A 72,089-nucleotide genomic window follows, 5' to 3' on the forward strand; every position below is an offset into this window, starting at 1 on the left:
TATTACATGTTTTTTTTTTTGTAAAACTTGCCATCGAAGAACAAAATGAATTTATTTGTTCCAAAAAGATATTCGCGGCATAGTTTTATCTCCGACAGCAGTTTGGTTTTGGTTAAGAATTCTTTTTTACATTTATTTGGAAAAAATACTATAATTTGCCTAATTCTGTCAAAATTGTGGTTTTGAGCTTTCTTTAGGTATTTATAATTGTTCATCTGTTTAGAATAACCCAGATTATCGCTATTGTGTGCATTTATCATTTGATCTTGTTTTGTGATGATGTTTCATATCATGCTACTCGCTTGAGATGGAAAATTATCACTAGAAACTAAGGACGCACGTGAAGTTGCTAATGAAATTGACAACCGGCTCTTAATTTATCAACGAGAAAGTCAATCTCGTTGAGATGATCAACGATAATCTATAAATATTATCAGCTGTGATACTCAAATGTCAGTTAAGATTGAATTACTTTTGAAAATGGCTCTGATGCGAAAATAAATCAGGAGAAATTGGTCAAATCTCGGTTCAGTTGCTGTTCTTATTATATATTTCTTATCAGTCGATATACTTTTGATTGATTTTCAAAATTATTGTTTTCACAAATGAGTATCTTTTCTTCCTTCCTGATATATCTTATGAATCTCTGCACAATCTCATTGGGTAGATTCATAATTCTTTTTGATAACAGAATTCAAAAGGTAAAAACTGGTCTTATCGTACCTTCTCCTTAAAACGATAATATATTTTTTTTAAATTATTTTCGTGATGTATTAAGATAAAAGCTATTTATTCATGCTTGTTTTTTTACTAGAAAAAGTAGGGTACGCCATATAAAGGTGATAAAATACTTTAATACATAATAAATACACAAAGATGCCATTTGTATCTATATTGAAAATGGTAGGAATAAAAGGACATAGTTTGTAACATTACAGGTACATTACTAATATTTAAAATGTTATTTACATTTTGATATATGCAGTTTCACTATTTTTAGGTGACGGAATTCCAAGTAAAAATGTCAAATAAAATAGAATGGCTTTTCCCAGAACTGATTATTTTTATGTTTCACGGAAAACATAAATCAAACCCAGCATGCAGTAAGTTATTCAAAGTTTTTTTCATATCTTGATTAAGAATCAGGCGTATTTTTGGATCAATGAGCCTTTTTTCTAGCTATAGATTGTGTTTTACAATGAAAAATAAGAAGATATTTAGCTCTTTATATACTTTTAGATAGTTTAAGAATTTTTATATGAATATTAAAAGAAGTAATTAGACTAAAGACTCATACATTGCATCTTTGTGTTTTTAATAAAATGTATTAAATAAAATTTTTAATTTTTATAAATAAAATAAAATTGAGAATGGAAATAGGGAATGTGTTCAAGAGACAGCAACCCGACCAAAGAGCAGAAAATCCTACACCCGGTGGCGGGCTTCAGCTGGCCCCTAAACAAAAATGTGTACTAGTTCAGTGAAAATGGACGTCACACTAAACTCCGAAACATATAAATGAACTAATATTTAAAAAACACACAAGACTCACAAAGGCCAGAGGTTCCTGACATGGGACAGACGCAAAAATGTGGTTGGGTTAAAAACGTTTTGTGAGATCTCCCCCTCCCCTATACCTCTAGCCAATGTAGAATAAACATACACACAGAAATACACACAGTCAAACTCTGTTTAAAAGAGCGAGTCCGATGTCAGAATAGGGCTTGAACAAGGAAACTAATCTTATTCTCCCTTCTCGCTATAATACGAATAAGATAAATATATGTAAGTGAAACTTCATCTCTGCGCTCACATCGGTACCATTGATTTTATGTGTATGCGTTAATATGAGGTCTTGTGATTAAATGATGCACAGTTAACATAGTTTAAGTTTAAACCTATTTTATTGTCTAAATATACAGTAGGATTGGATACAAGTTATAACAACTTAAGATAATCCTCTCCATATAAGTACAATATATACAAAATTTCAAGATGACAGCAATTATATATTTCAGTACAGTATGAAAAATATATGCAATAGATAGAGTATGTTTAAACAGTATAACAGTTGGATACGAGTACATTTTAAGATACAGCAATCTTAATCAAAGATTCTTTTTGTATGGCGTATATAACTATGTACATTTCTGAAAAGAATTGTGTTTTGTTCAACAGTAATTTTTTGAAATATAGATTATTCTATAAATGTCATATTAATAACGGAAAGATTGATTGAATACAGTGACGAAGTCTACTTTTTAAGTGTGAAGAATATTAAATAATTTACAAATACTTGAATATGACTTTACGGTAGACTATGTTGATGTAACCTATGTACAGACTATGTCGATGTTACTGTGGTATATTACATGGCTGGAATGCTGGTTTAAAATAAAGTAGCAACTCGGGTTGAGAATTTGAAGGATTGATTACAATTTTTTAGTTGTAATACTGATGTGTAAACCCACAACTTGAATGAAAATTTTGACTCATAAACTTCACACAAAAATTATTGGTACGTTTATGCAGTTTCCCTAAAGAGTTTTAGTAAACACATCAATAATCTATGGAAAAATTGTGTTAATACTATGATAAATTGGTGGTATTGAAAAGAGGTAAACTAAGCCCCCTCCCCCCTGATGCAGGTCACTGTTACAGTGTAATAAACAAAGATATTAGAAATATTACATAAAAAGACATTATTGTTACTTAATTTTTCAATTTTTGATAAAATAAATACGTCTTTTAAAAAACTATATAAGGTTTGTCTCACCTGAAACAGAAGCCGGCACTGAAGTATTTTTAAACCAAATGTGCCTCTTGCATTTGTGAGCGACCTTAAATTGTTAAGAATTCACGGAAAACCAGTAGCACTTGACGTAATGACTATCTTATTTATAAAACCATTGAAACAATAAAATAATTAAAGGTTTATCTTTTTAGTGCAAACTCTGAAATACCTAGGCGTGACCACATATACCTGGATATTACAAACAGACGTAAGTTAAAAGCTACAATTTTGAAATCGGCAAAGTATTTGTAACTTATAAGGAGAATATATGTCATGGCCATTTTTTTTGTCCTGAATTTGAAATAGGAAACTATTGTACATTTTTCAAATAACATCTTTCAGATGTTCATAAGACATGAAGCGTTCACGACTGAATTAAAGTACCTATACCTTATCTTTAGCCTGCACTTTTAGCATTCGTATTGTCATCTGATAAAGTCATGCTGGTTGTAAGGGGCTCAGTTTTATATGCATCGTGATTTGAAGTCACATTATACAATGGATAATTTTATTTATAGTAACCACATTCCCGTCTTATTATCGTAGCTAAAGACGAAATGCGACTTTATATTAGGATTTCTTGTCACGAGCAACACAATGGGTACACTAACTGTTAACACCTTATTTTACTGACGGATGTTGCTTGGTTTTTGCGGTTTTCATCCTTAATGTTTCTGATTTTAACTTGTATAGACTGTTGTATTTCTTGTTTTCTTTTGGTAATAACGTTTCTGTCCTATACTTTGACTTTTGATTATCTGTCTGCATGCAATATTTTAACTTTTTATGTATTTCTTTCAAAACCTGCTCTATTCAAGCAATTATATTTTCATTTACATCGCTGTTATAATTTTATCCCTTTATAAATGTCTAAATGACCTTCGAACGAATGAACACTTTTACGTGTCTTTACATCCCTGGGGTGGTGTTCTCGAAGCTATCTTAGGATTATGACGTGTCCTAAGACCATCTTATGACAAGTCTTTGTCCTAAGTCGTGTTCTCGAAGCTCTCTTAACTTGGGATATATCGCATTTTTCGTCCTAACTTTAGGATACCTAATTAGGTGTCTTAAGATCATCATATCTTCATCCCAACTTTGTGCATGCTTTTTTCTCAATTTTTTAAGTGAAGATGAACATAAAATGAAACGCACCATCGGTTATTTACTAGTATAAAGAAATTGTGCATGATTTTCAACTTTGAACTTCGCGTTTTACGAGACGACGACAGTACGAATTCAATATTCTCATTTCAAAAGAATTTTTCCAGTTTAAATCACAATTCCTTTTTGACATTATTTTATAATTACATTTGAAATCATGCATTTAATTAAAAGCGTGTTATTATAAAATTTCGTAAACAATTTTATTAATAAATGTGTTATCAAACAATTACTTTTAACTATTTAAAATTTCTCACATAGGATCTGTTTAGGATGTCCTAACATAAGATGTGTCTGAGATAGCTTCGAGACTCAACTTAAGAGTGTCCTAAGTTGATCCTAAGTCCATCCTAAAATTGGTTTTATCTATGACTTAGGACGAATCTTAGGATACTTTCGAGAACACCACCCCTGGTTTCCAATTTTTCCGGAACCACAACATTTATTAAGTGTTATTGTCATTTTATAATTTATCAATGTGTTACTTGTTCGATGCACATTTTTGTACTGTATGCAATTAACAGCAGCCGATAAAAGAGTGCATGGAGACATGATTACATATTTACGCAGCTAGAATACTGTGAACTGGCTTTCAATAAGCGCGAATATTCTTTGGTACAGTTTCATTTGTAAATGTTTTATATGTATCGGTGTTTTCATTATATATCATACCGGTATTATAATATAAAGCAATGTGTTTATTCCATTAATCGAGAAAAGGGGAGATAACTGAACATGCTAAAAAAAATATTTAAAAAGTGACATATCGCGTTGATTATGTTGATTCATATCATTGGTAAAATATCCAAAAATATGTTTTCTGTTTAAAAACTAATTGTAATCATGACAAAGATAATCTTTGTTTTATACTTTGTAATTTAGATTTAATATCCAATTGCACTGTATGTAAAGGTCGCAAGTGCAAAATGTCTTGTTACATGGGAAAATGTAACAGGGAAAGAAGGCGGTGAATATCTTTATTGTATTCATAAATGACATGCAATCTTTATTAGTAAATCAAGTACTCTGCGTCAGTAGTCTATTCTTAATTTGGAATCATTACAAGTATCCAATATTGTTATTACAATATGAAGATGTGGTATATTGTATATTTGTCGATGAGACAAATTATTCACCAAAGACCAAAGGATGGCGATGTAAGCATCTATAGGTTACACAAAGGCCTTCAACAATATCTTTAATATTTTGTTACATCTCGTATTAATCATCTCTGATTACAATTGGGCAATCCTAAGATTCATTTCATAGCCAATTCATAGCTTGCAATTACTTGTTGAGGGATAATATTCAAGTCTTGCAGTAAACAGGAAGGTCAATTTCCGTTGTATTTGTTTCACTCATATTGTCAAATCGAACAGTTGTCAAATCCTATTGGAATTTTATTATGAAGAGTCTATTTCATATTTTTGTATATTTTCAAACCATTTTACCTGTAACCATAAACTCAAAATCTTATTCAGCGCGAAACGGTACTGTTGAAGGCATTTGAATAATTACATGTAAACTTTTGTAAAATTTGGCATTGAAGAACATCTCTTGCCAAAATGAATTCATTTGTTCCAAAAAGATAATCGCGGCATAGTTTTATCTCCGACAGCAGTTTGGTTTTGGTTAAGAATTCTTTTTTACATTTATTTGGAAAAAATACTATAATTTGCCTAATTCTGTCAAAATTGTGGTTTTGAGCTTTCTTTAGGTATTTATAATTGTTCATCTGTTTAGAATAACCAAGATTATCGCTATTATGTGCATTTATCCTTTGATTTTTTTTGTGATGATGTTTCATATCATGCTACTCGCTTGAGATGGAAAATTATCGCTAGAAACTAAGGACGCACGTGAAGTTGCTAATGAAATTGACAACCGGCTCTTTATTTATTAACGAGAAAGTCAATCTCGTTGAGATGATCAACGATAATCTATAAATATTATCAGCTGTGATACTCAAATGTCAGTTAAGATTGAATTACTTTTGAAAATGGCTCTGATGCGAAAAAAAATCTCGGTTCAGTTGCTGTTCTTATTATATGCTTTATGTGCCATTCCATTTAATGGTAAAACAACACTCGTCAATCACGTTACGTCTCCCGGTACAGCACTTACACTCTGATGTTTTTACCATCGTCTTTGTGCTTGCAATTTCGAAGTCAATTTCTTGCTGTATTGAGTTACATATTGAGACTATATTCCGACATTTTTTTTCAGTCGATATACTTTTGATTGATTTTCAAAATTATTGTTTTTACAAATGAGTATCTTTTCTTCCTTCCTGATATATCTTATGAATCTCTGCACAATCTCATTGGGTAGATTCATAATTCTTTTTGATAACAGAATTCAAAAGGTAAAAACTGGTCTTATCGTACCTTCTCCTTAAAACGATAATATATTTTTTTTAAATTAATTTCGTGATGTATTAAGATAAAAGCTATTTATTCATGCTTGTTTTTTTACTAGAAAAAGTAGGGTACGCCATATAAAAGTGATAAAATACTTTAATACATAATAAATACACAAAGATGTCATTTGTATCTATATTGAAAATGGTAGGAATAAAAGGACATAGTTTGTAACATTACAGGTACTAATATTTAAAATGTTATTTACATTTTGATATATGTAGTTTCACTATTTTTAGGTGACGGAATTCCAAGTAAAAATGTCAAATAAAATAGAATGGCTTTTCCCAGAACTGATTATTTTTATGTTTCACGGAAAACATAAATCAAACCCAGCATGCAGTAAGTTATTTAAAGTTTTTTTTCATTTTTTCATATCTTAATTAAGAATCAGGCGTATTTTTGGATCAATGAGCCTTTTTTCTAGCTATAGATTGTGTTTTACAATGAAACATAAATAGACATTTAGCTCTTTATATACTTTTAGATAGTTTAAGAATTTTTATATGAATATTAAAAGAAGTAATTAGACTAAAGACTCATACATTGCATCTTTGTGTTTTTATTATGTATTAAATAAAATTGAGAATGGAAAGAGGGAATGTGTCCAAGGGACAGCAACCCGACCAAAGAGCAGAAAACAGCCCAAGGCAACCAACGGTTCGTCAACACAGCGAGAAAATCCTACACCCGGTGGCGGGCTTCAGCTGGCCCCTAAACAAAAATGTGTAATAGTTTAGTGGAAATGGACGTCACACTAAACTACGAAACATATAGATAAACTAATATTTAAAAAACACAAAAGACTCACAAAGGCCAGAGGTTCCTGAATTGGGACAGACGCAAAAATGCGACTGGGTTAAACACGTTTAGTGAGATCTCTCACTCCCCTATACCTCTAGCCAATGTAGAATAAACAAACACACAGTAATACACACAGTAAAACTCTGTTTAAAAGAGCGAGTCCGATGTCAGAATAGGGCTTGAACAAGGAAACTAGTCTTATTCTCTCTTCTCGCTATAATACGAATAATATAAATATATATAAGTGGAACTTCATCTCTGCGCTCACATCGGTACCATTGATTTTATGTGTATGCATTAATATGAGGTCTTGTGATTAAATGATGCACAGTTAACATAGTTAGTAATGCACCCCAAAACACATACACAATATATAAAAGAGTAAAAATTAAAAAAAGATGAATTATTTAGGAATTTTGGTCCTCAATGCTCTTCAACTTCGTACTTTATTTGGCCTTTTGTAACTTTTTTGGATTCGAGGGTCACTGATGAGTCTTTTGTAGACGAAACGCGCGTCTGGCGTAAATATAAAATTTAATCCTGGTATCTATGATGAGTTTATTTACAACCACTGGGTCGATGCCACTGCTGGTGGAGTTTTAATTCCCCGAGGGTATCACCAGCCCAGTAATCAGCACTGTGCTGACATGAAATATCATTGATATGGTCATATTTATAAATTAACCGTTTATAAAACGTTAAAATTTTTGAAATACTAAGGCTTTCCTATCTCAGGAATAGATTACCTTAGCTGTATTTGGCAAAACTTTTAGGAATTTTGGTCCTCAATGCTCTTCAACTTCGAACTTTAGGTCTTTATTTGGCATTTTTAACTTTTTTGAATTCGAGCGTCACTGATGAGTCTTTTGTAGACGAAACGCGCGTCTTGCGTAAATATAAAATGTAATCCTGGTATCTATGATGAGTTTATTTACAATCACTGGGTCGATGCCACTGCTGGTGGAGTTTTAATTCCCCGAGGGTATCACCAGCACTGTGCTGACATGAATTATCATTGATATAGTCATATTTCTAAATGAACTGTTTATAAAACTTTAATTTTTTTGAAATACTAAGGCTTTTTTGTCTCAGGAATAGATTACCTTAGCTGTATTTGGCAAAACTTTTAGGAATGTTAATCCTCAATGCTCTTAAACTTCGTACTTTATTTGACCTTTTCTTTTTGCATTCGAGCGTCACTGATGAGGCTTTTGTAGGCGAGACGCGCGTCTGGCGTAAATATAAAATTTAATCCGGGTATCTATGATGAGTTTATTATATAGAAATTCCGGACAATATACGACTAGTAGTTGGACCGTACGTGTAAACATGTATACTCATTTGGTTATCAACAGGTCGGACGATATGATTATTTAAACAATATAGGCATTTTTATATAGATTAAACACACAGAACGAAATCCGTACAATTTTTTAAATGAAATCCTTTATCTTTGATACACATTGTATGAATCTTGGTATATTTGTTAGGTTGTCTGCGCTATCTAGAGTAAATTTTAAGCACTTTATCCTGTCGACAGTTTCGATCGTACATGAAGCACAGTTGTTAATTGCATAGACACCTTGGATTGTCATGTCTTAAAACTATGCAATACCTGTTTAACGATTATATTATACAATAACCCGGACCATATGATAGACCACATAAATAGACCAAATACTCAAGTGGTCCGGAACATGTATATTGATAGAAGGAGTTGGTCGATATACATTGGTGAGAAAGCAACCCGAATAACTGGATCAAATCGTACCGGTTAGAGTGGTAGAATATATATCGGTCAATTGGACAAGGTTTATTTCGCCTCGAGTCCTTAAAAGTGTGCATTTCTGTAATATAGATAATAAAAGGGGTGCTTTCGATAACACATAGCTGAGTTTCTGGATGGGGTTTACAGAATATATAGAATAATTGACAAAGGTTTTAGAAAAAGGCAAAGATCATAAAGAAAAGAGAGAAAAAAATAGGTTTAAAAAATGAAAAAATAAAAATGAGATAATGAGCGCTGAAATATAAAGAATAGGGTATAATGAACAAACAAACACAGAACAATATAGCTTAAAACTTTAAAGAATATAGAAGCGAATAACACAGCCCCTTTCTCTCATCTAGACCTTTGTATCCTGTTCAACAGTAACATGACAGTAACATAAATATATGTCAAAAACTCAAGACCAGTTGGATAAATAAAGGTACATTCCAGCGCGTCTATACAGCAATCTAGAGAAAACACTTCATAACTATGATACTCATACAGCAGGTAACAAAATACAAGTTCAAGCAAAACATGAAAAAAAAAAACAAACCTTATAAAAGAATGCTTGTAGTGACAGCAAGCTCCCAATACTTTATCTGTTAATGTGAAAACAATATGCATGCAAGACCGGAAAGGACATGCTGTCGTAATTTGTTTTAAATTTAATCTTGACACTTCTGATTTCCTATTTGATGTTTCCCAATTCCAAGTTGACATTTCTCATTTCTAGCCAGATATTTCTGACATCCAATGCTATTACTTTATACTACTTTATACTACTCCAAGTTTATTTTTTTCTCTCATTCCAAGTTAAATATTAGAGACATGTCAAATTGAAATCGAGAAAACTTAACCAGGAATACATGTATTTCTTCTTGTTCTTCTGAACTGCCTGTCCTTGTTGACGCCATGTACAAAAAATGTATGTACTGATCACGGCTTCGGAACATATGAGTTATTCCTCAGTAAAGAAAAAACACAATTTCTTAATTTATAATGCAAGTGTCAGATGTAATGTTCGATGGAGGAACATGATTCTAATAGGATTATCTCCCGTTTACCAAAATAATTCTCAAATAAACGAAACCGGTCATTAAATTATATACAGTATCCGTAAAATGTAAAAAGTTTATTGTCTCCTAATATCCTTTCTCTGTTGCGTTTAAACTGAATGATAAAATGCAGGATAAACACAATATTCGTACAGTGAAGAAAAATATAAAATGTCTTTGAACTCCCCTTTTTCTTCTTTCTTTTACCTTATTCGTACTTAACTTACCTTACAAGTATCATGTATCAAAATGGAATAACACATAGATATATTTAGTTCATACAAAATTCTCTCAATCGTAAGAAACCCCATGCCAAAGAGAGATGTCCTTTCGAGTATGCGGGATGTATAAATACGGAATCAAGTTTAATTGGAAAAGAGACGTCAAGTGCCTCCTCGTGTAGGGAGAGCTTCACACTCTCTTCGTGCGAAAGAAATTTTGTAATAAATCTTTAAATGGACTGTAGCAAGGAAATAATTCTTTTCCTATATTAATATTTTTTTCTAGAGTGGTGTGACTGTCCACTATCATTGTATCAACTCGCCACTGTCAACCCTGTTATGATACAGAACGTACAAAGTGTATTGAGTGTCCTTTTTATGCGTGAAATTTTTGTCACTGGAATTTAAGCAACAACATATCGTTGAATGAAATGTTCACTTTACTTGAAGTTTGAAGTATTGCGATTTTTAAGGGGTGGGGGAGTGGTAGGTAAGGTTTTTGGATTTGGACTAGTCTTGTATCGTTAATATTTCATGTCACATGAACTGTGTATTCCTATAAATTTTATCATTTTCTAATATGCATACTTACCATTGTAACTTATCAATAACAAACAATCGCTTCGCTCAATTAGTTTGTTAAAAAGTGTTCAAATTTAACAAACTTTTAAGTATTTCATTTTAAATGTTTCATGTCATATAAACTGCTAGTTGCATTGAATTGGTTTTATTTGATTAAATCAGGATTATGTACAGTATTTAAATAAGTAAATAACAGGTTTATCTTAAAACCGATAAATTTTCTTTTCAACTGAAAATAAAGACTTTCACCTCTTATCATTAACTCCCCTGCGTTTTAAAAACAAAACAACTGTCTCGAGTTGAAATTTTCCGGTTCACTAAGCGCATAGCGTAAAGGGGTACTTTTGTTTTCATTTAGCAGTAAGAAATTAATTGGAAACAAGTGAAAGGGGTAGCAGAAGACATCCAATTTGATTCTGAAACTAGTGTGATAATGATATTTTGTTTTATTGTGTGACATTGTGGCAAATATTATAAAGAAATACCAATTTTGGTGACAAGAGCATAATCGGTCAACACAATCAGTGCAGACAAGGATTTTTTTTTCTAATTAAAGAGATATTATTTATTGTAATCTGAAATAAATAAAACAAAGGTAAGCTTAACATTTTGACATTGCCCTTTTTTCAGTAAATTGAAAAATAAAATAAAAAAATGTATATTTTTATTGTTTATAATGTTTTTGTGTGTGTATTGCAACCATAAGACGTTTCATTGTTTTAACAATAGATTTAAAAGAAATTTAATGAATACACGAATGATTTTGAAAGAACTGTGTCATGTAGTTAGCAACTGAGATATTTAACGCATATCTTAAGGTATAGAAAATAAATAAGAAAAACATTTAATACACCAAATTGAATGTAAGGTCGAATGGTTCGGAATTCTTTTACAAATATGTCGTTTATTTCAAAATAAGAAATATGGTATATCTTTAAATGCTACCTAGATTTCTTTTCTGTTAACTTGAATGGCATTGAACAATTAATGTTCAATATAAACAAAAAGACAGATTGTGTCTATGGCGAAAAACAAAACACAAATAAAATGCTAATATCAAAAAATTATAGTGCATCTATATTAGAGTACAATCAGGCCATAATAATAAAACTAGCAGTTTAATAAGATAAATATGGAATTTTGTCTATCATTTTCTGCTGAAATGTGGGATTGTTAATAACTTCTAGTCATGAATATGTATGAACTATTTGCCACTGCACGTAAAGCAACGAAACAAAACCGACATTGTCTACATCCATAGAACCAAACTCAGTTTGCTTTAAAAAGATATATATGGGTCAACTTCGCATTATAACAATACATGTGTTTCATGTGGTCAATTTTTCTATTGAAAACCTATCAAAATATCAACATACATTTTTCTATTTAAATTTTCAAAATAACATGTCATCCGTGTTTAAATTAAATCGAAGACGGCGTTGTATACCTTTGCTAGTTAATTAGAGCTCAAAGTCAAAATTTAAATCAAGAAATATGCGGTTAATTACACCTATTTATAAGTAACCTATAATCCATGTGGAATTCAGATTAACATACATAAATATATATTGACATATATATTATATCTTACAATTTAAACTTTAAAAAAGAAATTTTCATACACGAGTAAGGCGAAACAAATATAATTTCCTTTGTGCTACCTTACTTTCCCGTTATGTTCATGCCTACCCCAACACAGCCTACGGTCATCTGAATCGATTAAGCGCCTTTATAATGCAGCCATGTTAGTCTAAGCACCTTTCTTATGTCCGGAAAATTTATCTTTTTTTTATCAATTAAAATGTTGTTTTGTATATCTACCTACCAGAAAACAAGTATATATCATTTATTACATATTTTAGCTTAATAAACAATTTGGAAACATACGTTCATTGAGACACAGACACAAATGAGATTTGACTATACAGATACCATAGTTTACGTTTTCAAGTGTAATTATGAGGGTTTAAAGCTTTGCTATGGATACTTCAATTTGAAACTATATTACATTTTAAAGTATTATATTGTCAAAAGAGGCATTATATATAATAGCATGTACACATGTAATACGATTCTTGAAGACGGATGGACAAAAAAACCTTAATGGTTCAGAAACAACTATAACTTTATTAAAATGAAATGATAAAAAAACGAATTCGAATTTGAAATAAATGAGACGAAAAGCGTGGTTAAAATTCACTCCAAATTTGACCCATGGGATTCTTTTACTCTCTTGTGTCTTTGGGTTACTGCTCAATGAAGTCTAAGTAATATAAAGATAGGGAGATGTGGTATGATTGCCAATGAGACAGCTATCCACCAAAGTTCAAATGAAAAAGATGTAAGCAATAGTAGGCAACCAATGAGAAAAACCCATACCGTATAGTCGGCTATACAATCCCCGACATGCAATTCAATTAAAAAAGCTAACGGCCTAAATTATAACAAATAATTTACTGAAAACAAATATGACAGACTTAAACCAACAACAACCACTGTACAAACCTTCCTCTGACAATGGACAGTGGTCTAACAGCACAACATACGAACGAACTATAAAAATTATCTGAAAAAGTCTTATCTCATCAGATCGATACAAAGCAGAAAAATCACAGACTAGACGTGATATGGTATTTATCCATCCCTCATCCCTATTTACAATTAAAGTACCGAGTACAGATCTGAGAGTACCCACAGTTACTGATAGCGTAAACCTTTGTTTCCTGTTACTAGTATACATTTTGTTAGCCTCATGATACATTGTAATTATGACCTATAGATTGAATCTTTTCAAGATCATACGCAATGATCTATGATCATGACAGTTGCTTAATGCAAACCAAGATACCTTGTTGAAATCAAATCAACACAGAATCAAACCTTGTGGCTCGTTTTTCAATCTATCCCTTAACTGTTGTGTGTTTAAAAGGGAAAACAAGAAATATGAGGTATACCTTCATGAACAGAAGCCTAAAAACAAGAATTATCAGAAAAAGTACTATTCGGAGGTAAATCTTTCTATGCTTATATATATGTAAATTGGTGGGTATCAATATACTACGGAGCCCTGCTGGTAATTTTCAATTAAAGAGTTTCGTTTTTTTAAAGTCAAGTGCGTTTTGATATATATCTCCAACTGTTGACTTTAAATTTCTAGCACTTTATATTCATAATACTTCTCCAGCTCTTTAAACACCACAAGTCTATATCTGTGTGAAACCAATAGGACTCTGCAGTATATCGACAGTATTGCTACCTATTATGCACCATACTACAAATGATTACATGGTTAAACCTTCTCGTTCATAGATAGCTGTTTGCTTATGACATTACTGATGGTACATCTATTGATAGAACTAATTAATATATTAAATTAATGAAGAATTATACAGGTCTTCCAATATACGTTTGCAATACATGTGCATGGAGTATAGTTTCAAAACAATTCGAAGCTTTAACAGATGTACAGTTTACATGGATGCTCAATAGGAATAAGGAGTATCAGATAATGTCAGATCTGATCTTACGATAAATATATTTAAATACACTCGGCAAGCTTCGGAAGAAACACATTTTAAATTTGACAAATATTATAATTATAATTTAATCATAGTTAATATATAATAGCTTGTGGTGACACAATCTTTATATCTTACAACCTTGTCTTTCGAGGACAATTGATGTCTATATATTAACCTTTTATTTGATATTTTAAAAGAATTTTTCTGTACTTAAAAGTTTTTGTCTGACTTATCTGTATAAACTCTTTCTAAATCATCACGAAATTACAATATTTTTTTTTCCTTCAAATTTACAAGTACGTACATTTATTTATATTTGAAAATTTAAACTTTGTTACAGTTAATAAGTAATAATTTGTTTTTAAGTCAAACGTTCTTGACGACTGACACTCTATGATTGTTAACAAGTATATTAATTTGTTAAAAAAAGTATAATTCGTGACCCATGCAGTGTGAAAATTACAGTGTCAATGTCAAAGCATTGTATTTTAAAAATATCTTTCTTTAGCTTGATATCAGATTTGTATACGGTAACGTTTCAAACGAAAGGTTTGTATACGTAGCTGAATATGGGTTGGCCTTCTTATAAAGGCCTCTCAAATAGCTAAATAATACAATCAAATTTACATCACGTCAGAGTAACAGGTACCATTTCAACTTGTTTGAAATATATACTCCATATTATAGAATCAAATATCAGATAATATTTTACATGTATCTCATTTCTGAACTAAGTTTGTCATATTGAATTTGTATTTACTTAATCAAAATATATTGCTATTAAAATCTAACAGTCAATCCTATTCTCGATTCGGTTTGCAAGTCCTTGCATCAATTTAATTAAAATCAAGAACTTGTAGCTGTCGACAACTTGTATGATATTGATTATTTTTGTCCTTTTCTTTTGTTATTATCCTTATTTACAGAAAAGTATGGACGGACGAACATGTACTCTAAATAATTATATTTCATTCAAAATGTACAGAAATTTAGCGTCTGCATAGTATTACGTCTAAATATATCATGGAACTTTTTAATGAACCAATTTTAGTTACAATATTTAATGGTTCTGAATTACAAAGTCTAAAGTAAAGATGGACACGGTCTTTAATAAAGAAGTTTAAATGAGAAGTTGGGTATGAACATATTATTTTTGTGTTTTCAAATTTCCGTGCAATTGAAATCCTTGAAATTGATTTGAAAGGAATATTTATGAAATAACATTAAAATTTCTATCTTCAGATTTACTGGCATTACAAAAAAAGAGGAACAATCTTTGAACCATGTCTTCCTACGTAAGTATTAACTGGCTAGTTCTCATTTCATACAAAAATCAGATTGGAAATCAATGTGGATATTGTGAAGGGTTTCTATTGTTTCGAATATACATATTTTAAACGAGCATCACGACCAGTCTTTAAACCATGTCTTTCTATATAATGTACATATGTATTTACTGGCTATAGTTGTCATTTCATTCAGAATTGAGATTTGATTTCAATTTGGACATTGATATGAGTTGCTACTGTTTCAAATATACATATCTTACATATGTTTTTAATGAATATCACGAGGGATGAAAAGAATATTGAAAGAACTGATTACGCCCCCAAACAGACAAGTTAAGACAAGGTGGGGTTCAATCTTAAGTTGTGTGCGTATGACTTTGTGGAATACTGTGTATTTGACTATTTGTTTTTTTAAAATTTCGGTTTTGATATTGTCATATGATATATGTCAAATAATAAATGTAATCAAATTATATAAAACTTATTCGAATAAACGAAATGGCCGACGGTTCATCTTTATTTTTCAATTTCTCCCACCTTTTATAAACAGATGAGTGTATTTGGCTGTGTGGGATGTATAAGTATGTAGCCACACCCAATCTGAATGGGAACATTAAATCCAATGACCAATGTGAGAAAAGTGACACGTTTGCATCCTTTAAAAACCCGTTGATGGCTTGTTGTATCGTATCCAAAGTATCTTATTTTTTTTAAAATTCTGTAGTACATGTGCTTTTATTTGCCAGCCCTTCTTCCCGGTTGACCATTCACTAACCTACCATTTGGATGACTTGTCAAATTGATCTGAATATGCATGAAATATTTTCAATTGAACATAAATGAATATAAGAAACCCATAAACATTAATAGTAATGTTTCAGATACTGGGAGATGATTGGCCAATTAAACCGTCATGGAAAACGATGGTATATGTGTACATGTATACTCCTATATCAATTATATACTGGGTTTCTGCTAGATGTCCTACTTTGAATAGCTCTTTTTTCCTTTTAAAAGCTAGATCTTTACATGCAAGAATGGTATATCTGCTTTTTATGAATATATAGTAACTTTAGATAGAATGTCGTTTGTAATCTTTACACGTACTATTTCGAATATACATGTAAGAACATGATTTACGTACTTTTTAAAGGGGCACTAGCTGTCAAATTCATCGTCACTGATTTGACTCAAATTCTCATATTTGATTTATAACAATGTAAAACATTTATCCAAACTATCAAAAGTCTAAAATAAACAATTTACAGAGCATGGGGTAGATAATATATAGGTTCGTTTCGTGTGTACTTTAGTCCAGACGCCATCTAATTAACTATCGATTTGACCTCAGATGACCATATAAGCGATGTAAACATAAATAAAGATATGAATAGATTAAACCAACACGTGCAATTGGATTTTTATAGGTCTGTTTGATTTTATTTTATAGATTAAAAATAGATGTTTCTCATTGCTTTTAACCGTATAAGAATGATTTTATGTGCATCGAATTAGTAATCAAATGATTTACCGTAGTTTCACTTTCATTGTTTACATTCTTTTTCTTTAAATAACCAGTACACGTACAATGCATGCGTTGTCAATCTCTAGCTAGGGGTTAAATTGAAGTTCACATGAATACGGCTTTAAAGAGGTCGACTCATTCACTTGCAAGTGAATAACTAATTATCAATGTTTAGCGTAATTTGACAAAATTGACCCTTTTTGGCTGCAAAAAGCGAATTGTTATTTCACTATTTCACTTTCATTATTGATTGAACAAAAAAAAACAAACTTTAGATTTTTTATATATCTCGTAGCTAGTGCCCCTTTAAGATAATATCTTTTCTTTTTAAATAGAAGTTTGAAAATCTATTTTTATTTCTAATACAAACGTTGCATGTATTTTCAATTGGTTTAGTAGCTTTTTGAGGCGGAAGTTAACAACATTTTCAACATTGAAATATTTGGACTATTTATAAGTAGAAACAAAAACTTTCATACATAAATCTAGATTCGATGTCTAAAAGGTGTCACTTTACTAAAGGACATTTAATTAGTACAAAAGGAAGTTTACGAATAGATAAATGTAAAAACCAAAAACAAAGGAATATGATTTTTTTTCTTTTTATTTGATCAAGTCTTTTGTTTGATTCTTTTGAAAACAACTTTACTTTTATTTCATTTGGTATATATTTACTTTTAGTATAAACAAACTTAAGTATATAGCATAACTCTAGCAATAGAAATTGGAAATATGATAGGTGGGCTACAATCGGTTATATCTGTTATGGTTGTCAAACATGCGAAAAAAAATTAAAAATATAAACTTATCTTATATACGGTAACATAAAAACAAGACATGGATTGAATTTTAAACAATGGCAAACATTAAAACCATATAAGATACAGTTTGCTTCAAGCATCTAAGACGTTTCTATAAACAAAAGTCCTGGAAGTCGTCTGCTACACATGTCTCGTTTTTGTGCTATTTTGATCCGATCAAAACTTTTTATCTTTTGGGAAACCTGCTGTTTTCTTGTGCCATTGTTCAATGAGAAGTCATGCTGAGATTTTTTAATGACTTTATATTCTGAAGCCGCTAGTATTCCTTTAACCCATTCTAAATAAAATATAATGCCCCCCCCCCCTTTTTTTTAATTTACGAAACTTGCATATATAGATAGTAAAGAGGTACAATATAAACTAATTAAATTCTAAAAGTAGTTGTTTTGATTTACAAATAACAGTTTTCAAATTCTTATTTTATGGCATACAGAGCTACTTCAAATGTACATAGCTATCAATTTACTTAGTAAAATGAAGATATTGGACTAGTTACGTTTCCTTTTAGCTTTCCAATATGGGTATTATTTACAACCTTTGAGTTTCAAATATTATCTTCTACTTTAATTATCTTCTATTTGAACATCCCACTTTTATTTCTTGTTTAACCCAAGTGAATCAATTCAGTTTCAAAACAACATGCTATTTTTGTTTTATTATCCAGTCTAGACTAAGTATCCGAAGACGTACAAAAAGTAAATCATGGAAATTCAATGTCGCTAAGACAAAGTAAAACTATAAGAAATGGAGTATTAAATTTGTTACCAAAATTCTATCATGCCAACGGATGTGTATTAATGCTAAAATCAGATTAGTTTATGTATAAGGGATTTATCTGGGCCTAGGATTGATTGATTGTTGGTTGCTTTACGGCGACTGGGCCTAGGAAAAACAACTGGTCTGTGCATTTGTGATCTGATTATAAAAGATCGTTCAATAAGAAATGAGGAAATGTAGGATATATGATATATACTGCAGTAGTTTAAAAATTGGCAAATACGTGTTTTATTGATTGTACAGACATTCAATTAAGTGACTATTTTTCATAATTACACCTTATGTAAGAATCATGGGTTTTGATTGGTTGATAGCCAGTGTATTTTTCACAATTTACTGTTATCAAATGAATATCGTTCATTTTTTAATGCCGCCGGGGTATATACAATAAACAGCTGCGCCATGAGCGCATGATACGCCAGTCGTTTTATGCAATAATAATAAATAGTTTCTGAGATACAGCGCAACATGTGAAAACACCCTTTTTTTTTAACAAAAAACTCAATAACTCTAAAATAAAATTTTGAATCATCACCAAAACGTATACAGATCTTAAGATTAATATAACTAAGAAGTGTGTAAAGTTTTAAGCAATAATCATAAATTGTTTTTGGTATACAGTGCGACATGTGAAAACACACCTTTTTTTTAACAAAAAACTCAATTAATGCATGCTAAATAAAATTTTAAATCATCACCAAAAAGTGAACAGATCTTGAGGTTAATATAAAAAAGAGGTGTGTAAAGTTTTAAGGTGGTATGGTGGTATAGGTGTCTTCCGCCATCTTGGATTGTAAAAAACAGAGAACCTAAGGTCCACATTTTCTATCTATCAAGTTAGCAAAATTTGATACAAGAATGCAGATATTTAATGTGCATTTTCATTTAAAAGAACCAATTTATAAGAAAATAACTTATAAGTATTAATATTTTTACAAGTGTTGATTATTTTTGGTTGTTTTCAAATGTTTTTGAATTGTCATTTTATGTGGAGGTAACTCTAAAACAGTGCATTTTCTGAAGGATTCTACATGGAATTTTCCTATTTTGTATTTTAGCCGGAAAAAAAGTGAGGTGACCCTATCTTTTCTTTTGATAAACCCAAAGCATTGTCTGAAAGCAATTTTTTCCCTATTTATTTTACAATTCTATCATTTTGTTTTGTGTCTTATCACCAAATGGTGTTTTTTTCCTGCATAATCTATACAAAATGTGTCATTTTGTCACAACCTGTAGCTTGAGAAAATGCGCGGTGACCTATCATTTTTATTATATTTTTGAACATATATCAATAGATACTACGTTTTCGCAAAGTATGAACAAATTCTATCATTTTTATTTTAGACTCCCATATCACCTTAAGTAATAATCATAAATGGTTTTTGAGATACGCACGACATGTAAAAAAAACCTCCCCCCTTTTTTTTACAAAATACTCAATAACTCAAATATAAAATTTTGAATCATCACCAAAAAGTATACAGATCTTTAGATTAATATAACTGAGAAGTGTGTAAAGTTTTAATCAATTATCATTAATCGTTTTTGAGATACGGCGCGACATGGGGAAAACACCCCCCTGTTTTAGTTACAAACCCGTAACTCAAAAAGTTTAAATCTATTTTCACCAAAAAGTATACAGATCATTTTGACCATCATAAGAAACAACAATATTAAGTTTCATGAAATTTGGATAAGCCGTTCTCAAGTTACAGTGCGACATGTTTACGCCGGACAGACACCGCACTGAGGGACAGACGAACGGATGGACGGACGCCGGACATTTGTATACCATAATACGTCCGTTAAAATTTTGACGAGCGTATAAAAAGGATATGCCCTTTTTACCCTCTCTGCCGTGGTATTTGCCAAAAAATACTGGACTGGACGCTTGTAACTTCACGGTCATCAATGCGATTTGAAAGTTAACATTCGGTGTAATTAAACAGATATGGCATGTTCTTGAGGGGTATCTGCGAAAAATACCAGTCTTGAGAATGAATTTCCTTTGCCTTACGGCTCGCGAAATTTAACATTCTCTCGACTGGTATTTTTCGCAAATACCCCTCCTTAACATGATATATCTGTTCAATATACCATGCCATTTTAATTGACGCTGCTGCTTATTTTCACATGTTCAAAACAACTTTGTATGTCATTATTGCTATTAAATGATATCATGGTACCAACTTAAAGTAAATAATTTGATACAGTTTGTTCTAGATCTTAAACATGCTTGCTTTTATATTGGCTAGTTTTAGTTAGAATAACAACATGTAGTTATATTTGTAGACTTATCTTATAGTTTTTACAATTTTACGCAAATCCATTTTTTACAAAGCTACTCATGCGACTGTCATACAAGTGAGAGGTTTATCGCTATACAACCAGGTTCAATCCACCAGTTTCTACTTTTGAAAATGCCTGTACCAAGTCAGGAATATGACATTTGACGTCCATTCGTTTGATGTGTTTTATAATTTGATGTTGTCATTTGATTAGCATGATTAGGGACTTTCCGTTTTGAATTTGCCTCGGAATTCAGTATTTTTTTTAATTTTTCTTTTCACCATGAGAAACATTTTTTAATACATGATTCATCGTTTTCATCATTTGTATAATGAATGAGTACAAAATTCCATAGGAAGATATTTTAGGAAAAAATAAATGTATTAATTCATAGGGTATTGGTTCATTGGTACATGATTTATAACCACCTTTCTAAAATTGTTCCATTTATAAATTTAAAAATTACATTTTGTATAAGATACCGTTAAATATATCACATTTGACAAATATTTATAAAGTTCGAATTTCTGACAAGTCTTTCATAGTTATCCTTTAATACATACATTTTGTTTTTTGCGCAGTATATGAGAAAGTCAACATACCAAAAAGATTTCAACAAGAGGGTAAGTTTCGAATATATATGGTGTCGGTTCCGAATAGTAATACATACTTTTATTTTAACAGTACAGGAAAGAATCAACATATAGACATGATTACAACAAAGGAAAGGTTAGTTCTGTGCAGTGTCTTTGAGTGTTTCTACCTCTTGGGAATCTTACTTCAATGTTTAGATATTCTAGAAAGTAGAGTTACCTGTTTGTACTAACGTTTCCAATCGTTTCGCCTATGTATACACACCGTCTGCATTTGCTTCAGTGGCAAACCAATGTGGTAGTAAATATGGGTTGTTACTAGAAACCTCACCAACAATCCAGAATCAAACTCAATAATATTCGTTTAAAAAGTCTTCCATCTAATCTTTGTAACCACTTCGCTTCAACCATTTTATTCTGAGTGATACTGCCACTCAGATTTTCTACTCCTATTTTATATGTTTTGTCTGTTTTGTACAATATTCGTACACATTAGGACGACAAACAAGATTCGCTGCAATTTATCATAATTTGACCTTTAACCTTGATTCTTATTCTCCTCTCCAATTGTTGCCTCCCCCTTTTTATATAGAAATCCACATTACCAAAAAGTTGAGTGAAACATCCTAAACGAACTGTGAAAATCAAAGCAGTATTCAGATGATTTAATTTTTGTACACAAAGCATAATTGAAACAATAAAATAAAATAATTATATTTCTATAGCTGAAAATTGTGATATAGTATATATGAACGTATTACTTTTTTTTTATAATTATCACCTGCGTGTTGCTTTCTGGTTTTGTGGTAAATAACATTTTAATGGTATTCTACTAATATATTTTTTCGATATATTTATGTTAGCATTCTAATACTTTAACAACTAATTGAAAAGGTTTGATATTCAATGTAAATTATGGTTTCAAGCTAATTGGAGATAAGATGATACAATCTGCATTAATTTAGACTCTTAAATAAAACAATAGGGCCTCAGGTTAATATATACAACAAACATTTCTTTATACATCTATATTTATATAAATATTTTCAACAACACATACATACTATAATCATCCTAAAAAAAGTAAAACAACAACTTTGTGTTTTTGTATTAATTAAAATATTCAATAAAAAGTTGACATGTTGTAATTGAAACAAAAAGTAGCAATTATACATCTCAAATAATAATGGTTTATCCGTGGAAGTATTATGTTCAATAAAGGACTTCTATGGTTTTTGTAAATCCTGTATAAATTGCAGAAACATGTGTCATTTAGTTAATTTCTGTGTTGATTATATATTTGAGAAAATGAATATCCTTCTTTTAGGCACCAGAATATGACCGACATGGTATGATAAGAAATATGGACTACAACAAGGTAAGCCACGTGAAAAAGGACCGTCTGTAGAATAAAAAAAAACGAAAACTTCATATTAATTCGTCCGAAGCGATTTTCTGATTTAATAATCACCCGGAACCTTCATAGCCAGTTATTTAACTGCCAAGCATGTACAGCATCCGCATTTTCGCAAAATAAATAAAAACATTAATAAAATATTATCAACAAAATAGGGAAAATCGTTTACAGACAACTACAAACACAACTCTGAAAATTATATGGACGCCATCACGAGTTTGTTGCTTGTTATAAGTTATCTATTTCACATATTACGACGGCTATGTTTAATCGCAATTCCTTCTACTTTTTATTTATTTGAAAACTTCGAATAAGACATATGACTGAGTATGTGTCTCCATGATAGTCATCAAATGTACCAGAATTATAATTTAGTACGCCAGATGCGCGTTTCGTCAACATAAGACTCACCAGTGACGCACAGATAAACATAGTTAACTTATAAAGCAAAACAAGTACAAAGTTGAAAAGCATTTAGGACTCACAATTCCAAAAAGTTGTGCCAAATACGGCTAAGGTAATCTGTTCCTGGGATAAAAAAAGTCCTTATTTTTTTCTCGAAAAATTCAAAGTTTTGTTAACAGGAAATTTTAAAAAATGACCATACAATTGATATTCATGTCAACACCGAAGTGCTGACTACTGGCCTGGTGAAACACTCAGGGACGAAACGTCCACCAGCAGGGGTATCGACCAAGTGGTGAGCAACTTGACGGGTGCCACAGATCATGCAGGATCTGCTTTCCCTCCAAGAACATTTAAAACCAACCCTTGTTTTTGTTTGGTTCGTGTTGCTCAATATTTAATTTTCTATGGTGTGTTTGTGGACTATTGTTTGAATTTGGTAGTTTTTTCGTGTTTTTGCAATGGCATCGCTAGTTGGTCTTCGAATTGTGAGTTATAATATCCCTCTGGTATCGGTCTTTTGTATCTTTTTTAGAAATCAGAATAGCGTGTGAAAAGTTGCATTTCATTTATCTCAATTGCAATTATAAAGATATATCAAGTATAAGCAAAAAGGTAAAACTGACCGAAAGTAAAATTAATGGACAAAAAGAAGAACGGACCGAAAGCAACGGACAAAGAGAAAATTATCGAACAAAAGCAAATCCGGACAAAAAAGCGAATTTCGGATAAAAAACACCGTATCAATTGAGCTTACAATAAAGATAAGTAGAATGTTGCGATTTAATGTTTGTCTACAAACAAAACTAAATATCGTATACATTTTTCATTCTTGCATTGTATAATAAATGCAAATTAAGCAAACTGAATTAACAGACTCCATCGCAAGGCGATAATAAACGACTTACACATGTAATTGAAGTATTCACTTCGTATTAACTAATAAAACTTATTTCGTTATATTTCAGGCAAAATTTGATGATCCGATGTGGCAGAGAGGTAGAAATGAATCGTCTGAGGTATGTGTAGAATTGAGAAAAACTGTAACCCCAGCCTTACTTTTGCAGCAAAGACGCTAAAAATAAAAAAACAAAAACAAACATAAAAAACGTGAACATAAAAAATAACAACAACAACAACAAAAACTCTTACAAAACTGTATAAATGTATGTATGTTAATAAATAAAAACTATCGGAAAACATTTCAAATGTGTTATTACAATTCATATATGAGCACGGAAAAGGTTATCAAATATTTGTTTTAACATTTTATGGAGTTCAAATGTTTGTAAACTCTTTGTAACACATGTAACTTGGGTGCATTATAAATCACCAGTAAAAGAACGACAGAAAATAATGCCCTTTCCCACCTCAAAGTCAAAACGAAAATAAGAGCCATCAGTAGTTTATGTTCACCGCGTTAGTATCTCCTGCTATACATACATGTACACATTTTCCAATGTTAATCCTCATTTATTCAAATTGCCAAAATTTGGATTAGGACACAACCGAAAATGTTAGATTACTCTGCTATCTAAAAACCACGCAACAACCACTACACAGAATACTAAGGAAATAGATTCATTATAGTGCTGGAAAGTTTTAGTGAAATGGAAATAAGCATTATGTCATAAAAAAAGTCAAAAGCTAATTGTTTATTTTAATAAAATAATACACTTTGGTATATTAGATTTTGAAAATGATTTCAGCAATATGAAGATCGACTCAGAGAAATGTCCAAACATCAGGTGAGTAACTAATACAAATAACTTACAAATAACAAATTAGGGTGTTTGCAAACTTAACAAAGTTTAAACGCTATTGGAAATGGGTTTGCAAATATGTTCCCAATATATCCATGGAAATTTGTGATGAATGCTAAAATATTCGTTTGTTTGGAGAATATACACTTCAAAAGTGCAATAAAATTGATTTAAACTGAAAGTGGCAAACATAAATTATGATAATAATGCAACGTCGATAAAAAAGATTACTATTCAAAAGAAAATATGCTTTTACAATCTTGTTTAACAAACAAATATTCCTGACAGACAAACATTATGTTAACAGCAACTTTAAATATGTTAATAAGCTATAACTAGAGGCTCTAAAGAGCCTGTGTCGCTCACCTTGGTCTATGTGAATATTAAAGGAATCAGATGGATTCATGACAAAATTGTGTTTTGGTGATGGTGATGTGTTTGTACATCTTACTTTACTGAACATTCTTGCTGCTTAAAATTATCTCTATCTATAATGAACTTGGCCCATTGGTTTCAGTGGAAAATGTTAGTAAAAATTTACAAATTTTATGAAAATTGTTAAAAATTGACTATAAAGAACAATAACTCCTAAGGGGGTCAATTGACCATTTCGGTCATGTTGACTTATTTTTAAATCTTACTTTGCTGAACATTATTGTTGTTTACAGTTTATCTCTATCAATAATAATATTCAAGATAATGACCAAAAACAGCAAAATTTCCTTAAAACTAACAATTCAGGGTCAGCAACCCAACAACGAGATGTCCGATTCATCTAAAAATTTCAGAGCAGATAAATGTTGACCTGATAAACAATTTTACCCCATGTCAGATTTGCTCTAAATGCTTTGGGTTTTGAGTTATAAGCCAAAAACTGCATTTTACCCCATGTTCTATTTTTAGCCATGGGGGCCATCTTAGTTTGATGGCCGGGTCACCGGACACATTTTTCAAACTACTAACCCAAAAGATGATTGTGGCCAAGTTTGGATTAATTTGGCCCAGTAGTTTCAGAGGAGAAGATTTTTGTAAAATATTACTAAGATTTACGAAAAATGGTTAAAAATTGACTATAAAGGGCAATAACTCCTAAAGGGGTCAACTGACCATTTCAGTCATGTTGACTTATTTGGAAATCTTACTTTGCTGAACATTATTGCTGTTTATAGTTTATCTCTATCTATAATAATATTCAAGATAATAACCAAAAAGAGCAAAATTTCCTTAAAACAAGTGAAACTGTGAGCTACTGCTCACTGATGATACCCCCGCCGCAAGTGGATAATATTAATAGTGTAAAAATATGCAAGTGTTTGGTAAACAGGAAGTTGTCAAGTGATGAATCTGAAAACGCATCACACGGTATAGCTGACTTAGATAAACCCTGAAACCAAATTTCAGAAATCCTTGTATTGTAGTTCCTGAGAAAAATGTGACGAAAGTTTCATGGGACGGACTGACTGACAGACGGACTGATGGACGGACTGACGGACGGACTGACAGACAGAGGTAAAACAGTATACCCCCCTTTTTTTAAAGCGGGGGTATAATTACTAATTCAGGGCCAGCAACCCAACAACGGGTTATCCGATTCATCTGAAAATTTCAGGGCAGATAGATCTTGAACTGATAAACAATTTTACCCCATGTCAGATTTGCTCTAAATGCTTTGGATTTTGAGTTATAAGCCAAAAACTGCATTTTACCCCATGTTCTATTTTTAGCCATGGCGGCCATCTTGGTTTGATGGCCAGGTCACCGGACACATTTTTCAAACTACTAACCCAAAAGATGATTGTGGCCAAGTTTGGATTAATTTGGCCCTGTAGTTTCAGAGGAGAAGATTTTTGTAAAATATTACTAAGATTTACGAAAAATGGTTAAAAATTGACTATAAAGGGCAATAACTCCTAAAGGGGTCAACTGACCATTTCAGTCATGTTGACTTATTTGTAAATCTTACTTTGCTGAACATTATTGCTGTTTACTGTTTATCTCTATCTATAATAATATTCAAGATAATAACCAAAAACAGCAAAATTTCCTTAAAATTACTAATTCAGGGGCAGCAACCCAAAAACGGGTTATCCGATTCATCTGAAAATTTCAGGGCAGATAGATCTTCACCTGTTTAACAATTCTACCCCATGTCAGATTTGCTCTAAATGCTTTGGTTTTTGAGTTATAAGCCAAAAACTGCATTTTACCCCTATGTTCTATTTTTAGCCATGGCAGCCATCTTGGATGGTTGGCCAGGTCACCGGACACTTTTTTTAAACTAGATACCCCAATGATGATTGTGGCCAAGTTTGGTTTAATTTGGCCCAGTAGTTTCAGAGGAGAAGATTTTTGTAAAAGTTAACGACGACGACGGACGACGGACGCCGGACGCCGGACGCCGGACGCCAAGTGATGAGAAAAGCTCACTTGGCCTTTTAGGCCAGGTGAGCTAAAAAGGGTTGGGACAGCCTCTACAATAAATGAACTAATACATAAAGCTAAATCCCCTGTTTCATTAATTAAATAAACAAATAGAGTACCATTTGAATCAGGAATATGGCAGTTGTATTTCACTTTTTCCGTTGATTGGTGGTATATAATTTTGTCAGTTTGTAAAGCCTGCTCCCTTTTCTTATTTATCTTGGAGTTCGGTATTCAAAAAAAAATAAATTTTGCACTGCGTCAGGTGCGCATTTCAACACTGAGACCCCCAGTTTATGGTGGGGTTCGTGTTGCTTAGTCTTTAGTGTTCTATGTTGTGTCTTGTATACTATAATGTATCTGTTTGTCTTATTACTTTTAGCCATGGCGTTGTCAGTTTATTTTCGATCTGCAAGTATGAGTTTGACTGTCCCTCTGTTATTTTTTGCCCCTCTTTTTTGAATCATCAATGAAGATGTATGTATATATGTCGACATACTATAGAAATTCATAACAAGAGGCAATTTTTACATTTTATCTATCTTTTTAGGCACCTGACTACTATCCTACATATGAAGCAAGGGTAAGTCTGTTGAATATGTTTGTTTTGGCATGATATTGAGAGGCCAAAAAAAAAAAAAAAGAAAGCAAGAAAATTGTAACATTTAAAGCAGTAAACGTTAAAACTTTCATTAAAATCTTTAGCTACAAATGGTCAGAATTTTACTATCGAAAAATGTTTATTTTATGTAGTCGATAAAATTAGTAAAGATGGGAAAAAGTGAAAGATCTTATGTTTTCTACACCTTGATATAAAAAAAACGAAAAAAAAAAACCCAAGCCAATCAATATTGGCAACACAGTATTAGTGTTATAAAGAATTTCATACATACTGAATGGTTACACTCAAATAAATAAATATGCTCGTTGCATAAGTTTATTGCGCGTTCTTACATTTTTTTAACATAATTTTATATAAGTCTGTTGTATTATTCGTGTTTGTATTTACTCATTAAGTTATGCAAATGAAATGCTATACTAATATTTTTTATAGAAAGATAGACGCGTATACTTACATGCATTGATAGAGGTGATTTTTCGATGAAAGAAATGCTGATAAAATGACCCATGCACTCATACTAAATAAAAAAACACCAATAAAACGATACGAAAAGTTACTAAATCGCTCTCATGTACCCACACTTACATCTGTGACACGACCATTCATCAATGACGTCAACTAATTTCTTCTGTAACTCTCACTTAAAAACGTAAATAAAATCATCTTCCTACAGGCGACACATGTAAATGTTCAAGTATTCCATTAAACGTAACTACAAACAAAAATAAACATTATAAAATTCCAATCGTATATTTAACCTTCCTTGATTTGTTATTGTAGAAAGCACACGAAATGCATGAGTACGGTAGAGATAGGCGACCAGTAAGTATATTCTAGTGTAAGGTAAAGGAGGGCATTCTGAAAGTAAGTTTTCCTGTTACAAATAAAGGCAACAGTAGTATACCGCTGTTCAAAACTCATAAATCCATGAACAAAAAACAAAATCGTTGTAACAAACTAAAACCGAGGGAAACGCATTAAATATAAGAGGAGAACAACGACATAACACTAAAATGTAACACAAATAGACAAAATCCCACGAGAATAACAAATATAACATATATATATAACATCAAAACCAAAAACTTTGATTTTTTCAAAAGGAAAACTGTCAAATATAACGTTTTAGTATTGCAATATGATCATGCTATTTATTTACAGAAATTTGATATCTTCGTGTCACCAAAAGGATAAAAATACACAAAACGATGCCTACTTAACCAAAAATCTTTAACATGTTTGTTTTACTTGCAAAATTATGGTTGATTGATTAAGATCGTCTTAACACAAAATGCCATATAGTTTAAGTTTAAAAACGAATGTGACCTACCGAATTAGACAATTTATCGGGTTTGTGATACAATGATCAAAACGACGGGTGCCCCATGTGGAGCAGGATCTACCGACCCTTCCGCAGCACATCAGACCACACCAGGTTTTGTTGGTGTTCGTCTTGCTTAGTCTTTAGTTTTCTATATTGTGTCTTGTGTCTTGTGTTTGTCTTTTTCGTTTTTAACCATGGCGTTGTCAGTTTATTTTCGATCTTTGAGTTTGACGGTCCGTCGGGTATCTTTCGCCCCTCATAATAAATTAACTAGTATATATATCACAAAATAAAGATCATGATTTCTGAAACCATTTTGGAATTTTGAATATTAATTAGTTATCCAAGGTACCAGGATCATAATTTAGTACGCTAGATGCCCGTTTCGTCTACATAAGACTCATAAGTGACGCTCATATCAAAATAGTTATCAAGCCATACAAGTACAAAGTTGAAGAGCATTGAGGATCAAAATTTCAAAAAGTTTTGCCAAACACGGCTAAGGTACATGTACATGTATATTTCTGGGACATGAAAAACCTCAGTTTTTCGAAAACTTAAAAGTTTTGTAAACAGGAAATTTATAAAAATGACCATATAATTGATATTCGTGTCAATACCGAAGTGCTGACTACTGGGCTGGTGATGCCCTCGGGGACGAAACGTCCACCAGCAGTGACATCGACCCAGTGTCGTATTTAATTATCAAATATACCAGGATTATAATTTAGTACGCAATTTATCAAATCAAATATAAAAATTAAATTATGTTCTGCCAATATCTACATAATTCAATGTAACTACTTACACGAATCAGACAGGAATACAATTGCATATAACACATTTAAGTTAATGATGTCGCATTGATGTTATCTAGATATTAAAAATTGTATTTATTACATTCGGAACTCGCGATGTTACTCCCGAACCAACACTTATCGTCAACTTTATTTCAACTTTCTTGCGGAATTCTCGTCTAAGTTGTTATTAAAATGTGATTCCTAACGTGTCAAATTTGCTAAAAACTAGGTTTAATCCGCCTTTTTCTTCATAAGGAATGCCTTAACCAAGTCAGGAATATGAAAGTTGTTATCCATTCGTTCGATGTGTTTTAGCATTTGAATTTGTCATTTGATTAGGGGACTTTTATTTTTGAATTTTCTTTGGAGTATTTTTGTTATTTTACTTTTTAGTCTACAATAGACTCATAATTAAAGCTCAAAATTATTAAAAATGTTCAAGAGCAATAAGAACTTTTGGTTTTTCAAAATACAGCTTAGCAAATGAACTGGTTACTCCAGTTTTCCCCATGAAATAAACCGTTGGACCATGATACAGCCAAGGACAATAACAGTGACGTTAAACACAAACAAATAAATAAACTTGCAATCAAACACCGTATTTTCAGAAAGTACCGCACAATGTTCTATTCTGTAAAAAATACAAATCAGGTTAATTGTATGCAGAAACAATTTAATGACTTGTTTTGTATTTGTTTTAGCAACATGACGCATACCAGGATGGACCAATGACAGACAGGGTAAGTTACATATATATAATATGTGATATACAAAAGCAGTTCAGGATGTTTTTAAAACAAGTTATTTTTTAGATCGACAAAAACATATCTACCTTTATAGAATTCTTGTATTATTTGCATGAGAACAAAGCCAGGAATGAAGCCATATGATAAGTTCTATTTTTTTCATGTTTCATGGTGTGTTTTATTCTTCTTAATATTTTTGTTCATAAACTGAATACTGACTTTTAACCATAATTTATTTCAGAGAGGATATGGTGATATGGATAGAGGAAGGGTAAGCATAATAATTATTTACTTATATTTACACACATCAATTCATTGTTTCGTTTAATTGAAAATCTGACGAAAAAAATAAATGAAAAATAAAAGATATCGTCATATAACTTCTAAATACTATTGAAAAATATGGATACGAGTGTTCAATATCAATATATTTGAAGAAATATTAGTCGTCATAACCATATTCTTTTATTTTTAATAATATAAAAATTGTATTTTTTGAATCCCTAGGGTTATGAGGATGGATCTCAAACAGACAGAGTAAGTAGTCGCTTTGTAATTTATAAAATCAAAGTCTATGAAAATAACAAAGAGCTATTTGAGAAAACATATAACAAACAAAATGTGCATTTTATATTAGAATAAAAGATGTGTAATGGAAATTTTATATTTGTTAAAATATTAGGGTATATGACAATAGTCATAATTAAAATTGACGACAAACAAAGGGTCTGGAAAAAGAAACTTATTGAAATGTTCTGTTATCATATAACACGAAAACGAAAAAAAAAAAACAATAACAAAACTTAAAACCAATAATGACTTGTGTATTACAGGGCTATAATCGCAGCTATTTAGACCACGGTAACCTTACATATCGGGTATGATACTACACATATACCATCATCCTAAAACTCTTCTACATCATTTTGGCTATGGTAGAGGGTTGTCTCCTTGACAATCATACCACATCTGCTTATTTGTATACTCATTAAAAATCTTTCTGTTTCATTTTAAGTCTACTATCATGCTTACATATGCCAGAATGACAGTTGATATCTATTTTGCTTTTGCTTTTGCATGATTATGACTATAACAAACTCAATATTACTCAAATCAATAAAAAATAAAATTAAAAATTAAAGCAAATATAAATTCGTACATTTTATTTTTTTTGCATATGCTTACATAGACATATTACCGCAAAATGACATTTTGTCTTCTAGAAAGATATATCTCTAGGTTATGACCTTTATATAGTCAATATTTATGTAAAGTTGAAAATTAAAATTAAGCCGAATCTGGATTTGTAAATGTGTAACATTTATCAGTAGACGCTATACATTTAAGTATAGTTTCATATATGCAGATAATATCCCATAATAATCAATAACTTTGTTTCAGAGATAATTTCATTTTATTAAACAATATTCTGTATTCTTCTCATTTTTACATGTATTCTGGCTTTTATAAATTGCACCAACTTCAGATATTTAAATAAAATCGTTTACTTATCATCATAGTCATAATGAAATTATAAATAACATATACAAAACTTAATTACATAAAGCAAATACTCCAAATTGATGTTTTTTTTAATTTTGATTTTTTTGTAATATTTCGATTTATAAAATTTACTATTTTGTATTGCTTTAGTAAAGTGTTATAAAAGACTGAATGCCACCTAAAACACCATATGTATGTACAGCTAAAAAAATATTGCCTTTATAACTGAAAATTTAGTGTTAAGTTTTAATAATGTGCAGTAGTTAGATACTTTTCAATTAGATTAATTGTTTTTTGTAAATGACAATTTGTGTACAAGTCATAAAAAACATTATTTACGTTGCAGAGACATGACAGAAGAGATGATCCGAAGGTAGGGACACGTAGATCTTTAGTAAAACAAATGTTTATATCGTACTGTCCGGACCAAAGTCTCAAATAACACGTGACTGATTTTTTTCTTTCAAAAAAGGGAACTGTTGTAGGTGGCACTATTGTAGTTCAAAGTATGCACATTATCATATGTTATCAAAGGATCAATATGATAATGTAAAGTGTCCTGGGGATTCGGTGATTGGGTAGTCTAAGTAGTTAGCCTGTAAACAGTGAGGTTGTGCGATGCAAGGTGTGTTCGACTATGGTTCTAATTAACAGTAATTAACTGGTTGATATTTTATAAAAACAAGTGCTGAAACTGGCGCAAAAAAACCCAAACATCAATCAGTTACAAATTATTTTTCGTATACGTACGGTGTTAGAATATTTGTTTCGGGAATTAAATCAAGTCAATTTGCTTACAAATTAATGTATCGAATGAAAAAATATTAACCACTGCTATCTTCGAAACATAAGGATGCAAATATAAAAAAAACTTGATAGGCATCAGGCAGACAATTACAGTACTTCATGTATGCCATATACATATATAAACAAGTTTATTTTTCAAAGATTTAGGATTCTGGTTTTCATTTCGTATAAAAGTTGAATAGACCTAATTGAAAGATAGAATACAAGAATTAGTATGTTTGTACATAATGTATACAAAAAGTAAAGTATCTTATGTGATCATTTAACAGTCAAAAAAGAAGATTGTATTCAAATTACCACATATACAGGATGGAAAATATGGCTTTAACTTAATCGGTGGACCCTTCATAAGTCGGGTATTACTTATTTGTCGCTATGGCTAGGATAATACATTCTTATAATGTAATAACAATTGCTAGTATGAATTGAGGCAACAACTACAGTAAAAACTGGGCGACAAATACAGAACAGTTAAATTTTATCATGATTTCTGCCTGTATTATTTTACAAAATGGTTTAGTAATGTTTACCAGCAAGTCTAGTTTAATTATTGTTAGTAGCTACGTTTTAATATTTTGAGTGATTCGTAATTTGACTAGACGATTTATGGTTACTAATTAACGTATGGGATAATTTATAGTTAAAGGTTGTAAGATTACCATCTTTTTCTATCTTTAACAGACGAAATTTACAAAAAAAAGGATTCATCAGCAAAATACTCTCCTCGTTTACTGATGTTTTTCAGCATAGTGCCTTATATTATATTGTTTAGAAATACTAGAATTATTTATTGTGTTCATACCTTTTCCATTCCTTTTCAAAGTGGAAAATTGGGTTTTTGTTTGATATTTTTTGAATGTCAGAAATAAGCAGCCAATGTTAATTACAACTTTTATAATATTATCATTATTTATAGGTGACGATGTAATTTTCTTTGATGTGTTATGTTGTTCTAATCCTGATTTGTTTAATCGTTTTCTAAATTGCAAAAGAACTTCTTTATATTGAAAGATGTATTAAACTCAAACAGTGCAAATTTGGATCATAATCAAATTAAAATAAAAAATTTCGATTTTATATAGAACGTCATGATGTCAGTGAACATATTGAACCAGCAAAAGAAATGAATTTATCTTTATATAAAATTAAATCTGTGAGGACTGAACAAAAATGTTAAATTTTTACTGGTGACACTTTCTTACCTTTCATGTAATTTGAGGGAAATGTGTGACCTGTAAATGTACAGGCAATTAGGGAGTTTTTTCATAGTTGGACCTTGACCATTCATAAACAGTCGTTGCTTTAAATCCCATATCTGCAAGATTGAAATAAAAGAGACAAGTAATAAAAAATGCTAGCAACACGAAACTGCACTGATAACCAACGATTATGTCATACATAATCCACTGAAAAGTTCCAACGTAAATATAGTATTACCAAAATTTGATATGTTACATTATTAAACCCTACAAATTGATCAGTTTAAATAAACACATGATTTATTTGCATTCCAGAAAAGAAATGATATGTATAAATCCAAAGATTATGTCAACAATCGTGCCATGGCAGATCATGTGATAGTTGATGAAGAGGTTATCGTTCTTTCTAAAATCTATTCTATTATATAATACATTAACACATTCACGTTATACTCAGCTTGTATTGGACAAAAGTTTACCTTTATTAGCCTGTTGGTTTGATACCAGGAAAATAACTAACAAGTTTAATAATGAACCGTCTCCGTATTTATATTAACATTTTAATATTAATTATAGGTATTCAATTCATAAAAATGCTGCTCTTAAATTCAATAAAAGACACATTTTTTTGTTTCCGTTACATGGTTTAATTTTGTACGAAACTAACCTACGTCATTTAAAAGCATTTCAAGATCATAGAATTTTGAACTTCCCTTACCAAAGAAGCAACCCTATATTTTAGCATTGTAAGTTTATTTTGTGCAAACAACTTTGCTTTTTAAAAATCGTGAATGTATTTTTTTTAACTGCTTGTGTGAAGCTTAGTAACAAGGGTAGGGCAACATGTGATGGTCACTTGCTTAAGTTTGGTGTAAAATTTCTAAAACAGCATTTATGTCGGTAATCAAATGTCAAACGTTGCATTTCATATGAATCTGTCTTTCTGATTGGTTGTTTATTCTATGTCTATGATTTGAAACTTTATGCTGCTATTTATTGAACCGATTTTTGCTTCTCCCACTTTTTAATTTGAAAACTTAATCGAAATGCCTAGATTCTATAAACAATGTTTGCTGTGTACAATACATATCTAACTTTCCTGGAATGCATAATTTTAACAAATACTAGTATTATTAACATGCTATAACCGAATTAACATCAATGACATGTCAACTTATGTAAGTACAACCATACCAATTGACATTCAAAAGTACCACTACCAATACATGATGGCAGATAGCTATCGACCAACATATATATTTCAGTGCATGGTCGTTTTACTGATTATCTTGTATTTGAAATCATGACGATAACATTTTTCGAGTTCAGATCTATACGACTACTAGCAAGACTTGTCACAATAACAATAGAACGACTGTAAATCACATGCAAAACCGGAAATTTATGTACAATACAGACAATTGGGAAATCTCTATCGACAAGGAAGTAGTGCTTGTCCACAATATGATCTAGCTACTGTTTTGATATTATAAAAATTTGAATGTTATATTTCTGAATTATGTTTATATCAATTAGGGCTACGCTGAGATTGGTTTTTTATTGATTTCAAACGGAAATCAGTATTAGTCTTATAAGTAGAATAGTTAGCTAGTTCATACTTTTGGTTATATTTCAATTTTTATCGAACTAACAGAAATGATGATGACAAATTTTTAGACTAGTGAAAAAAAAAATAGAGGATCAACCTGTTGTATAATATGATGAGTTGTCTTTTACCATGTAAATACATGTAACTAGAAAGTAAAATATAGCGTAATACGAAACTTAAGTTCATACTTTTTATTTATTATAACAAATATGTAAAACGTTAGTAATTTTGTAGTCAGTTCCTTTACCTTTTTATCTTTTTTTATAAGAAAAACTGTATTAAGGGGATAATTTCCAGTTTAAATTACTATATAACCAGACTACTCAGAAATGAAATATTTTTATTTTTATTTTCTTACATAGTATGACCGATACAGACCTACGCAGAAAGATTACGGAGATGTAAGTCTGGTTTTGTATGTTTTGTCTGATTTATTGTAGAGAGAAGTTGTATGTTTACATGTGTATTAACTTATCTAGACGGGTTAATATAACAAATTCATTTTATACATTTTTATACTTACAAATGCATCGTCTTTGAATCAAGAAGACGACTAGTACATAGATTTACAAGTAAACGAATGAGGATCTGAAACGGTCCTAAATGACTGAACAAAAAATCGTTTTAACATTTAAAAAATTAGTAACTGTGATAAATTTAGTACTGTTAATACTGTTTGCTTGCAGTCAATTTTAGCCTATATTTAGACTTTTCAGTATATGTAATTTACTTGTAGACATCAACATCAAACTGAATGATCCGAAAAGCTACTAAACTGAGGTCTAAACATTGAATAAAAGACAGAACATAACTGAATAACTAATTTTCAAGACACTCAAATGGTGTTAAGATCAAAATGAGTATTTAACAATGTTTAAGGCTAAAATATTTTTTCTTTATTGTATAACCAAAAGTACAATATTACGCAAAAACTGCATATCCACTGCCAATTCGGCATGTTGTTAATAAAAAATGTTCTTAGTGTAGAAATTTAAAGATGTAAATAGAACGCTTTCATGCATTATTGCACAGATTCTTTTAGTCATTAAGTATTTTGATATAAATAAGTATCTTCCTTCACATTGATGTGTCCCCTTAATATGAAGTGCATTTTTCAATAGAAAATTTGTCTCCGAATTATGATTATTTAGATTGTTTCATCGGCATTCATTTGTTAAGTTTTGTCTCATTTCAGTTTGAAACTACTCCTAAACTAGATAACATGGTGAGTTATATTTTAATTCTCTCGTTATACGTTGCACAAGTTATAGCTGTTAAAATGCTAAAATACGTGTAAAAAGATGTTTTAAAAATTAATCAATTGTCGAGGTCATAGAATTATTCCCCATTTCAATAAGTCTATAATTGTTTATATAGATAGACGCAAAATGTACCGATATACAATATTGAGTTACCGTTCTTTTCAGAGGAGAATCGTATCAAATCAATTCAATAAATATTGAAGTATTTTGAAAGATAAAAAAATAAAATATTTTTTTCTATTTTGATTTTTATTAATTAATTACTTTTGTGTTTTCAGCCGAAACCCTACAGAGGACAGTTTGATCGACAGGTGAGTTTGTTTACAATGTTGCTTTTATCAATTTTGACACAACACATTGTGTTTGTTCGAAAATTGACCAATATGTCAAAACCTCTTCAATATCATAATTATGAGCAATCAGAATGAAATGATCTATTTATTTGAGAACGTTCACTTTTTTTTAAAAGATGTCTATAGGGAATATCATAATTTACAGGAAATTGTACATACGGTGTTCAACCTTTTGTTTTGACGTTTTTTGGGGTAGTCATTAATTTTTATAAATCCTTTTTTTTAACAAAAAATGCCAATAATAGAGAGATAATCTGTCCACAACCTTACGAAAAGAATACATACAGTCTTGAATATTTCTAAAAAATAAGACTAAATTATGTTAAGTTTCTCTTTGGTTAACGGTTTAGGGTATTCATTGAGTTTCATACTACAAAACCAATGATACAAAGATTAGCTGTAACCCACCACGTAGAATAGTTTAAATTATCATCGTGTGTATTTTTCGTATACTAGCATAGAATTCAACATTTATTGATAATTGAATTGAAATAATACTTGTAATTTGTATTGATGTTATTACTTAGTACTTCCAAAGGTATTTTCATTTCGTATTAATAAACCAATACAGGTTGACGCATTCCAAAACAGGGTAACCTGCTATACTCATTATTTGGTCTAATTAAAACACAGTTTTGAGGCATAGTTAAGCGTGCAAACACTATTAACGGTGACGGCCACATAATCAAGTGTGCAATCATTATGAAGGGAGACGCGAACAAACTGTAAACCAACATTTTTTCGCTGAGACTTCATTTCGCGATTGGCTCTTTCTACATGTATCCCACTTCGCGGCGATTTAATTTCGCGATTTTTCAAATTTACTTCATGCAGGCAGATAAGGAGATATCCATATATACAGTTTTCGTGCTATTCTTACTCCTGAAAATAGTTTGCTTTTGAAAAAAAGTTGGTTTATAGTAATCATGGGTGCAATACAATGAAAGGAAGCGGGTTCATACGAATACATATGTTTAAAAAGAAAAGTTACATATTATTTATGGAAAAACATGAGTAGATGTAGGATTTATGTAAAGTTTCTGATGAGTGTAGCATTGCTGAGCAAGAGAAAATGTAAATTGTTAATCTGATTGGCTAATATCAATCAGAACACGTATTAATGACAAATCCCAAATAAGTTTTGAGAAGTTGACATTGATGAATTTAAAATTTACGAGATATCATGTTTATTCAATATTATTGAAAAATAGGTTAGTCGTAATAATTAGTATATTTAAGGAGTAGGTTCAAGAACGGTGTATTTGACTCACGAATTCCGGGAACTTTAACTTTAGTAATAATAATAATCGTTTATCGACCACTACTTTGTAAGAGCAAACAATTTATAAACCATTTACTGGATAACTTATATTTTGAATTGAGAAAACAAAATAGGAAACCGAAGTCTTATGAAGATTCTAATCATTGAAGTTTCAGAAGAAAGAAGTGAATTAGCTTTAATACCTTTAGACAACATTTGTAGGCATGGTTTTGTAACCAATCAAATGGAAACAGTTGGTGAACAGACATTTTTGATGAAGTTGACAGTCAATAAAATTATACCATGCTGACATGTCGTTTTGTAACTTCTCTTTTGTATTACTCCGATTAAATCCTATATGCAGAAATAAGTTTCAAAACAGTGAAATTATCCCTAATTTTATGTAATATCATAATGATGTCATATATTCCGGAAGTCATATACTTTAATTGACACATAGATAATTAATAAGCATTCAAAGTCCGGTTGGGATGTCTGAGGGACAAACAAAATATCTGATTCCCATGAACAATCTTTAAAGTTTGTTTTTAAAAAAACTGCATTGCTTTGCGTAATGTAATTAGCTAAACGTAAACTTATATGTTATATGTAATGTTTGAAAATAATCCTCAATAGCATAGGTTTAAGGCGTTGTTAATGAGGGTAAATGAAGTAAAAGCTTCGTTCGAACACAAGTTAAAGAATTATTTATCTTATACAATAAGTTTACTTCTTAATCTGTTCTATTTACGTATGACTTTTGTCAAGTAGTATTACAAAAATTGCATCCGCTTTGAAAAAGTTTAATCTCTTTTTAACTTGAAATATATAGTGGCAAAGCACAATTGAGTATTTAACCATACATAAAATAGTATCTTTTTGTAATAATTAGAAAATGATTAGAATAAAGTTGCAATTAAATGCGTGCCAACTGACACTATGTACATGTAAAGATACAGAAACAAACAGTCCTACACAAAGACAGACAGGAACAGACATTTATTTGCATACTTTGTATTAAAATCATGTTGTTTGTATATAATTTTGTACTATACAAATTGGTACATACAATTACCTTTTAAGTGACACTGATCGAAATATAAAAGTATTGTTACAATATTTAAACAGTTGATATAACCTCGAATTACAGAATATTAAAGTAATACTTTTAAATGGTTAAACGATTCGATATTCCATGAGTTTGAATAACATCTTTTAGTGTGTAATCTGACTAAAAACCAAGTTATGCATACTTAATTATCAAGCAGAAAGGACTAGATCAATAGTAGATATTCTTTTTATACCGTTTCATTAACGACAAAATCGATTTCAATGTACTTTGTGCAGTGTACAATCTACGAGATGTAAATATTCTATTCACCTTTCATAGCGGGAAGATTTTATTTTAATATCAATTTAATACTTGAATCAATATTGATGAAAGACTTCTCTAATACAAAAATGTCCTATATTATATTTTCCAAATAACCCCATTAGGGTAAACAAGAAAAGCGAGGTATACAATACTGATCTGTTACTCTCTAATAAATCTGGTTTGCGGAACACCTTTGGTGATAAAGAAAAAGTTAAAGTGTCTTCCGTTTACCTTGACGACAAGGATATAAGTTGGTATTAATTACACCTGGTGGCATTTGTGACTCTCATTTTTTAAATCTTTCGGACTAAACAAAATGGATCCACAATGGAAAACTTATCATTCTCGTATGCAGCATTTGGAAAGGAATTTAGCGGACCATGATTCCCGTTTTAATAAATTTGATCACCGTAATGAAACTCATTCAGCTAAGTTAAGAACGCTAGAAACACAATTAGAGGATTTAAAATTGGATAATTCAAGACTTTATAATGAAGTTGTTTCCTTACGTTCACATGAGAATCCGGGGCAGAAAAATTTGGATCAAAGGTTGAATCAGCAGCCACCCGATTCATACAGATCTGGTCAACATACGGACAGATATCATGATGAGAGGGGTCGGCCTGAATACCGACAAGAAGACCATGACCGACGAGGAGAACCACAAAAGAGGAGAGATTTAGACCGAATTGAAATGCATGAAGGCAATTTTAAGCCTTACGCTTCCAATTACTACCAAGACAAGCTAAACACACGGAATCCGGTAAGCAGGTTTCTGGTTAACGCGCTAAAGTGCTAGTGTAAATGTACTTGTAGTTGCTAGCAATATTTTTTTGAAAATTATAATCTTATTAATAATAACTTATTTTAGTAGTGTTTCAATGAAAATAGTTTTCTTAGTTAAAAAAGTTTTAGTATGCAAACTTTTAAAAGGCTAGATCTTATATCAATACTTAGCATTTAGCAACCAGGGCATGGTGTTCTTTGAAAAGGAAGCGCTTGATGGCATTGCACTTAATTGTCTTACTGCATTATGTTGCTGCTTTGATATACAAATGTACAATAGTTTTCACTGAAATACCAACCAATATTATCGGCAGTAAATAATATTCCCTGTGTATGTCGATAAATAATGGTAGGTATTATTTTAATTGTTGCTATGGAATAAAATGTAAGAATACATTTTCGATAACGATTGACATCGTGCGATTTAGATGTGGTTGGCTAAGGAGTTGCTAGTGACAATTGATTTTTGATGCGACAGACATATAAAGTATCTTGTAACAACATACCTACATGAGGTTTTTATTGTCTTAACCAGAATGTGAAGCCTTTTATGAATTCGTTCGCTGCGCTCATTCGGCACAACTGGAATTTAATTGATGTTGACAAATATTTAGAATTAAATCAGAATTTTGATAATAGAACATTCTTTACCATAATCAGTATTCATACAGTTTGAAGTAAGGGAGTGAATTACGTTTGAATTTCAAACTATATGTAATTCGTATAAGTCATGGGTATCCCTCGATACAACATTAATACAAATCATGTAACATTTCAAACAATGTATGAAATCATCTTCCACTGCAATTAATAGCAGGGGAAAAAACAGACAAATTTTTATTTGAAATGTGTAAAGTTATTAAAAAAAATCCTTAAAGTATGCAATTTTAACTCTTCTATAATGAAGTTCATCAACTTTTTTCTATTTTGACCCGCTGAGTGAATCAATTAACAAACAATTGGGCATACCACTTAACCAATATCGTCTTATAAAAATTGTACATCAAGGTCGGAACGTTAATGGAAGTGAAAGAAATGTCATTCAAACATATGAATGCTATTTAAAAGTAAAACTTATCTGAATGTAAATCACTTTGTATGAAATACGATTTTTAAAGATAAGTTGTAATTCAAAGGATAATGTTGATGGCGGTGAATTGATAATCACAAACTATGAAGAAATCAAACCCAGTAACATGATATAAGTTATTTCTATAATAAAACCTTACTTCACTCTATACATTTTCTTAACAAAACATTTCTTATATATATTATATACAAATATTTAATAGCTTTGACAATGTTCATTTTTTTCATAGACGTCATCTAGCAGATTATACTTAATTATACTTTCTATAATATAGCCATAGTTCCCATCACCCAAGTTAATCATCATCATAGAAAGTAATATTATATTGAAGTGAGAATATTAATTCATATTTAAAGGCAAACTTTAATATATATGATTATAGAACTATTATATTAAACTAGACTATGTTTGCATTATGTCTAAAATATACGGTATATATAGACATCAAGTGGTGCTGAGGACTAACCATTCTGAAAGGCTGTGATGGATGATTAAGTATGTAACCACGTCCTTTTTCATGAACATTCAGCTTGTTACGAATTCTTCTTACCAAACATATTTTCATTTGCAGAATAAAGTCCACATTTACCAATCAACTGTTTGATCAACAAACAACACATCCCATTTAATTGGTTTAATTAACATATATGTCAAGTATTTGCCACTGGAAATTAAACAAATAACAATCATTAGTAATGCGAAGAAAAACACGTGTAGCGATAAATTTTATTATAGAATATTATTTGATAATTATTCAGTTCTTGTTTTTGGTCTCATCATCATGTTTGTTTAAGGATTTTGTTTTCTACATTAGTTAGGCCGCTGGTTTTCCTCGTTTCAATTGTTTTACATCTTGTCATGTCGGAGCATTTTATCGTGTTCTATACGGTAAGGGATTTTTCCTAGTATAGTTGCGTACATCTGATCATTTCATTATTTGATCACTTTAAAATTGTTTTTTTTTTTTTTTTTTTTTTAAAGATTTCCTTTTCCTATTTTTAAGGGAAAGGGTGCAATCACAACGTTTTAAATCATATATATTTATATACTAAACCGCTAACGGGATGGACCGTACTTGATTGTCAATGATGAAATATAATCTTTCAATCAGTTTCATTGAGGTCTGGAACTAGTATGTCAGTAACTGCTAGTAGTCCTTTGTTCATTTATGTATCATTGTTATTTGTGTTATGTTCTTTTGTAACCAGACATCGGACTTGCACTTCTTTAAAACTGAGTTTTTGCGTACTGCTATGTGTTTTTTTACACTACATTGGTCAGAGGTATAGGGAAGGGTTGAGACCTCACAAACATGTTTATCTCTCCCGCTTTTTTGCGCCTGTACCAAGTCGGGAGTCGCTGGCATTTGTTAAGCTTGTTTTGTTTTTTTTTTTCATTTTAGTTCCATTAAATATGTTTTGGAGTTTAGTGTGAAGTCTATTTTCACTGAAATAGTACACATTTTTTTTAAGGTGCAAGCTGAGGACCACTTCCGGGTGCGGGATTTTTTTTCGCTGCGTCGAAGACCCATAGGAGAGCTTCGGCTGTTGTCTGCTCTTTGGTCGGGCTTTTGTCTCTTTGACATATTTCCCATTTTCAGTCTCAATTTTATAATTTAATGTAAAATTCTTTTAATATTTTAAGACTTCAGGAAATATTTCATTCGAATGACTTCTTCGTTTGTCAAATACATGATATTCGATGTTCAACTTTATATTTATTGACCTTGGAAATTAACGTACAAATATATAACCAAAAATCATAACATTAGATATTGAGTGCCCTTTACATGTGACTGAAACGTTTAAACTCACAAGAATATAAATTATGTTTACTTTAGTCGTACAAATGTCATACTATTCAAATAAAATGCTTCTATGTAAACCTAATATGTTTTGAGATTACCTATAAAATATACCATATACAAATAAACGATAGGTGAACAATTTTAAATGAAATACCAAAGTATGTATATTCTGTACGATGTGTCTATAAGAAGAAACTGAAATGTATTTGCATATACTTATATCTTTTATTCCAGAAAGGAATTACTCTTATAAGGTTCAAGTGGTTTACGGAATAGGAATATTTATTTTGTTATTATTTTATTATGGTGACGGGGATATATTGTGAAATCGGTGGTGGGGTTTTGTACTTTTGATATGAATATTTTCAATTCTCATAGGCTTTAATTTCAATATGAATTTAAATATGCTTTAAATGAGAGATTTTACGCTTTTTGTCAGTAAAATAGTTTCTTTTGACAAGTTATTTAGAATTTTTCAAAAGGGATATTATATTTTCATTTGAGATAAAAATTTAACAACTTTATAAGATTACTATAAAGTTATAGAAAGTTTGCCTTTTAAATATGAATTTAGTTTGAATAAAGAAAATGTTAAACTATATTAATGTTATTTAAAAAAAATACGTAAGGGAGATAATCACAAGGTATTCTTTATTAAGCATAAACTTTTGTAGGTTAGAGAACAAAATCTGTCACATGAGATATCGACTCATGCAGTACCACCTCCTCATGTAAGTTATCACCAGTTATCACCATGTGAATAATGGACCTAATTTAGTAAACAAACTACATGTATAGTATTAAACAATCGATGTTGCCTGACTGTGTTTCATTTTTAAATGGAAGGAACAATTATAACACAATATTCGTCGTCCAGTCTCGTCAAATGTCCGTTTTTCTGCCCGAATCTCTTCCACAGAAAACAAAATATTTTTCAATTTTTTTTTTCGGTAAGGAGCGACCATTAGATTTTATGGAAGGTTCCATGATTTGGGAAATAGATATGCTGGGTCTGTTTAAAAATAAGAACATTACATTTCAATAGGATAACAAACCCAAATTATTGAAAAATTTGAAAAGATAATTATCCTGAGGAACATATGGTCTATTTTTTTTATATATTGCTGCGCCTCTGTTGACAATGTTTTCTCAAGGTAAAAACTTGCTTTAACACCCTCTTGGCTATGTGTTATTCATATACTATAATACTAGAACGTTCTTGTCTACTTACGTACAAATGTATACACCAAGCTCAAAATACGTGACCTGCTGATGTAGAAATCACGTCTTTTCAATCTTGCATTTAGTGGGTAAAAATAATGAAGACAAGTTCTCAACAACAGCATTTTTTATGAATTATAAAGCGTCCCCTCCATTAAAACGATAGAGTGAATGCAATTACTAGGAATTGCCAAAGTACTTCTTTAACCATGCTAATGATAAAAGCAAAATTATATTATTGTTGAGCATAAAAAATTATTGCTGATTCAATACCGCGATCAAAAGTAACAGCTTTTTGTACAAAGATTGTTTAAAGTTAGGGTACTGTACTAATAAAGTAGAAAATATGTTGCATGCGTCAGTAGAAGCTAGAGAATCTAACAATATCATGCTAGAGAGACCATTTTGCAGAACTTCTTTTAGCAGTTTAAGTGTCAAGTGTTTATTTTTATTAGGTCCGCCTTTTTGTCATTTGTATTGTTTCAGACCATTGTTTTAAATGCCATTGAAAGGGCAGACAATTGTAACAGTTACTAACTTGAAAAGTAGGTAGAATGGCCTTTATTTTGGTTAAATGACGATTACCAAACAATGCAATCTGACAGTTTTGTTGGATGCAGTGAATCCCTGAAACCATACATGGGTTTGAACGCTCATTTTTAATTATTGATTATCGAAATACTAATACTTCGAGGTTCTTGTGAAATTGACTGTAGTTTTCAGTATGTTTTTCTGTTTTATTTAGCAATGTTTGGGTTGTTTCTAATCTGTGTATGACCTGGATGCATTTAAAACCTTAAAATTCGTCGAAGTATTTTGAGTTTTATTCTTACATATATGAGGTGACTTCTTAGTGTTAGACAACCAAGAGACATTAATCCACTTTTGTCTAAATCCTCATTACTTTTTATTACTAATCAGTGTATAAAAGTTAAAGGACGGGTGTCAACATTGGAGAAGAAAATGAAAAATTTTGTCCTGCATTTTTTTTAGCTGTAATCTCTGTCCTGCCTTTTTATTTTTCACTCTGTTTGGTCCTACTTTTTTTTTTTTTAGTTTATCCTGACTTTTTTTACATAAATTGTCGTCCTGACTTTTTTTTTTTTTGGCAATTGTCTCATCCTGCCTTTTTTTTTACTCAAAACTCCTGTCCTGCCTATTTTTTTCAAATTTCATCCTAGCCCCCCCCCCCCCCCCCCCATAAAAATCAAATGGTAGCTCCCTTATCATTGTTGTTTGTCTTTTTGTTGTTTTCAACATTGTGTTTTATTTTTGTATTGGATTTTATTTAATCTATGTATCTGCTCTCTCAGTCATGTACATGTAATGTAAGTTAAACGATCCTTTTGTCATCAAGATTATTCATTGACTTACGTTAAACTTGGTTATTTGTAGATTGATTACAAGTCGACAGGAAACATTGAACCAGTGAGTAAAAGTTTTGTTTTTATAAACATAAAGCAGTTGTTAACATGCGATAAAATAACGTGCATCTTTGAAAACCAATAAAAGAAGAAAATACAAAACAAAATGTGGCTTATAATAGTGACTACGCATTGGTCAAGAGGAAACAGCGGACGTAATGAAAGCGACCACACTAAATAACTCATTTTGTTAGCATGGTTTAATTTTCTTTACCTTGTTCAGTAGATTGGTTAAAAAAGGAAAGATAAAAACAAAAATAACACACACAAACAATGTTTGAATGAAGATGCATAGAATTATGGTGCAAAATGATTATAGTTAACAGAGCCTCCAATTTTACTAATTTTAAAGAATAATTTTATTGCCAAAGGAATCAACTAATTTTCATATTTCTGATCCCATATTTATTTTATGTTCGTGCTTTATACACAATCTGCAAAGAAATTAAAATATTTTTAATTTTTTTTTTTATCATATATGTTAAATTTCTATCAGTGATACAGTATAAAAAAGTATGAATGCATAACCACAACACATTTCACCAAAAGCATGTATATGTTCCAGACCGTATGAGTATTTGGACCGTACGCGTACGGTCTGGACCGTATGCGTATATTTTCAAAATACGCATACGGTCGGACCGTACGCGTACGGTCTAACTAATATTAAGAAGTTGGTCACGTTTATCAGATACAAATGTATATAACAGATCAACATAGCTTACATCTCAAATTAATGTAAAAAGTTCAATAGTAATTGAAATAAAACAAAATAATGTTATAACTATTTTAAAAAATCACGTTTATTTAATCTGTTAATCTCCTGTATTTAGCATGTCAGTAATTCATATATTGAAGCCAAGTATGCTAATTAAAATTGAAGTTATCGGAAGTAAACTTAGAGTGGGAGGACAATCGTTTTAGAATATTAAGGAACTTTACAAAAAAAATGCAAAGCAACGTGCATGAACAAATTATGTTAAGTAGTCGTAAAAAAAATATGACGTTCTTTGTGGAAGTCAGTGTCACCTTGAGTACCAAAATAGGAATCACGGATATAAAAATAAACACATATTTAATTTCAATTGTTCGCTTAATCATTTCATCCATATACATGTAATAAAATCAATTTGTATAACTAAAAATAATGATTTTGGTAAATATTTGTTTAAATTTAACCAATATGATCCCAAAAACATCAGCTGGACCGTACGCGTACACTCATACGGTCCGACCGTACGCGTATGGTCGGACCGTACGAGTATACGTATACGGTCCGGACCGTACGCGTACGGTCCAAATACTCATATGGTCTGGAACATATACATGATTTTCTTTATTTTACGTTTATTCTTTATTGTTATATTCTGATATATATGTCATAATGATATTTAACCACATTTCCTACACATTTAGGTTTCTAAACCGGAGAGTGGAGTTTACCTTTTCATCAGAACTCACAAGGATGCTCTATCAGATATAAAGACAAGCTTTCAGAAACACAAAACAATGTTGAACCAGAGTGGGATGTTGACTGGAATATCAACAAGGGTACGCACTATGTTTGTTTAATTTAGAACCATGAGAAGGTGGAGAGGAGTAAGGGAAAATTGGAATGCATCGAAGTAGGAAACAGGAGCCAGGGGAGGAAAGTGGAAGAAGGGGCGGGTATCGGAGGATGAAGTGATTGCATAGAAATATTCTAGTTAAAAAAAAAAAGCTTTATAACACGTCTCTTTATTCCTGCTTGATTTGTAAACAAAACCAAGGTCTCACAATGTTTCGTGCATTCAACCAGCACAATAACACAAATTAATTTCGCACACACTTCAGCTAATTAGATACTATGTATACGTTTAATAGAAATTATAACAACGATGATGGCCGAGTGGTCTCAATAGTTTTTAGTAATGCATCACTTGCAAGTCAAAACTCGGGTTGTGAGGCGAATCCCACAGTGTCAGGTACGCTCGACTCCATTCTCAATTGACTAGGACGGTTTTACTACCAAAAGGTCGGTATTTTGTCCCGGGCACTCATGCTTCTACAACAATAAAAAATTACCACTACAAAAGAGGACAATAGTGCAGAAAATTGCATATATTTAAAGCTCAATCAATTAATTAATTTAATCAATTAACCAATATAACAACGAAAGATCATCTATTTCGTTTAGAAGTTATAAATTGGTAAAACCTGACTTAAATAATAGAATCCATTTTAATGATAAATATTGTCTAGGTAAGAATTACTGGTGACTACAGCAATTGGCAACTGAAACGAGGACCTGCTTTTGAAGACCACGGAGTTACTGAGTATGACACCGATTATATTGTTATAGTTCTGTGGTTCCCAAATGCAAAGGCGGCTAAATATTGGATTGACTACGATAAAGACTTTAAGGGGGCGTCATTCCCAGCTCCATATGGGCGTGACATGGTTATTGTACCAATCAATTACATCCCGCCAGAAGGTAGGTCTAACATGTCAATCACTTTGAGTAAATTTAATATTTTTTTTCAGCATAAATTTTGTAGTTGCATACCTTTTATTCAACTTGGGTTGAGTATTTTTTTTTTCATTTTCTCTTCTAAAATCAAGATCCCGCGGAAATCAAGTGGTTGTTATTGAGTGCTGTCTGTTACTTTTTATTTTCTTAATTATTTCTTGCAAGAAATCTTCATAAATCAGAACGTTGGACTTCTTCTTTTAATTCATTCTCAATTTGTTATGAACGAACCTTTTTATAGCTTTACGATAAGGTGTTTCTCATTGTTGAGGGCTGGTACATTGTCCTTTACTTGTTAACATATTCGTCCTTTGGTAATTAAATAGTTGAGTATAATTGGTTTTCATACATGCATGTACCGCATCGCTTTATTTTAAGTAAATTTTAAGATTAAGGGCAACAAGAATTAAGATTGGAAATTGAATTTGCCCATCGGAAAATTGTATTTCGGTTATGGCAGAAGTTTAGTCTTTCAGCAGTCTAGTTACGGGCCCACCATACAGTTTTAACAGACGTGTTTTATCGTACAGAATGCATAGCATCTGCCCTACACTATAATAGACAACAGATGTTAAATTCCCAATTCGATTGAACGTGGTTGCGTACTTATACATCCAAAGAAGACGGACGTGATTTGCAAATTGGAAGTATTCATTTATTAGTTGGAGAAAATGGGATCTGTATTTTCTGGTGGTTTGCTTTGTTAAATTGTAAAGGATTTGCTATTCCACTATATTGTCCATCGAATATAATTCAACTCCATCTGTGGTGATCTTGCGATATATGTTTCAGAAATCAATAATTTGATTCAAACAATAAGAGTTGAAGAACAACTTCATAAATATTCGTAAGCTGACATATACATGTATGTAATCTATAAAAACTGCATTGCTTGCATCCATGTCAATGGGTCTCTAGTTATTAGTCGTCTCATTTGCCATCTTACCATTTCTTCTTCTTATTTTTTATATCTACACCAAATAAAAGTAAAGAAGCATCTAAATCTTTATAATTTTAGACGGATCATGTAGAACATTTTTACTTACTGAATATCCAGCAGTTAAACATCCAGATTACTTCCGAACAGACATAATTGAACCAATGAGAGACATTCTACGTGATTATAATTGTGAACCCTTTGTTGTACGTACTAACAACGCTAGTGTTGATCGTAGCAGCTGGATTGGAACCGGAAGTACCCTAGCTGTACATCGTTTCCCTAGCGACACAGAGGCTCAAAGATTTCTTACAGATCGTAAGTAAAATCAAATTTATGTTTTTTTTTTTTGTACCTTAAAATGGGGGTAGAAAAAGAAGTCTGTGGATTGAACTAAAAATTACCATTGGTTTTGTTTAAACCAATATTTTCAATTTCAGTAGTTCATGTACTAGAGGTACCGTAACACAGGCACTCGTCTCAGATTTCCCCCCTATATACGAGTGCCTGTGTACCGTAATATTGTTTCTTAGTGGCATAATTTTATGTTTGTTTTTATTAGACACTTGTTAAATTTCATTTCTTCTTTTATTGAATCGCTAGCATTAATATGCGTAAAACTATTCCAACATAACTGTTTTCTATATCAGTACTCTTAAACGCTAAGAAATCATACGATATTCACAAAACAGAGGCGTAACAGATATTTATAGGTCAAAAATAAAACGACAATGCCTTGGCGACAAACGAAAAAGACAATGCTTTGGCATCATATGAAAAACGACATAAAAAGACATATCAACGGTACGAAACACAGCATAGAACACTAAAGACTTAGCATCATGGATCAAACCAAAAACTGGAGATGATCTTCAGTGTTCCGGGAGGGTAAACATATCCTGCTCCACATGTGATTTGTTCTGAATATATGGCATTTTAGTGTCTTTCCTTATCAATGAATATTTGCGTGATAAATAGTTCACCATATATTGTAAGTATTGCGTTCATAATGTTAATTCTTTTTCTTTCAATTAATCTTATTTATATTATTTTGCAGCACGTGCAAGAAATCTAAGAGGAAAATTGAATGGTGTCACAAAAGGAGGCCGACATACTACCGTCAAGTTTACAATAACAGATTTGGTATAAATATAGAAATGTCAATATCATAAACACTTCCAATTTCTGCCATATAGATAATACATTGACATGTATGTATGTATGATATCAATACATGTATTTTTATTCACAGAAGAAATGTTACATTTTTCTCTATAAAGCATGATGTTAAAACAAATTATTGTCCATATTTAGCAATTCTTCTAAGGGTCATTTCCTTTCCATAAATTCGAAATACTCAAAATTCAAATTTTTTAGAATTATATTTGGGAATTCCTGCGGATCTAACGCACAACAAATAAACAATTAACATACAATAAGAAGAAAAACAAAACCCTTACATACATGGGTGATAACTCACGCTTGCAGAAAAATAAAAAAAAATAAAACAGTTTTTTCATCAAAACCAGGATACGATATACACGTTTTGAATAAAAAAATATTAAACCGTCAAAAGACTATGTTAAAATACAGTTTCTCAAATTACATTTCAAAGTTTTTCGATATATCGGTTGTAATATATTGTTGTTCCTAAAACTTTGATTATATCGCTGAATGGATTCTAAATTTAACAGAGAATACATTTGTCCCGTAACTCATTGCAATATTTTTGTGTGCATTATTTGATTTGGTCATTCTTTAAACAGTTTAACAGTTACGAGTATTGCCTATTGTCTAAGCATTACCCATGTCAGCTTTAATACCAATTAATTATAATTTTCTGTGGTAGTGAAATCCATAGCAGAAAAATGAAGCATAAATACTTCCTTGGGACAATTTTCTCTATGTTTACGCAACAAAGGGAGGTATTTGCAAAACTTTGTTAAACAGTCATATATCCAATACTAGTTAGACATCAAATGCGTACTGTGCAAGATATACAATAAGTATAATATGTATGTGTGGTACATGTTTTGTGTATCATTTAACAATATTTATTCATAGTTGTATTTTTTAATCTTTTATTCCAAATATTGTTGTGATAGATATGTGTTATGGATGAGGGTTTCTGTTTGACTATGTGATAATGTATATAATATTTTGAATGTTGTTTAATTATCTGCAATTATAATAATATAAGAGATCTCTTCTTTTAAAGAAATCTATGTATACTGTTTTATATGTAATATATTCAAAAGAAAACTTTGTATTTAGGCATGGAATTGTGTTTTATAAATAAATCATCTAAACAAAAAAGAGGCTTTGAATAGAGAAAACATAGATATAGACGATAATTATACAAATAAAACACACCTGCAATAATTTGCTTTAGATTTCTTTTACCTAAAAATATTATCAACCGAGACGAAGTCGAGATAACAATGTTTTGGTTTAACGGTAGTTACCTCTTTCAGGGAAAAAAAAATGTAACGTTACCCTCTTGTGCATGCTATCAATAATTTATAAATCAAGCAGACGATAATTTGATATCAACTCTATAATTTAAAAGAGTTATCAGAGCCAGGTGTTAGACTAGAAGGTGACGGACTCGTCTTAACCAACAATAAAAGGCATTTTAATACAAAGTAAAGCATTTTTTTCTAATATCGATTGAAGAGAACTGCAATATACACAAAAAGACAACAACCCAATGTTTTACATTTAAATATCATCGTACATTTTTCTACAATGTACATGTGTCAATATCAAGCTCCTTTGAATATTTGACAGACTTTTAAAGACCTGTCATAAACACAACATTCTCCGAACACTTCAGTTAAAATAATCAAACACAAACACAATAAAATGTGACAACTGGCGATGTTCTTGACCTGGAACAAGCATATATATAAGAAGACTGTGGCTTGATTAAACTAGTTTGATCAGATCAAAACCGTTTCCTAGTTTCAATCCCGATCAGTAATTTAACAAAAGGTACACAAAAGAGTGTACAATAGAAGATCACTTGATCATAATGATAGTTATAGACGTATATAAAAATGAAAGTAATAATGAGTATATCAATTTAACACTAAATGTTATACAGTAGTTGGTTCAATTATTAATCAATTGTAAATCATAAAGTTGGTTTTCACATAAGAATTATTGTTCATTTGTCATAGAACCGGGAGCTTTCATATCTAATTATTCGATGTACATTTTGTACATTTTTAGAGACAGTACAGCGCCCTTATGGTATAGTCACATCCCCACGTTCTCTCGTCTCGTATGGATAGTTGTCTCATCGGTAGTCATGCCAGGCCTTGCGGTCATAAAACTTTTAGTCAGTTTTTTGTACTTATACTCAAAAATCAACCAATCAAATGTTGGATTTCATGTTTCGAGCATGATTTTTGTGCTGCAAACACTGAGCAAAGTTTCATGACTTCAAGCCCTGGCTTTTGTTTTATAGATAACGCGTTTAATAAAAAGACAGTAGACGATACAAAATTGACAATAAAAAATAAATACAAGGTCGATGAGAATAGAATTCTAAAATACATTACTGACCTTTCATCAAGATGTACATAAGCCTACTCGGTCAGGTAGCTCTTGATACGTCATCTTAAAAAACTATTATACAAACAAATATGCAATGTTAATTTTAAACTAAATATTATTAGTGACAAAACTATCATAAATAATGAAACAGAAAAACAATGGTGAACATACATTTGTAGTCCGCAGCCCTATTCTGGTTTAAGGTGTTTAAACCGATGCCGTTAGTAGGGATCTAGACTACTACACTAAACAAAATCAAAATGTCGTATGTGACCTGCTGCAAGGTTAAATTTTTGCGTTTTTCTAACGTGGTCTTATCGTACAGAAGTTAAAAGTTCCCACCCTGCAGCGAGCTTACCTATCATTGATTAGTATATTAAGTTGTAATTTTGATCTCGTCTTGTTTATTCATGAACTATTTGCCACTGACAAACATATATCAATCAATCTATCCGATTGTTCTCTAATTCGTAGTACTGATTTTTCAAACACTCACAGCTGAAAACAACGTATATTCAGTGGCGGATCGATCCAGCCATTTACAAAAGGTGGGTTCCCAACCCAGGACAATGGGGTGGGGGGGGGGGGAGGTTGAGGTTCCAACTATATGCTCCCATTCAAATGCATTGATTGGCCAAAAAAAAGGGGGGGTCCAACCCCCGGACCCCCCTGGATCCGCCAATGATATTGCTATTAGATAATTATGATAGTCTTCAATCAAGTCATGGAATTTAATCTTCTAGAAGGCTTGAATATAATTGTTTGGACTGAAGTCTAAATATAGAGTATTTAGATAATAAAGCAATGTTTAAAGTTAAATAAAAAGAACGTAAAAGGCCATAATGCCACAAATGAAAATTGTATTATCTGTTGGACAAATTTTTATTTGTGTAGATGCATTGCTTTAAATAGATTAGAAGTTTCCGATCCGTTTTGTATCCAATGAAATATTCTAAACATAATATTCTATAAATAGGGATTCAGAAGTAAACATTATAGATATGAAAATTTACACCTGACAATCGTCTTTGTAAACATCATGCTAAATATAGATATGGTTTACAAGTACATGTAGAATATAGATTAGACGGGCACAACTTACACCTTCAAATAAAATACTATTTTATTTGAAGGTAAATACTATTTTATTTGAAGGTGTAAGTTGTGCGGGTCTAATTTATATTCTTATATACATATACATGTACTTGTATATCATATCTATATTCTGTCATTATTCATACAAAAATCAAATAAAACTGAATTAGACGTACTAATGTTTAAATAATTACTAGACTAACACACTGTTACAGTATTTAAAAGTGTAGTATGCAAAATCATTCAAGTTCTAAACTGTATAAAATATAACAAAAAGAAAAAAAATACAACATAAGAATTGAATAATTAACACGCCTGGTAAACCATCTAATCTCAACCAAATGTTGAGACGGTAAAAAGTATTCTGGCACTTCCTATTGAGCTTTTCTGGTTCAAAATATCCCAAATAAACATAGGGTAGGTCAACTTTTCGTCAATTTACTGAAAATCAATGATTGTTTTGTAAAATAGGAGAATGTCATGCCATAGATAAATGATAATTGTAACTAATATGTCTCTTCTTTGTTCAAAATATCTGAAATTGAAGTCACAATCACTTTTCTCCTACGGATTATCATGTTTACTTTCTTTGAATCCGATTGAACTGCTATGATATTAATGATTTAGCAAGAAAATATGTCGATTATTTGTGTTTTTTAATGCTTTACGATAACCACTTCTGTAAATTGCAAGACTATTTGATTGTCAAGCCTAGTCTTAGCACAGAAATGAAAAATTCTAAATGGTTGAGATATAAAGGTATTGGTTGAGTCTTTCTGTCACAATGTTGAGACTTTCTGGTTACTTTGTGTCATGAAATATATTACTGTTAAAATTGGCACTTAGGTTTCAAAGTTTAAATTAACTATGACTGGCAACCCAACACGCGTTCATTTTTATTATATAAAGATAAAAACTGTTAAAATAGCTGCTAGAGTTTATTTCAACTAATCAAAATGTAATTTCTATTGTAAAAATATAGTTATTTCCCAAAATGAACAAAGAAACTTTATCAGTGCGCGGTACTATTCGAGATAACCTTTTTAACGATTAACTTGATTTATGTTTTCTGTCTGTGGTAAGTTAAAATCTGAATACAGATACAATTTTAAGAATTGCCGATAGAAAAATGCATGCCTTTCAAGTATAAATAAGATAAGTTTATAATATATAAACATTAATATGATTTGGAAGAATTCGATTTCTCACAGACATTGTTCAATGCCGAAAATGCGTACCTTTATAAAGAAATAAAATTATGAAAAACTAAACAATCGAACAGGACCCTCTTCTCTAGGTTTGTTTTTTCGTGCACATTATTTCAGGATGAATTCTCACTCTAAAAGGTGGTGATCATTTATTTGTGAGCAAAAGATGTTATTTTTGTCATTATAATACTGATCACAAAAACAAGCTTTAGATATGATTCGATTTTAAAACTGCTATATGCAAGTACTATAAGTGTGACGTCCAACTTAGTGTAATCACACTTGTATTGAAATAATTGTAACTTAGATTGATTGTTCACAACTGCATTCAGGGCACATCCTTAATATTTGGTAATATTCAGCAACATTAATATTATACCCCGGACCCTGTCACACTAGGCCAAGATCGCACCACGATCTCTAAAAAAAAAATGCTTTTGACGATCGTAGTGCAATCGTGTAGATCGCAGTATCAGGCGGAAACCCGGTTGAAATAGAACAAAAGCATTGAAGCTCTTTGTTAGAGAAGGCGATAAATGCTTACTGAATTGTTTACTATAGTAACAAAAATTTGTTAATAGAAACAAATAAAATGACAATTTTCTTCTCTATGACGAAGTGTTTTATTTTAAAAACACCATTTGTATAAGTTTTCAATTTACATAGTTAAGCAGAACAACAGGGTGGGGGGGGGGGGGGGGGGGGGGGGGAGGGTAAAAATTGCTGCAAGTTATGTTTATTAAATGACATCGATTCTATATATATCCTTATTGGTAATTCAAAATCCTATATACCTTAGTATAAGACAAATAACGGATACAAAACGGACACATAACGGACGAGTATTGTAAAAAACGGACGCTTACCGGACCTTTCATCCGTTGAACGTCCGTTCAAAGTTTTGAACATGCTCATTTTTTTCCATCCGACAGAACGGACGTCGACTGATAAAGCGGACAGTCCGACACTGAGCGAAATGAAACAGATATCGACCGACGTCTAACGGATAACAACATGCGGCTTACGGACATGAAAGAATTCAAAAAAAAAAAAGTTATCGGTTCGGCGTCCGTTCGCGCTATCTGGTGAGGTGTGACCGGAGTTTTAAGCACCAGTCACACCTTATTGGATAGCGCAAACGGACGACAAACGGATAACTTTTTTCAATCCGTTCATGTCCGTTAGACATCCCTTAGTTTTCGTTTTATGTCCGTTCAGCATACGTTTTACCCATCAATGTCCCTTCTGTCCGGTGTAAAATTTTGAGCATGTTCAAAACTTTGAATTAAGGGACGTTCAACGGATGAAGTGTCCGTTGTACATCCGATCGGCGTCCATTTTTTACAGTATGTGTCCGTCCCGTTTCCGTTTTTAATCCGTATCTTCATCAACGGACTCCCAACGGATATCAATTTTGTCAACGGAAACCCTTTTCTTTTATCCGTTAGGCGTCCGTTCGTGCTATCCGGTACGGTGTGATCACAGCTGAAGTGAGAAGTAAACACATCTAGACTTAGATTTAGAATAATGTGTTAAAAAGGGACAAATATTAACTGCGGGACAATACCTTGTGTATACTATAAATATAGATATAAAAGAAGATGTGGTATGATTGCCAATGAGACAACTCTCCACAAGCGAGCAAAATGACACAGAAATTAACAACTAGAGATCACCGTACGGCAAATCCCATACTGCATAGTCAGCTATAAAAAGCCCTAAAATGACAATGTAAAACAATTGTAGCGAGAAAACTTACGGCCTTACTTTTTTTAAAAAAAAAGGAAATAAAACAAATATGTAACACATAAACAAACGACAACCACTGAAATACATGGTCTTAACTTAGGACAGGCACATACAAAACAGTTGAAAAAGGCAACTCACCAGAAGTACACAAATACAAGTGGACGTGTATATCAATTTCATTTCAAAAGCACACACGGCGTGTCAATCTAGTACATAGGAGGGTTTATATTCGTGCAACATTTTCATGTACTCGTCTTGAATATGCATGTAGTTAGACAATGGGCGTTAATGACTCATTCAAACACCAATACTACAATCTTTGCAGTTTTACTCCTGTTCATATTGATTATAAACATAGAAAAGACGTTATAGAAAATAACTGACCCACTGACATTTACTTTGGTGAAATTGCTACCCGTTGATATATAATTTGACAATGAAAAAGAGACCCATTCCTGTGGCACGTCTATGTATTCTTTATAAAGAAGGAACCACATACCACGTTATGAGGCTGTCAGAATAAAGGTCGAGTGTTGACGATTCACAGTTAAGCACTGATTATGTAAATATAGCGCAGGGGATGCAAATTGTCCCGTGCTAACGATTTTTAAAACCAAGTTCTGTAGATAAAGTGATACAGTTGTATGTTGATGTTAACACCAGCACTGCAAATGTAAGTGTAGCGATGTAGATATCTAAAAGCTAGCTATTGAGATGTCAAGATAAGCGATGTAGGAATAAATTCTAGCTTTTGGAGATGTCAATTACACCATTATTGGCTTTATAGCTTCTGTGCAAAACTGCATCTCAAACGCTAGACTATTGATCTCCAGCGCTAGAACTTTAATACTTTAAAAAAAAACCCACACAGTTGTTTACTATTTAGACTCTATTACAACCAAAGGTCTCTTCAGAAGCTGCTGTCATAACTACAGACAAGATTTAAATGACAGTTGGAACGTTTTGACGGTTGTATATGTAATTGATACTAAGCTATAGTTGAAAGTTTCATTCACCAGAAGATCTCAACATTGTTCCAGAAAATCTCAACCGATACCAGAAAATCTCAACATTACATACTTTACAGCATATTTCGCTTAATGCAATTATATAAGTAAAGAAAAAGAACAAACTGTAATTTGATGTTTATAAGGTTTTAGAAAAATACTAATTCACTGATATATACGTGAGTTTATCAATGATATCGCTGTCATTTTGTCAATAGCTGACTGCACTGGCCACATTTACCTGCTGGAGAAAAGTCATTCCGATGTCATTTTAAATCAGATTGGTCCATGTTATACACGAGAGAAACCCTAATTCAATTATCTATGGCATGACATTCTCCTATTTTACAAAAAACGCACTGATTTTCAGTAAATTGACGAAAAGTCGACCTACCCTATGTTTATTTTGGATAATTTGAACCAGAAAAGCTCAACAGGAAGTGACAATACTTTTTTCCGTCTCAACCATTTGGTTGAGATTAGATGGTTTACCAGGCGTGAATTAATAGAATTGAGAATGGAAATGTGCCAAAGAGACAACAACCCGACCAAAGACGAGCAAAGTGATCAAGGACACCAATTGGTCTTCAACGCAACAAGAAAATCGAGCACCCGGAGGCGGACTTCTGCTGTCCCTTAATGAATACTTTATACTAGTTCAACGAAATGGACGCGCACTGTAAAATCCGAAAAATGTAAATGAACCCACACAAGATTAACTGATTTATAAAAAAGAAGGTGTGGTCTGATTGCCAAATGAGACAACTCTCCACAAGAGACCAAATGACACAGAAACTAAAGGTCACTGTACGGCTTTCAACAACAAACAAAGCCCATAACGCATGGTCAACTATAAAAGGCCCCGAACTGACAAATGTAAAACAATTTAAACGAGACAACTAACGGCTCATCTATGTTAAACAAAAAGAGCGAATAACAAATTTGTAACACATCAACAAACGACAACCACTGAATTACAGGCTCATGATTTGGGACAGACACATACATAAAGAATGTGGCGAGATTTAACATGTTAGTGGAATCCCAACCCTCCCCTTACCTGGGACAGTGGTGTAACAGTACAACATAAGAACGAACTATAAAAATGAAGCTGAAAAATGATTTACCCATCAGATGGATAAAAATAGAAATACATCTAACAAAAACACAGAGAGGACGTGGCCGGGTACTTATTTATCCCAACAACAAAAAGACACCACAGTAATGATTTGAGAGTACTCGCAGTAACTGACAGCTAAATGTAATTCAAAGCCACTAACAAGTAACAACTAAAATAAAATCATACATCGTAGACTAAATCATCGATAAGTACATATCCAACATCCAATGGATTTAGTGTAAAGACGTGATAAACAGTCAGAGCTCGAGACAAACATGACCTTCTGCAATACCAAGATATTCATGTATATTCAGATTGTGTTCTGTGAATAAAACACATTTATATGGCACTGAACCTTCGTCCAGATCTTTATAAGGCTAACTATCAAACTAACTCTTGATAGATGACAAGAAACAGTTTTCCAGGTTTCTGAGCTTTCTGAATAAAGAGAGACAACTCGATTTTAAAAGTACGTTTCGTGATTATTAACTGGCCCGAGAACACAGTTCTGTCGTAGTACATTTCATTTAGACAATAAATTAAATTTAAAAAAAAATGACGCTGGCTCCATCTACTGTGTAGTGTACAATATCAAAAGTATAGAAAAGTCACCAGCTCTAACTCAAAATATGGACACTTCTGTGTTTATAATTCAGTTTTGACAGCTTCAAACATACTTACTTTTGAATTTTTTCGAACTGGACCAAATCATTACTTTACAATGAGATTCATTAACAAAGTTTTTGAATATGTAGTTTTAACCCTACTTAATATTTAATGCATAAAATATAAATAAATAAATTTGGAAATGTATGAAATCAATTTTCAGGTTACACACTGTCCACACTAGGGATTATATTTGTAACTGTGTCCTCGTGGCCATTGGTAAAACTGTCCTTGGTGAAATATTACGTATATAGGAAAATCTTGAGAGTGCATTTATTTTTCCATTTTTAACGTTTGCATGAATATCGAAGCGCTTCTTGATAATAAGTGCTACCGCTAAAAGTATCTAAAACATTCGATCGGATTAGAACCGCAACCCGTTCAAAATATATATACTTGTTTTTAATCTCATACTAAACAGTCGTTTTAATAGGAACAGGTCATCAATAAGTTCATATGTAGTGTGAACCGTCAACTTTACATTATCAAAGTTACGGATGACTTCGATGATTCTTCGATATGAACTGGTTCACACCATTTCCAATTACAAATAATCGAAATTTTATTCTAACATGTTTATATTTAAAATTCTCTTTATATTTGTTCCATCTTATATTCGATGAACATGTAACAGAAGTATGATAAAGAAGTTGACAAAGAGGAATAACTTAACGAGATTATATCAAGGAGATGCACACTGAAATTAGCAATACACATACATTTGGCTGGTCTAAAGCGCTTTTCTTGAATTTTCTTTATTATGCTGAAAGCCAAAAAAAAAAAAAAAAAAGGAACAAATTATAATAGCTGAATCCAACAAATGTCAACTTCACATGCATGCATAAATCAGCAGATAAACCCGGAATCCAAATATTCACTTTGACCAACGATTTCCTACTAAAAATTGAAAATTAATAATACCTCACAATTGTATCTTTACATATAAAGATAAATAATACACAGATAGTAATTAGCAGACTACAAAAAAAGATTGGGAGCCTAGGAAAAGTCGAACTAAGAAGCGATGAAAATACTGTCCGACCCTCGTCCCGTTCGGACGACAGACAGGACAATTACATGTAACTCTTATCGTCGAACCTATGATTTTATAAGATTTATTGTTGATTTGATATCGTCTTGAACCTGTATGAAACATCTGCCACTTGATGATAAACAAAGTTCAAATTATCTAGTTCTATGTTATATCTTTTCCGTCTCTATTTTTTCAATTAAAATTATTCTGAATTGCTTAGGTAGAAGAAATTATAAAAAAGAAGATGTGGTATGATTTCCAATGAGACAACTATCCATAAAAGACCAAAATGACACAGACATTAACAACTATAGGTCACCGTACGGCCTTCAACAATGAGCAAAGCCCATACCGCATAGTCAGCTATAAAAGGCCCCGATAAGACAATGTAAAACAGTTAAAACGAGAAAACTAACGGCCTTTATTTATGAAAAAAAAAAAAAAAAAAAAAAAAAATTGAACGAAAAACAAATACGTAACACATAAACAAACGACAACCACTGAACTACAGGCTCCTGACTTGGGACAGGCACATACATAAATAATGTGGCGGGGTTAAACATGTTAGACTATAGATATACACGTTTAAATCACCATGAAACAGACAAAGAAAAGGAAGACAACAAAAGAATGGCGAATGCTTTATGCCCACATATCTTCTACAAAAAATTGAAAGCTAAGGATAAATATTTTTTTTGAAAACCTATTACCGAACTGGGAAATAAAAAGAAACCCAAATTTACCTACATTGTAAGTATAAATTCGCTTGAATGGGCGAATTATTAGGTAAAACCTAGAATTTTAAATAGACAGACGATATTACATACTGAAAATAAAAAATAATCAGACTAATTATTGTGTACCTCATATCAGTTTATCAGTGCTGATGCAGTGCTATAAATAGATTATAAATTTCCGGATGTGTTTTAGGATCTACATTATGTGCAATCTTACATTCTGAATATTCAGTAAATATAACTTAATTGCATGTCTATTAAATAACGTTTGGAATCCCCAAATTTCTTACGTGGCTTGGTTTTTCAAATAATCGAAATTGAAACTATCTCTAGATAAAGAAAGTGATAATATATTATCCCATTTATTTGACAAAACGTGAAACTTGTGTAATAATATAGGGTTATTGCATGAATATTGGGGAATATTGTCCCGAGTAGAATTTTATATTGCACGAGCTTGCGAGTGCAATATATGTTCTACGAGGGACAATATTCCCCAATATTCATGCAATTACCCTTTTATTGTATAGCAATATAATATTTGAAAGTAAAAATTGGTTTAAACTAAGATTTAAACGTTGATGACGTCATGAATTTTGAAGATTTATTGCACTAGTGCAATATTAGAATTTATTGCACGCTAACTTTTGGTTACGTTCTGTGGGAAATATTATATTGCTATACAATAAATCTTCTAACTTCAGACTGAGGTTTTAAATTGTTATGTTATATTCTTTTACGTAACAAAGAAATATTTTCTATGATAATCAATGAAATAGTTTTATTATCGAATAGTAAGGGAGCAACAATTTAATTTGGGGTGGGGGTTGTGCTCTGGTTTCTGAGTTAGAATTTTTTCTCGAGCAAAGCGTGAAATTTTGAAGCAATCGACATATTTTTTTGCACTACAATTTAGCATTTTATTGTTGAAATTAGTTTACCGTCTCTCAATAAAGTTTTTCCCATCTCTCAATAATTATTAATAAAGTAAATAGAAAAAATTATATAACATAAATAGCGGGCTGCATGGAAAATTCAAAACGAAAAGTCCCTAAAAAGATGGGAGATAAACTCATTATAGAAACCAGGATTAACTTTTGTATTAACGCAAGACGCGCATATCGTCTACAAAAGACTCATCAGTGACGCCCGAATTCAAAAAAGTAAAAAAGGCCTAATAAAGTACGAAGTTGAAGAGCATTGAGAACCAACATTCCCAAAAGATTTGCTAAATACAGCTAAGGTAATATATTCCTGAGGTAGAAAAGCCTTAGCATTTCAAAAACTAACAAAAGTTTTGTAAACAGTTAATTTATAAATATGACAATATCAATGATAATTCATGTCAGCACAGCATTTCAGACTACTGGGCTTGTGATACCCTCGGAGAATTAAAACTCCACTAGGAGTGGAATCGACCCAGTGGTTGTAAATAAACTCATCATAGACACCAGGAAAACATTTTGTATTTACGCCGGACGCGCATTTCGTCTACAAAAGACTCATCAGTGACTCCGGAATTCAAAAAGGCTACATGCAGAGGCTATATAAAGTACTTTAGTATAACTAGAATGTTATGTCAGGTGTTCAATTAAAATACTAATTTAATACTTAAATTAACAATGAAAAAAAAAACCATACTAATATTTTCAAAACTTTATTTCAAATTCACATTTGTAACCTGAGGGTTTGATGGCAAACATATACAATATACAATGATGAACGAACGATAATAACGATAATCATATCTATAATAACAATACAGTACAAATGATAAATAACAAAAAGTAATGATAATATGAATAATAATAACATTAACTATAATATTAATAATAATAACATTAACTATAATATTAATAATAATAACAACAATTATAAATATAATACTAATATAGTACAAATGATAAATAATAAATAATAATGATGATCTTGATAATAATAACAATACTATTAATGATTCTATTAATCAGTAATAGAAAAATTCTTTACCTTTATACTAAAAATATCATTTCATATACAAAACATGTTTATAACAAAGGTAGTAAACCCTTGACTGGTCTTTCCTAAAAAAATTAATCATCTATATGTATAAAGTTTATGGGATTTATACAATAATATTGTTCGACAACAGCTCAGTTCTATTAGTTTGCTTCAGGTAAACAATGTAGACTACTTAATCCGAAGTGCACTGGCGACCGGGGACAACGCCTTTTCCGAAAGTTCTGTCCAAATTTCTCATCAGTCGTCTCGCTTTTGATTTCATTTCTTCTGGCACATTCCCTGAGCAGCAAAATTTTAACCATTTATAAAAGTTTTCTGGAATAGTGTAATCCGAATCCTTTTCGCGAAAAACATGAATTGTTGAATCGAGATTTTCTTCTTTCATTTGCCAATAAAATTTCAGCAAGAGGGGGTTTATTTGTCTGTCTCTAACCCCTCTTGGTCTCAGTGCATTGAGAGCCTCCTTTTCGTTCAATGCAAGCATATCCGGACTTGTTTTCGGATCATATTTTTGAAGCATTATCTCCAAAATGTTTTTGTTTATCTTATCTAAAATTCGCTTTGCCTCTGTCTGTATGTCTTCATCGGTATGATTTTGATATGTACGTAAAAAGGCATACGATCTGGATTTTGGTGTAAATGAATTTTCTTCGTCTGCTAACTGTAAGTCAAGGTGTTGTAGCTGATTTTTAATGGCCTCCGTATTCAGTCTTTTGAGCATAGGATGAAGATTCTTGGTGTTGAATTTAGTTTTTCGGATGGCTGTTATATCATCTTCGTCCGTTATATCTTCGAATTTTACATCCGATGGGTACTTATTTGGAATTTCTTTCATGATACCTTTAACAACTTTGTGTTGTCGTTTGTACCGTTTTGTCGATTGTTTCTTGTCATGCGCACATGTGATCTCTTCGTAAACTCTGTCTTGAAATGTATCAAGTAGATCATTTTCTTCCAAATACCTATAGAATGTAGAAAAGACGAGCTATTATTGAGAATCTGGTAAATATTGTGTCAGTAAAAAAATTTCAATAGACAACAATTACACTTTATTTAAAGGTTACATTTTAAAAAATGTGTATTCATTAATGGTCATCCGACATTTATAAAGGGTGTATTTCTTTCATTTCCGTGCTCTTTAATTTTTTTGCCTTTATTCTTTATCCTCAATATTTTAGCACCTCATTATTCTCTATTTTGTATTTTTTGTTGGTCTATTTTTTGGTCTATTTTTTTGCCCAATATTCTCTATTTTGTAATCTCCATTCACACCCTCATTTATGTATCTCACGAGTCTTGGGTAATATGTTTGTTTACGTAACAATCTGTCGATTTTCTTTTTACATTGACCTCTTATTAAACATTTTTTTTTACCTAGAGTTTAGAAGTAAACAATTGTGCAATACACGTCGTTTGGTAACTGACAAACCATGATAGAACACCTAAATTTGTATAAATGTATCTCTAGTCTGTATTTGCAGATCTTGACTGATTTGTCGGTTTATCTTTAAATATAATATTAACACTTACTTTTTTTGTGTCTCATATACTTCTGGTATCAAAGCAGTGACATCGCCAGAGGCATAATCTATCATTTCTTGCGTCAACGGCCTATTTGCCCAAAAGCAGCCGTCTTCTTTTGCAAAAACTTTCTAAAATAAAGTATGCAGTAATGTAAAATGCTTTGTTTTATCTCAAGTGATTTCAAATTCAATAATTAGGAAATCGAAAAAACTGAAAAATCGAAAGAATTTATCATGATACAGATATATTGATTCTTTAATGAATATTTTATTATATCTTTGTCCATGTCTAAAAACTGATATTGTATAATAGTGAAATAACCACGTGGTCACCCAATATTAATGTTTTGGAAAAAACAATTTCGAAACATGTTTTATTACGTTTATTAACTGGTTTTCTCAATGATATGTATAGTATATTCTTACTATACAAATCGTTCGTTTTCTGGATAAAATTCAATCAGGCATACGATTAGTATTTTTAAGATCTCGTAACTTAAAACATGTATATATGTAGACTTGAGAATCGAAATGGGGAATGTGTCGAGAGACAACAACCCGACCAAAGAGCAGACAACAGCCGAAGGCCCCTAATGGGTCTTCAATGCAGCGAGAAACTCCCGCACCAGAAGGAGTCCTTACAGCTGGCCCCGAAACAAATTGTAACTAGTTCAGGACATGTTTCATTTTTTGAATTAGTAACAATTTGTCTAAAATTGTCCTCATACTATATACATTAATTACCTTGATATCATCTTTTTCCTCCGAGACTTCGGCATTTTCCGAATATTGTTTGCAGGCATCGGATAACTTTATACACCTGGGTAGCTTTCGACCTTTGTGTTCTTCCATCACCAAGTGAGCTACCTGCATGAAAAAGAATTTCAACTCATTCAAACTAATTATACCATGGTATAAGTTAAAGACACATACTAAAATAGGACGCGGAAAAGTGGGCGGGCACACTCCACACTTATGTCCTTTTGTTAAACAGATATATACAAAGCTAGAAAGAGAGGCATCATAATAATCGAATATGAATTGGCATGTATCAAGTAGAGCAGGACAGAAATTTTGCATTCAAACGAATTATTTATACCCTAGGCCTGTAACTATCACTGCACCCTATAAAATGGCATATTTAGAAAAAAATGAGAAATGTTTTTAATATCTTAAAAATTACAGTTTACATGAGTTTATCTTACTTAAATAAAACAAAACGGCTTGATATATTTTAAGAATAAATTGTGTCGTTACATTGTACACCTGTAGACAATTAACTCAAAAAGTACGAAAATTTATTATTTGAAAATAAGCAATAAGTTATTGCTATTTACGAAAAGATATATTAAAAATATAGATGATAAAAAAAACACTGTTCTATGACAGTTAAGATCTCTAGAGTGTGGTGTGTGGTCGTCTTGTGCAGTTTCTATGCTGTCTTTTAACGAATACCCTTAAATTTATATCACAAAAAACATATACACATTCCTACCTGTGTATCAAAAACATTTTCAAGCAAAACTTCAAACTGGAAGTAGAGGGCAGCACTATCACCTCGGCATGAATGCATGACCTGCAATTGTGAGTATTTACAAATTAGAAATGGCAGCTTACATTTCGCGATTGTTCGATAAGTATACGGAAATGAAGATGAAGTTAGGTATGAATTTAAATGATACCATATAACATAACATGTGTTTTTTGGGTTTGAGTTCGATTATTTGTAGATTTTCAATAGTCAGTGAAAATAAAATATATGAAAGTAAAAATAGTTTAACGCCTTCGCATTTGCATGTCCCTAATAACTAACTCGGAAAAGAATTGTCTTTTTATTATATTTTTTATTGAATTGATTGCACATCTTTGATTGGCTCTCTTATATTTATTGAACTATATATACTATTCACGATGAAGTGCTTAACATATTGTGTAGACACTTGACTATGGTCGTAAACTGTATATTGCATTTTGAGGTCTTTTTGGTGATTATTAAAGTTGAATTGCTCGTCTCATAGACGTTAAAATCACATCTCTTATTATTCCGTTGCATAATTTGATACGAACTTTGGCACATAATGTCTCTTATGTGATATCCACTACTCGCAACTTTTGCAAATTGGCAGATATAATGATAATGCTCGACATACCGAATGTTATCATTTAAAGTCTTTTGAGTTTGAAATTGCGTATGTGTTTTTGTCTCATTTATCAATTTTCTATATCATCTTTAAATCATATTGATTGAATAAGTTTGCCCTTACATCTGTACATTGCATGCTCCTGTTTATAATTAAGGACTGTAAAGTATTTCAAGTTATGGTCTATTCACCTTTATAATTTTTTCGGACTCTAAAATATCTTTCAGTTTGCCTTTTTGAAATAGATTTTTGTTGGTCCAAACATCAAACAAAAACACATGTTTATCAATGGTCCCAATCTGTAGTAACGTCAATGGTCCGTCCTTTCCCAGATTGATACCTTCGGCGTCAACAGAAATTGTTGTATTGTATTTTTCCAATTGACGAACAATTTCCCTGCATCTTCTTATTCCAGTAACAACTTCCACCATGGTTTACTATCACCTAATAACAAATAATATTAGTATTAACATTATGCATATATTTGGTGTAAATACTCGAGAATGAAAATCATCTACACCGAAATATAGACCATTAAAGGTAGCAATAGTTTACCGATATTCAAATTTTATAAAACCGTCGATACATAAAAAAGAGGATACAAAACACAGCGTTAGTGCGAGGTAACCAGTGATTAAAATATGTAAACACACGTGCATTGAAAGGTATACTTATAGATTTTCTTTGATCATCTCAACGAGATTGATTTTTACGTTTGAGCCGGTACGTCGAAAGCGAGAAACGCAATCGAGTTAAGATGGCCAATGATAATCTGTTTATCGCTATTTTACCTATGACGACGTTGTCAATTTCATGTAAATTTCATTAGCAACATCACGTGCCTCCTCATTTTTTAGCGATAATTTTCATCATGGACAAGCGATTAGCATGATATGAAAAATTATCACAAAAAAAAAGATCGAAGGAAAAATGCGCAAAATAGCGATAATTATTTGTTATAACCAATTCTTAAATTAAAATACACCAAACCATTTAAAAACTGTTTATGAACATTTTAATTAACAAATGGGAATGCATGGAAACTATGAAAAAAAAACCATCATGGCTTAATCATTTCAATTATTTTAACATACTGCACGTGCTCTGTGTTGAATGTTTATAAATGAAATGATCTGGTAAACTTCGGCAACAAATGGGGAAGTCAATAAGCTTGCGATGAACAATCGCTGAATGAAATATCATTGAACGGTTTTATTTTGTATGAATGTGAAACACATGCAAACAGGATTTATCATATTCAGTAAAATTATATTCAACATATCGATATTAGAATCTCGTTTCATATGACTTTAAGGAATGCGTAAAGTTGATAAAAGATATCTCAAAGTAATCATAAGTAAACAAGTTTCTGAAAATAAAAGCACACTATTTGCACTCTTGTGTCAATCAATCGTAACGTCGTAACACAAAATCGAGGTAAGTCCAATTTTACCCGGTATCTGTTTCCCTGTATACGGTCTGAACATTTGAAAAATGTTTAAAGATATTGAAAAGTTAATTATCTTCATTTCAAACATAAGCATATTTCCTTCAAATCAAAATGTTTAGTATTGCTATATTGGATGATGCTGAAGATCATTATACTATTGTTTCAAATTTTACAGATTTTAAAATTTGTGACATTTTGCATCCCAATGAAGCTCGAAGACTACTTAAACATGTGTTAAAATAAAATAAATAATTTTTAAAACTAGAAAACAATAAATAGAGCTTCCATTTTGAAATAATTTGATAAGATCTTTTAACATATATATTGTGTTTATAAATACTAGAAATAAAGGACATTATACAGAAATGCTAATTACTAAAGACAATTTGTAAACAAAATAACAAACATGAAAGGTAATATCTGCTGTACTGTTTTTCTCAATATTGTTTTTTTTTTACAACATTGAATTCGATTGCAAAGTAAGAAAGGATAGGTAAATACAATCGCGTATCTTTGTTAATACTGAGTATATACAACAGGATATATTAATAGTATCATGACGTTTTTTTTTATAGAGCATATCAGTTTGCATTGTGTGGTTTTATTATCAGCTGTCAACAAAGTTAACAATTGTCAAGTATCCAAATATAATTTTCAGAAAACTAAAATATATTTTTTTTTATATTGATTACTAACACGGAAGTTCACTCCTGAATAAATATAGTGTGGTTATGTGTATTGTATTTTGCCTATGAAACAAAATATTTAAGGTGTAAATAATCAGTATGTTTATAGTCAATTAAAAAATGGAATATCTTAAGGTTTTATTTTCAGAGACAATTTTACCTTTAAATATCAACTCTTAATACCTATGATTTTAATGCCGTTTTCTCTCACTTTTTCACTTTATGATTGCGTTACCATAAATATATTCACGATTGCCGAAATTAATCACTATTGTCTATCATTGATATTTACTTCCCGAGTGATACCATGTATATAGTTTATAATGATACTTATGTATATTCTGATTTTTACAGATTTGAAACTGAAAATACGATTATATTAAATTTAGATAAATAAATTTGCAAACCTTCATCCATTCTATAATATGACTTTATTATTCTAAAGAAATATGATCAAATGGACCAAATAACAATTCAATGAAACACATAAAGAGAATACACCCAAGATATGATTCTAAAAATACATTTTTAAAATGTTACTAGTTTAATAGATTACAAAAATTCTCTATGTTATTACTTACGTTTTATCTTTATATGAGTACAAATGTGAATTGAAATTATAAGTACTATGATACATTTTATATGAGAGAACATACTATACGTATGAAAAATTTCCTGAGTGATATTTTTAGAAAATTATGTTATTTTTCTATTTTTATATCAGTTTTTCCTGAAATTAAACTTTTTGAATACTACAACAAAGACATACGTTGATTCCAGGGTAGAAAATCAAAAATAGATCTTGCCAAGTTATATTGAGGCTTGAATTTTCTAAATGATAGATTTGAAAGACTTTCCTTTAAGTAAACTCTTTCAGGACGTTGCATTCATTGGTTAAAGATACCTGATAGCAGATAACCTTCAAAGTTTCACATATCGGTTTATCAACGCCCATTCCCCTTTGAACTTTGATGAAAGGATCTAAGATATAAGATAGTGTTTTCTTTGCAGTAATTGTTGTTATTAACCTACGCGGGTCGGTAAGGAATTGTCTTATATAACATAAACGAGAATTAATATAGAAATAAGGAGATTTTACACATTGTGTAAACTAATAGATATACCACAAACCAAAGGACAGTGGTAAAAAAGATTCAACGTATTACAAGCTATGACATTTCCTACAGGGTCGAGATAATCTTGGAGAAAGTGTACAATCCGAATTAGGCTTGTATTTGTAACCGTAAAGCAGTTTTGACAGAAGGCAATCACTTGATAATTAGACCCTTACTAGTAAATAAATAAACTCATCACAGATACCAGGATTAAAATTTAGTGTGTGTGCCAGACGCGCGTTTCGTCTACAAAAGACTCATAAGTGACGTTCGAATCAAAATAGGTTGAAAAGACAAAAAAATTACGAAGTTGAAGAGCATTGAGTACCAAAAATTCCTATTTTTTTTTGCCAAAAAGCAGCTAAGGTAATCTCTTCCTGAGGAAGAAAGCCTTAGTATTAATTTTTAAAAAATCAAAATTTTGTAAACGGTTAATTTAAAGTTATGACCATATCAATAATAATTCATGTCAACACATAAGTGCTGACTACTTGGCTGGTGATATCGGGGAATAAAAAAACACACCAGCAGTGAAATCGACCGAGTGGTTGTAAATAAACTCATCACAGATACCAGGATTAAAATTTAGTATTTACGGCAGACGCGCGTTTCGTCTACAAAGAACGGCACAAATTATGAAACGAGGTTAATTTTTCCTGCCTACATAAACCTCGAAAATAATGAAAATGCACACTATGGCAATTTACATGGCGATATCAGTACTACACCA

General features: G+C 31.3%; 2 protein-coding genes across 22 annotated transcripts in view; one reads left to right on the top strand and one right to left on the bottom strand.

Moving 5' to 3' along the window:
• The first annotated feature begins 11,064 nt into the window (after positions 1–11,064).
• Positions 11,065–52,649, top strand: LOC143079830 (uncharacterized). Of its 20 annotated transcripts, none has more exons than XM_076255440.1 (25): positions 11,127–11,406; positions 15,575–15,627; positions 16,503–16,547; positions 21,615–21,656; positions 22,954–23,004; positions 24,417–24,467; positions 25,158–25,196; positions 28,183–28,215; positions 29,035–29,076; positions 31,080–31,118; positions 31,366–31,395; positions 31,632–31,661; positions 31,958–32,002; positions 32,974–33,000; positions 33,704–33,790; positions 36,605–36,643; positions 37,438–37,467; positions 37,783–37,815; positions 41,014–41,256; positions 44,851–44,907; positions 46,793–46,825; positions 48,238–48,372; positions 49,063–49,294; positions 50,349–50,585; positions 51,325–52,649. In XM_076255440.1, exons 2-25 carry the CDS (start codon positions 15,616–15,618, stop codon positions 51,414–51,416), a joined length of 1,704 nt encoding a protein of 567 aa, XP_076111555.1. In that variant the 5' UTR covers positions 11,127–11,406; positions 15,575–15,615; the 3' UTR covers positions 51,417–52,649. The 20 variants fall into 20 exon arrangements, with proteins under 20 accessions (XP_076111574.1, XP_076111555.1, XP_076111554.1 ...); XM_076255439.1 differs by lacking the exon at positions 21,615–21,656 and adding an exon at positions 21,718–21,762; XM_076255441.1 differs by lacking the exons at positions 21,615–21,656; positions 33,704–33,790 and adding exons at positions 21,718–21,762; positions 34,949–35,026 and having other exon boundaries at positions 11,128–11,406.
• Positions 52,650–64,084: 11,435 nt separating this feature from the next.
• LOC143079833 (uncharacterized) overlaps positions 64,085–72,089 on the bottom strand; it is a 10,768-nt gene continuing 2,763 nt past the window's right edge. Inside the window, exons 1-6 of one of the 2 annotated variants that reach the window (XM_076255462.1) lie at positions 70,826–70,928; positions 68,300–68,552; positions 67,463–67,543; positions 66,712–66,834; positions 65,975–66,096; positions 64,085–65,406 (exon numbers count right to left, since the gene is read on the bottom strand). In XM_076255462.1, the coding sequence (XP_076111577.1) occupies positions 64,617–65,406; positions 65,975–66,096; positions 66,712–66,834; positions 67,463–67,543; positions 68,300–68,539 (1,356 nt within the window). In that variant the 5' untranslated portion in view covers positions 68,540–68,552; positions 70,826–70,928 and the 3' untranslated portion in view covers positions 64,085–64,616. Of the gene's footprint in view, positions 65,407–65,974; positions 66,097–66,711; positions 66,835–67,462; positions 67,544–68,299; positions 68,553–70,825; positions 70,929–72,089 lie in introns of those variants that run through there. The other variant, XM_076255461.1, reaches the window with a different exon arrangement.

This window comes from Mytilus galloprovincialis, chromosome 6 (assembly GCF_965363235.1).
Source record: "Mytilus galloprovincialis chromosome 6, xbMytGall1.hap1.1, whole genome shotgun sequence".
Classification (NCBI taxonomy): Eukaryota; Metazoa; Mollusca; class Bivalvia; order Mytilida; family Mytilidae; genus Mytilus; species Mytilus galloprovincialis.

Excerpts from the sequence above, each read along its gene's own strand:
- LOC143079830 (XM_076255439.1), top strand. Across the intron at positions 23,005-24,416 it reads GAAATATGGACTACAACAAG|GCAAAATTTGATGATCCGAT; the intron begins GTAAGCCACGTG and ends GTTATATTTCAG. Across the intron at positions 50,586-51,324 it reads TCAAAGATTTCTTACAGATC|CACGTGCAAGAAATCTAAGA; the intron begins GTAAGTAAAATC and ends ATTATTTTGCAG.